Genomic DNA, 72,089 nt, shown 5'->3' on the forward strand with positions numbered 1-72,089 from the left:
TCGTTAATGTCTTTGTCTTGGTAATAGTACACATTACATTATACACAATGCCAGAGGATGGCTACTCAGGAGGACTGGTCTATGCTGCAAATTTACACAATTGATGTGTAAACACAAGTGGTTTATGGAGGGGGGCTTGAACTTAAGTGATGTCAATAAGTACATTGGAGATATTGTATTGTGAGAAGGATATTTGATGAAAGCAGCTTGGCTCCTTCAACATTGCATTTCACAGTTGAACAGATCATGCTTATTATAGAACAGTAGAAAATTATCAACATTATGGAATGTTGCAGTCCAGGCGGCTGTACCTCATGTCATGAAATAAATTAATAAATAACAAACACACATACCTGCTTCCTCCCCAGCCGGTTTGTATTGACGCCAGAGTGCCGCTTTTGTCAGATTGCTTGGAAGTAACTTGGCAGTGTAGTCTCTGTGGCCAGGATGTCTACCAGGCAAGACAATAGAATGGACCTCTGCATAATTGGTGAGAAAATCCACAACACGTTGACAGTCGTCTTTACAGAGAAACTTTTTGTGAGTTCTCGGTTGTTTTTTCCTATCACGTGGGGTCATTCCATTTGTCTTGTAGTGCTTGATAATAGCTTTGAGAAGTCCACAGCTTATCCTAAACAAAAAAAAATGTGAAATCATTATTATACACACATACACAGTCCCTGCTAGCTAGAGCCAATGATAATGTCTTCAATACAGTCACGTGCTTTGCACTATATAGAATATTATTGTATAGTACTGTAGTTCTCTATAGTTCTCAAAGAACACCTACGGGAGACTGCAATTCAAAACTGGCCCCTACAAATGTCAGTATTCCAATGTACAGCCCCACCCAACCCACCTACCCAACCTCCTCCAATGTACAGTTTCTATGTCAAATGTATGTGAGTATTCCAATGTACAGTGCCCCCCCCCTACCCAACCCCCCCCCCCACCTCCAATGTACAGCCCCACCCCACCTACCCAACCTCCCCAATGCACATGTTTCTATGTCAAATGTATATTTTTTAGTATCACAAACAGTACTGTATTTGAAAATCTTGTATGTCATAAATGTATAGATGTAGCAGTACTGTCTATCTGTATGTCATGTGTGTCATATGATGAATTGAAAATGGGGGACCCTGATGGAAACAAGACAAAAGTCTTTCTCAGGTCTGCATCCTCTTAACAATTGTATGTATTGAGCTGTACTGTACTGTACCCATTCTGCAATCTGTTAATAAACTTAATCAATCAAGGGTCTGCTATGACATCACTACTATGACAACACAATTCAGAATGTTCCAGAATGTATACTAGCCTGTACTAACCGGTCATAGTTACACATGCACACAGAATAATAATGGCACACTTACCCATGAAGAAAGCAGAATGTTGCCCGGCAGACCACGACGTTATGGAATCTGTACACTGTCCGTGAAGCTTTGCGAATGGTGTTTACTCTCTTCGTGCTCTGTGTGACTTCAGAATCATTGATGCCTGTTTGTATAGCCGAGAGCAGACACATGTCCCTCTCTTTCGGCGTCAATGAGGCCATGTCCAGTCTGCTATTGTATATCAATTCTTCCGACAGTTTTGTTGTACACGACAACGCCTGCCGTTCGGAATTCTCTTTCCGCTCTTTATAGCATTTGCAATCAAACGTTCTTATTTTTTTCAATTCTTCTTTGGTGTCACTGTCTACGGTTACAACAGACACCATATCTGCGACATGTCTCATCGTTAATTCCGTTGAATAGCCCGGTGTGACGGTCCCGCTGTGAATAGAATCATCCTCTAAATCTGATTGATCCGCGCGCTCATCTTCCTCTTCAAAATCATCAGCGCGCTGCGGTATCGGATCGATATCAGGCACTACTTCGTTTTCCGAATCTTCTTCTTCATCTGAAGAGTCCGGTTTGGGCGGTGGTTCGGGGACACCTGGGTGAAAATAGTCCGTTAAGTACCCACTCATTAAATGCGATCCATCGATGGCTCTCCCCGCAGCAGATATCTTGTTGAGTTCAGCAGCGATCGTCTTCGCATCCATCTCTCAATCTCAACGCAAGACACATTAAAAGTGTCACCAGATGCCAACAGGTGTATGTATAGGTATTGTGGGGGCGTTGCGCTCCGGGCTGGCTACCCCCCCAAGGTTTAGATTCGATTCAAATGCAAATTGTTATTACGCCTCCCGTTCCACTGAAATCATGTCGTGAACAGCCTACTTTTAAACAAAGGTTGTTACTATTTTTAAATATTCTAACTGTTCGTTTTTATAGTATATATGTGCTTATACATTCAATTTATAATAATATATAAAAAAAAAAAACGTTTTCACGTGTAGACGAAAAAGGGGCGGGCCGAGTTGTGGTCGCAAGCGCTGCCAAGTGACACATTTTCAGATGACTCAGTTCAGTGAGGCTGAATATTGTGAGAGGAGAATTGGAAGAATTCGCCAATATGAGAATTAGAGACATATATCCTATTAATATAAGTCCACATAGCTAAGAAACAATGGTAAACACTGAAAAAGGCCATTTATAAGATAGTTCCCCTTTAAGCACATGTATAGTCAATTGGTCCTGTTGTTCAGCCTCACAATGCTATTTGATAGTAAATGTGTTTATATGTCCCACCCTCTGGCCTCTGAAGTTGCTAATTTCTTTTTAATTTGGGCCTCACAGGGTTAACCTCTTAAGCCCGAGATATACAGTAAAAGTGTATATTTTCAGCATTATGTTTGTTTACCAATTATTTTAACTGTTATTAGTGAAATATAAGATTATAGAAATCTCAGGGCATTGAGTCGGAAACCGGCGCATATTGACAGGAGGAAGTGACACAGCCAAAAGTGAGTGTAGTCTTTTGAAGGAAGAGACTCAGGGCTTTCAAATTTCGAAAAACTACCCTACCCAGCTCACACCAGACCCTGTCAATCATCTGACTTCTGGATTTACTTTTTAATTTCTCTTATTTTTTGGGATTATCTCCCACAAACCTGAACGTTATTGCCATAAAACAGAACGCAGTTAGTTTCTCTACCTTTCTGTGAACGTCTTGCAAAAAACGGTGTTGCAATATGATGAAAAATGGTGGAGAAATTTACATTATAAAAAAGATGGCAGAATTCAGTACTGTATCTACAAAACCTTCTGTTTAATCATCTTCCCTTTATTCATTTGCTTAGATTTTTCAGGTCTGGTCAATTTTAGCATGGTGTTATTTACAGTCAAAGATAATTTTTTTTTTAAATAGAATTGATATTCTCCTTTGGTTCATTACAATTTACTCAAGCCTAGTAACAGACACACTATTTCTGACACTGATCCATATATGTCCCTAGATTCAGATACCAAGAACATGCAAATGGACCATTTAAAAAAAAAATTTAAATGTTTATTTTACGTCCTTATGGAATGAGTGACATAAAAAAAAAAAAAAAAAAAAAAAAAAAAAAATGGTATTTTTTTTATTTTTTTTTATTTTTTTTTATGGATGGAAGAGCCGCACATTGACGGGCAAAGAGCCGCATGCGGCTCGCGAGCCGCGGGTTGGCCACCCCTGCTCTAGTGGAACGCCATGAGCCTTCAGAGCTGCTCTCATTTGTAAATAAAAGAAAAAGGAGGTTCCGGGGAGATCATATCCGTTGGATATATCCTGGAAAGATCGGAGACCAGAGTTATCAAAGATATCCCCCAATGTATGGATGCCTTTCTTTTCCCATCTAGGGCAGGGCTGTACGTTAACTTTTTTTGCACATAGCACTGGTGCTACAGAGGTTGATAGTTTTGTAGCACTGGCCAAAATCTTGTAGCACAAGTATAAAACGTGTTATATTTGTAACAGTCACAAATGTGCCTATTGTATTTGTGTTATTTAGTTGCAGTCAGGGAACAAACTTAACTTTTTGACTTACCAGCCATTTGGCTGGTAGATTTAAAAAAGGCAGATTTTTTACCAGCCAAAAATTATAAATTGCTTTTTAGTATATCGCCATGTGTTATTATTACTATAATACTCTCATATGCTATTTTCAATTAATATCATAAACAACATAAGGAATATTAGCATAATTTTGAGTGGACTGAAGGAATGAGTCAGCGTTAATAGTTTTAAATGCAAATAATTTATTGAAACATAGAAGTGGGGTCGGTTGGGAGGGATCATCCCTATGTTCCCCGGGTCCTATGTTCCCTGGGTTCTATGTTCCCCGCTTTGATTGATTAATAGATTGAACATTTTATAAATTTTTATTATTTTATTAATGATTAATGTCCGCCTTGTTTCAAAAAGTTAAGCTTAGGCCCTCGTTCGAACTGGTTAAGGTTAGAGTTTGGAATCAGGGCTGGTGGTCTAAAATTTTCAATCTATCAATCAATCAAAGCGGGGAACATAGAACCCGGGGAACATAGAACCCGGGGAACATAGGACCCGGGGAACATAGACATGCTCCCGGTTGGGACACACACACACACACACACACACACACACAATGGGGGACCCTGATGTAAACAAGACGAAAGTCTTTCTCTGGTCTGCATCCCCTTAACAATTGTGTGTATTGAGCCGTACTGTATTGTACCCATTCTGCAATCTGTTAAATAAAGTTTTCATTCATTCACACTGTTTCAACTCACCACCCCCGCATCATATTGTAGTCTAGTCTGTCTTCAAACTTCCACTCCTCTCGACACACACACACACACACACACACACACACACACACACACACCCTTTCCCCAGTCCACACTGTCTCTAATTCTCTATGGCTCTGCCTCTGATCAGGATTAGCTTGTTAGCTTATGCTAATGTAATGTTAATTTCGGGCGATGTGGGGATAAAGGAATGGCGACGATGCAAAGCGTGTTAGATGCATTTAACCCGTTGTGAGAAAAAAAAACACCACAGACTTATTTCGGATCGCAAAATAGCCGCAGTCTGCTGTGCAGCTCCGCTCCGCTCGGCTGAGAGCAGAAGGCAGAAGCACGGTCTGGGGCGGATATGACATCACGGAGTTGCTATGGGTTTTTTCAAAATAAGAGTATCATATGAACCTGACTGTTGCTAGCTGCCGGAGCCCAGATATATCATGACTGGAACTGCGCTTAGGTGGAAATGAGACCTGTGACAGGATTTTCAAAATAAGAGTATCAATATGAACCGAATGCCTATCGCACCAGTGCTACTGAAGTAAATCCATTCATCGCACAGACCGCTGTTGCTGTAGCACGTGCGATATATATGTCGCACTGTACAGCCCTGATCTAGGGTACCTAATGGGGTATGCGTGTGCCATTTATGCCATTAAATCTGGATCACATGTGTGATAAGAGGGCCAAATCGTAATTTACATTGTTTAATTGAAATGTTGGTATACACAATATCCTTAAGTCTATAAGCAGGGCCGCCTCAGGGGGTGTGCGAGCAGTGCGGTCGCACAGGGCCTCGAAGTGGGGCCTCGCAATTTTTTTTTTTTTTTTTTTTTTTTTTTTACTTTTCTTTTGCGAGGCCCCCTTCCCGCAAGGCCCTTTTTCATCACAGATCTAAAATCTAGTTTTGCTTACATGCTTATATATTTAGACATGTTTGTAGAATAGTGTTCCGGACTCTTTGTGCAAAGCATCGTTGGAGGACTAACACTAGGGGGAGCCGAGCTGGTTGGCGTTGGTCTGGTAGAGAGATGTGAAGAAGACCGGATCCACGAGGAGGGGGTACAGCCAGGTAGAGGGTCTATTCAGCGCTATCCACAGGAGCGAGTCGATGTATTTTGAAAAGCAGCATGGAGCAGAAGAAATAACACCGTGTGCCATAAGCTTGTTATCAATACCAAGTATGATGGTTATGCCAACTTTGCCAAGACGAAGAGGATGTTCGGCAGATGGACTGAAGATGAAAGTTGTTGCATGTTAGAACCTTCAGTCAGGCTATAGCTATGTCGGCTAGTAGCAATTAGCTAAAGGCAGGGACAGGTAACTACTACGCTAGCTAGCATTAGCTAACGCTAGTTACCTGTCCCTGCCTTTAGCTAATTGCTAAGTTATCGAGTGCTAACGTGTGGCAGATAAACTAGGACTCCCAAGGGACTGGTACTTTTCATCTCCACGGAAAATGCGTCGACGTCGTCTCCTTCCAACTTTGCCATTGATTCTGCGTTAGGGTGAGTTTTTCATGCAACCTATTCTGTTCCCGCCGTTGAGATCTCTCTCTCTCTCTCTCTCTCTCTCTCTCTCTCTCTCTCTCTCTCTCTCTCTCTCTCTCTCTAAAATACAGTGCTTCCCAATCCTCTCCTCGAAGCACCCCAGCCGTTCCATGTATTTGTTAAATTCCACCACCAGCACACCTGATTCAACTTAACGAGCCCTTTATTAGTTGAATCAGGTGTGCTGGTGGTGGAATTTAACAAATACATGGAACGGCTGGGGTGTCTCGAGGAGAGGTTTGGGAACCACTGCTCTAACACACACACACATACATGCTCTTTCTCTAACACACACAGACACACACATAGACATGCTCTCTCTCTCTCTAACACACAAACACACATGCTCTCTCTCTCTCTCTCTCTCTCTCTCTCTCTCTCTCTCTCTCTCTCTCTCTCTCTCTCTCTCTTTCTCTTTCTAACACACACAGACATGCTCTATATCTCTCTCTAACACAAAATGACATGCTCTCTCTCTCTATCTTTCTCTTTCTTTCTAACACACACACATATACATGCTCTCTCTCTAACACACACAAACAGACATGCTCTCTCTATCTCTCTCTTTCTAACACACACAGACATGTTCTATCTATCTCTCTCTCTTCAATTCAAATGGGCTTTATTTCACATTCTTGTATTTCTCCCAGTAGGTATGAGAGTTTTGAGTTATTGTCCATGTTTTCAAAGTCTCTTTGGGTGTTTGCAATTTGTGGGAAGTATATGTCTTGGTATAGTGGGCAGGTTGTTCAGAAGTGGAGCTCGGTTTTCCACCTCATCTTGTGTGCAGTGGGTGCATAGTCTGTCTTTGCTTGGGAGCCAGGGCCCTCATTCATCAACGTGGCGTAGAATATGTTCTATTTCCACACGTAAGCACAGAATTTAGAATCAGTGCACGCACAAGAAAAACGGGATTCATCACACGTGCGTACACAGGTTCTACGCACACCTGTCTTGATAAATATGACTTTGATCCTACGTTTGAGCTTGTGCACTGTTTTAAGTATTTGCATACCAGAACCGCCCCGATTAACCATATACGGTAATGGAATACCCCCATGAAACGTGGAAAAATGGACTAAGCCGAGGGAAGCGTGTTATGAGAACGGTGATGTCGGATATGATATCTATTAACCATTGCTGCCTGGGCAGCGCAAACACTAATAAAGACCGTGCTGGAATATGACTGCCTTTTCCCGTGTTGTTTGATTAATACCCAGGGATTAAAGTTCTCCTCAATTTTATTCCAAATCGCGATGGATTCTCCGTCAATTTTCTACCTGCTGCATATGATTTCTAGAGGCATACTACAATCTATTTTGATGTCAGTATTGGGTAGCCTATATAAACAATAATACGAGCGCATATACAAGAACAATGAATCTCACTGCATGTATGATGTAGCCTGCCTTTCAATACATGAACTTGAATTCCATCATGTTTGTGTGCGGGACTCACAAGGCTGTTGTCACAATGGGTGGTACCGGTACAGTAATAACAGTCTACACAATATCACGATGGACCATGCCATAGCCTATGTTCTATTGTGACATGATCTGTGACGACAAATGTTCTAGAATGTTTGATTAAGATATCATACTCTGACAGCATGCCTATGATCAACAAAAACGCGAACTTGAATACCATCATATACATAGTCTGTCCACTATCTGGTGTCATTGCAATGTGTTTTTTATTCTTTCTTATACAGTAAAAAGGGGGAAGAACACTATATCGTGGGTGTTCATATGACTTGTATTCTGCTTACAGCTTCGAAATTCCACTTGTTTCGTTTAACGTAAAGCCTTTTAAATATAATCAAAACTTTCCCGTGTTTCTGCGGTCTGTGCGCAAAATAATAACGAGTTGAGCTACGCGGAGCGCAGTCAGTCAGTACACCCCGTATATTCCGATAACGCTATATAAACCATGCTGCATTCATTCTGAGAGAAAGATCTATTATTCCAAATGCTATTTATAGGGTTTTGACCATAATTACACTACTGTTGCTATTTTACAATGAACTATAATGAATTACGGTTCATACAGAACATGCCAGTGTTGAAACTAATGCACAGAAGCTCATTTCCTTGTTGTAATAATATATTCTACCACTGGGCGTCAGCTAAGTGTGCTCCGAGCTGTGCGTACACATAAGCACAAAGTCAAGTTCAAGTTGAAATTGATGAATCCCACTCTTTGCTTAGGAATGGTCGTACGCACAGGTTAAGCACATATCTGTGCGTAAGACACGTTGATGAATGAGGGCCCAGGTCTGCCTATGGCGGCCTTTCTCGATGGCTAGGCTGTGCTCGCTGAGTCTGTACCTAGTCAAGGATCTTCTTAGTATTGGGTCAGTCACAGTGCTCAGGTATTCTGCCACTGTGTACTCTCTGTTTAGGGCCAGATAGCATTTCAATTTGCTCCGGTTTTGGGTTGTTTCTTTCCAATGTCTCTCTCTCTCTCTCTCTCTCTCTCTCTCTCTCTCTCTCTCTCTCTCTCTCTCTCTCTCTCTCTCTCTCTCTCTCTCTCTCTCTCTCTCTCTCTCTTTTCTCTCTCTCTCTCTCTCTTTCTCTCTGGCCTTGCTCTGGTGGAGGGTCAGGGGCATTGCCGGGTCTGTGCAGTGATAACACTGTATATTGACTGTAGAACGGGAGCTCTCTCTCGCCCTCTCTCTTGCTATATGTTGACTGTATCATGCCCAGCCTCGGGCAGCGCTATTATTTAAGAATATGTTGATTGTAAAAAAAAATATATATATATGCATTTTTTTTTTTTTACCTTTTAGGGGGGGGGGGGGGGGGGGGGGGGGGCTCACGTTTAATTTTCGCACAGGGCCTCCCATTTCTCCCAGGCGGCCCTGTCTATAAGGGGTTACTATCTTCTCCTCCAATGGTCGCCAGGACACAGCTGCTTGAGCGTCAAACCAAGTGATGAGAGGTGTCAAAGAGTAAGCTTGAAAATAATATTTGAAGCCTGGAAATGCTAAACCCCCGTCGAGTTTACTCCTCTGTGCAGTGGAGCTCTTTAAGCGTGGGCGTTTGTTGTTCCAGATGAATTTATATGCAGCAGAGTGCAGTTTTTGCCAGTAACCAACAGGAGGAGATAACGGTAGCATGGAGCTGATAAAGTTAATTCTGGGTAAAACATTCATCTTAATTATTGAGGCACGGGCCTGTAATGAGTTTTTTTATTTGGACCACCTGTTGAAATCATTCGTAATCCTGTCACCCAAGCTGGAGTAGTTATACTTTACTGTCTGGCTAATAGTGGGGAATATTTCAATCCCAAGACACTTAAAGTGCTCTACCATGAGTATGTTTGCTGGGAGGATGGTTGCCTTCGCAGTCTCATTGAGTGGAAGGAAGGCTGATTTTGGCCAGTTGATCTTAAATCTAGATAGACTGCCAAAATCATCTATTACTTGGAGAAGATGAGGTAGAGAGACGGCGGGGGAGTACATCATCTGCGTATAAGCTGATATGGTGATGTGTGCCCTTAATTGACACAGGGGATATAATCTGGAATTGTCTTATGTACTGAGCTAGAGGTTCGAGTGATAAAGCAAAGAGTCTGGGACTAAGAGGACAACCCTGTCTAGAAGAGCGTGATACCGAGAAGAGTGGCGAGCAGAGTTTCCCTGTAAAGAACATGGCCGAAGGCCCTGTGTAGAGAACTTTGATCATGTGAATGAACCCCTCACCTAACCCCATCCTTCTAAGGACTGCCCACAAATAAGACCACTCCAATCTGTCAAAGGCCTTCATCGCGTCTAAGGACATGACAGCCATAGGGGTTTCAACATCCTTGCTGGCATCAATCACGTGCAGTAACTGTCTGATATTATCCGTGACCAGTCGGCCTCTTATAAAGCCAGTCTGATCAGGGTTAACCAGAGATGTCATATGCTTTTGAAGTCGGATGGCTAGCACCTTAGCATATAGCTTGAGATCGGCTCCGAGGAGACTTAAGGGTCTATAGCTGCCACATTCGGTGGGATCCTTATCTTTCTTAAGTAGGACAGATATAAGTGCCATATTGACATCCCTGGAAAAATTGCCCTCTTTGACTGAGTGTAAAATCATTGAAAGTAATAAGGGACAGAGTACATCCCAGAACGCAATATAGAGTTCCGGTGGAATGCCGTCCCAACCAGGAGCCTTGCCCCGCTGCATGTCAGCAATCGCCTCCCTAAGCTCATCTAGTGTGATAGGTGCAGCTAACCATTTAGCGTCATCCTCTGAGATTTGTGGTAAGTTAATTTGACTAAGATAGTCCTCCAGCTTGGTATGATCAAAGACCACTTCTGACTTGTACAGGTTGGAATCAAACGAGCAAAATGTATGGTTGATTTTGTTGGGATTGGTGGTTATCTCCCCCTGTTGGTTCTTAATGGCAGGGATATCCACAAATTGTTCACTGGCCCGTATCTGCATAGCTAGTAGGTGACTAGGTCTAGAGCCATGAAAGTAGTAGTGTTGTCTTGTTCTGTGCATTTGAAATTCAGACTGTTGTCTTAAAATGGAGTTAATCTCCTTTTTCACCACCTTAATTTGGAGCTCCAGTCGGCTAGATTAGTTGTGCTGCATAGAAGACATCATTGTTTTATGAAGCTCTTCCAATTCTACCAACTTGGAGAGACGTCCCTTGCGGAGATTTGAAGCAAATAGAGTGGTGTTACTTCTAATAAACCCCTTAATTGAATTCCATAAAATTCTGGGATCCTGTACCGATCCAGAATTAAACTGCAGGAATTCAATGAGCTTCTCCTTAAATTGCAGGTTTAATTCCTCGTTCTTCAGCAGCGTCGAGTTAAAGCGCCGTCTAGGGGCACGGGACATTATTTTACTGAGTGAACCCTTAAGGAGGATGTATTTGTGGTCTGACAGTGCAATGGGCCTCAAGTCAACGTCAAAGCTATCGAATAGCCTAGACCAGTGGTTCTCAAACTTTTTACACCAAGTACCACCTGAGAACGTAGCTGGCTCTCCAAGTACCACCATATGACCGGCGTCTATTCAGCTATGCACAGTTCACGCAGGAGGCAAATGTATTCCTAATACCATTATTTATTGTTAACTTTTGTCAGACACAGCCACAATGTACAAAGGGATAGCACTAGAACTAGCAAACGCTTCCACACAACTCATACAATGCAAGGGGCATTGAGAACATAATAACTAACATTCTCACATAGCAAGTGAGAAAATTAAGAACAACTGTATTTCAGAAAATGTACTTAATTCTCTCTCTATCTCTCTCTCTCTCTCTCTCACACCGCAAGCAATTGTCCGTCATTCTCTCTCTCTCTCTCACACTCACACACACACACACACACACACACACACACACACACACACACACACACACACACACACACACACACACACACACACACACACACGCACACAATTATTTTGTTACAAAAACTTAATTTCCTGCATTCTGGTGCAGGAATTTTTGAATTTTTACCCTTTAAATGCCAGTGTTTGTGATGGGCATCACAAATTATTGTAAAAAAGAAAAGAAAACACATATTCAATACATTTTTGAATGTTTACCCTTTAAATGCCAGTTTGTGTGATGGCATCACAAATTATTGTTAAAAAAAACACACAAAAAGTAAAATATTTTCAATATATCAAATGCAAAGTAAATTCTTCTGGGGGGGATTATTACAGGCTAGGCATGTGTCAATGATTAGCAGCAACACATATTTTGATGGATTTTTTGTAATGTCAGATTTAACACCAACAAGTGGAAGTATTTCATTTTTTATCTGACATTACAAGAAATCTAAAAATAAATGGTTATGATCAGGGCTGAAGTTGAATTAAAGATTTATGACTGTTTAGACTGCATTACTCTCTGTCACAGTGATCTCCTGGTTGTTCCCCACTTAGATTATCTAACTATCGCGCCGCCGCAACCAGAAACACTGGCCTGGCCTGCTTCTAAGTTCAGTGGCCTGACTGAAAAAAAAGAAAAAAACTAAGTTGACTTCACCTCGACATTTATCAGCTCCTTTTATTTTGTAAGCAGATTCTTTCAAAATGATCGAATCGTCCTTGAACAAACACATGTCCACGCGTGCACAAACAAAGTTCACAATGGAGAACGCTGACCTAGCGGCGCTCATGAGAACAATTGTACGAGAAGAACTTGCTACAGGACTCGAAGCCAATCTAAAGCCGATCAAGGATCATCAAGACAAAATTCAGCTAAAGGTAACATCCAATGTTCCCTCAAATTTGTTTTCGGTCTGAGCAAACACTCAAACCTCCTGAGCAGACATCAGCAACTACTGAGTAACATACATCACCTGCCGATTAACCGGTTAGTTGATAAGCGGTGGTTTGGAAAAAATCTGAGAATTTTTATTTCCCTCAATATCTAACATAAAAATCTATAAATTTGTCTGATACACAGAGAAATAATACAAAAAGGCATATTATATTCCTTAATCAAATATTTATTTGACCATTGATTGACGATACAGAGCAAAGTCCTTACTTTGGCGGCGGCGGTGTGAGTCGTGTCACTAACTTTTGTCTTTTTAGGAGGCTGACTCGTCATTATTTTATTAAGTGAATTATAATGCGACTTCAAGGGTGACCATATTGTGATTTCTTTTAAAAGAGGACACTGCCTTCAGCCTCAAGATACTTAATGATACTCAAAGTTTACTCAAAGATGCCTTATCAATCATTATAATATATTTAAAGTATGCCTCCTCTGTATGGATATAAAATTATTGTTTATATTTTATATAATAAAATAATATCTCTCTATAACCAAAGTTACTCAACATGCTGTATTATGCCTAAAGTAATCTATCTGACAAATCTCAAGAAAATAACTAAATCAACCTACAGATACAGCTGGGAAAAGTCCAGGAACAGCTGTTTGCCTGCTGTTATGACGTCGCTTGGCATGGTTAATGTTAACAATGACCAGCGGGGGCGCTCTCATACAGCTGGTGACAACTGCCCGACGCGCCGGCTTTTTGTTCATTCATTGGAGGAGCTCCGCGCTGGACTAAGCTCGAGTTCCATTCAATTCCATTACAGCTGGTGACTTCATTCATAGGATGCTACAACGTCCTACAGTATGTCTACAGACTGCATGAATGAATGTTGCTGAATTAAAGAATGAATAAGTTAAACGTGTCAATTCAGCAGTCAAAGTGTATATATTAAAACGTGTCAAATCTAACTTCATTAGATGGCCGACGTACGGCTCTCTTGTCCATTCATTTCATCAAAAGAAAGCGTTAGTGTAATGCTTCTTGGTAACAATAAGTTTGTGTACACAATGTTGCTGAATAAAATAATTAAACCGTTAAGACCTGTCGAATTAGCAGTCAATGTGTATATTTTGTGTAGTGCCAGGTGGGCTCTCTTTATAATGGGTATATTTTGTCTAGTACCGTGGTCTAGTGGTTTAAGGTTATTCCTTTCAACCTGACGCCCGGGGTTCGTGTCCCAGCGGGATAATATATATATATTTTTTTTATTATTTATAAAATGAAATTGCCCGCAACGATGTGCATAATACAATAGTAATAATATATAATAAGAATCCAACCAATAGAGCGACATTGTGCAATAAACAAAGTAGGGCATATTTTACAGTAGGGCACTTTGAAACAACCAATCACGTTGCGCGATAGCACGAGCAATGCACAGTCAGGAAGTAATGTTACAGCTGAGTTCACTGATTCCGAACGGCGAAATGTAAAATGCTACCCAAGATTGTTGCGTTTAGTTATAAAAACTATGCGGTGATAAACAAAAAACGAATCGCAGTATGCAAAACGTGCGGTTCGAGGATCACAGATGGAGATGCAATCATGCAACGTCCATCTTCGTTCGACACTTGAACTAAGAAGGTGCACAAAGATCGGTAAGTGAATGAACGAATGAATGAAAACTTTATTTAACAGATTGCAGAATGGGTACAATACAGTACAGCTCAATATACACAATTGTTAAGGGGATGCAGACCAGAGAAAGACTTTCGTCTTGTTTACATCAGGGTCCCCCATAGTAACTTGGCTTGCTACTGTACAGTAGCTACAGTTAAATCAATGAGCCATCGACAGTGTGCTAACGTTATCATATACTCTCTTTTTTAGACTCTTTTTGTATCACAAACAGTACTGTATTTGTAAATCTGGTATGTCATAAATGTATAGATGTAGCAGTACTGTATCTGTATGTCATGTATGTCATGTTATGATGAATTGAAAATGGGGGACCCTGATGTAAACAAGACGAAAGTCTTTCTCTGGTCTGCATCCCTTTAACAATTGTGTTTATTGAGCTGTACTGTATTGTACCCATTCTGCAATCTGTTAATTTTCTTTCAATCAATCAATCAATCAATCAATCATTACATCCAAGATACACCAGGTATTGTATCATGCCTCGTCTAGCCTTAACATGGTGAAAACACGTCTTTAAGCTATTGTATTGTACCCATTCTGCAATCTGTTAATAAAGTTTTCAATCGATCAATCATATCATATTGCATATCGTATATGTCACAAATGTAACAGTACTATATACCTGTATGTCATGTATGTCCCTACGTCATAAATGTCATGTATGTTGTGTGTGTCATAAATGTCACTATGAATTGAAAATAGGGGACCCTGATGTAAACAAGACAAACATCTTTCTCAGGTCTGCATCCCCTTAACAATTGTGTGTATTGAGCCGTACCGTAGTAAATCTTCCATGTTCTGTGTGTATTCTGTCCCACTTCAGGAGCAAGTCCTTCATGTTCTGCGGCCTGTATGCCGCCATCATATTCGGCGGGCAGTACTTCATGAGGGAGAGGCCCAAGCTGAACCTGCAGAGGCCGATGGTGCTGTGAGCCACACGCCGGGACCGAACAAGATTTAAATTGTAGCTATTCCCCTAATCTGTTAGCAATTTTAGTATATAAACCAAACTTAGGTGTGAGGTTAAAATCTTTCTCCGTTTAAACAAACAGGACTCACAACAGAGCAGAAAACTGTCTTGAGTCTGATCTCTATTGTTAAACCTACATGTATGGGATCCAAGCCTGCTTGATTAATAACAAACACATCTTTCTATAATGTTGTGATAGAGCCTGCACAAGTATTATCTGTTCCAAGGTGATGGAGCCTACGGTAGTAAAGATGTAAAGAGTCTGCGGACAGTGTCTGGTTTTAATGTACTAATGGACTGATGGTCATTGTGTTTATGTTTGTGTACTTGTGCATGTGATTGTGTGTGTGTGTGTGTACTTATGTGCTCCAGCTCCTATCATATGTATTGTACTAATAATAGTGTTTACGTTCCATGTGTCCATATCTGGCTGCCAAGAGGTGCGAGGAGCTGAAGGAGAAGGAGAACACAGAGCTGCTGCGGGACCTGGAGCAGAAGAACGCCATGATCTCGGTCCTGGGCCCTCATGCATCAACGTGTTCTACGCACAGATCTGTGCTTACCCTGTGCGTACGATCATTTCTAAGCAAAGAGTGGGATTCATCAATTTGAACTTGAACTTGACTTCGTGCTTACATCTACGCACAGTTCAGACCTGGCGTACCTAGCGCCCAGTGGTAGAATATATTATTACAACAAGGAAATGAGCTTCTGTGCATAATAACACTGGCACGTTCTGTACGAACCGTAGTTCATTATAGTTCATTGTAAAATAGCAACAGTAGTGTAATTATGGTCAAAACCCTATAAATAGCATTTGGAATAATAGATCTTTCTCTCAGAATGAATGCAGCATGGTTTATATAGCGTTATCGGAATATACGGGGTGTAGGCTACTGACTGACTGCGCTCCGCGTAGCTTGATTGATTGATTGATTGAAAAGTTTATTAACAGATTGCAGAATGGGTAGTTGGGTACAGTACAGTACAGCTCAGTACATACAATTGTTGATTGGGGATGCAGACCAACTTTCGTCTTGTTTACATCAGGGTCCCCCATTTTCAATTCATCATAAATCATAAAGCTCAACTCGTTATTATTCTGCGCAGACCGCAGAAACACGGGAACGTTTTGATTATATTTAAAAGGCTTTACGTTAAACGAAACAAGTGGAACTTCGAAGCTGTAAGCAGAATACAAGTCATATGAATATAGTGTTCTTCCCCCTTTTTACTGTATAAGAAAGAATAGAAAACGCATTGCAATGACACTATAGTGGACAGACTATGTATATGATGGGATTCAAGTTCGCGTTTTTGTTGCTCATAGGCATGCTGTCAGAGTATGATATCTTAATCAAACATTCTAGAACATTTGTCGTCACAGATCATGTCCTAATAGAACATAGGCTATGGCATGGATCGTGATATTGTGTGGACTGTTATTATTACTGTACACCGGTACCACCCATTGTGACTACAGCCTTGTGAGTCCCGCACACAAACATGATGGAATTCAAGTTCATGTATTGAAAGGCAGGCTATCATACATGCAGTGAGATTCATTGTTCTTGTATATGCTCTCGTATTATATTGTTTATATAGGCTACCCAATACTGACATCAAAATAGATTGTAGTATGCCTCTAGAAATCATATGCAGCAGGTAGAAAATTGACGGGAGATCCATCGCGATTTGGAATAAAATTGAGGAGAACTTTAATCCCTGGGGTATTAATCAAACAACACGGGAAAAGGCAGTCATATTCCAGCGCGGTCTTTATTAGCCGACAACGAAATAGATGCATCTAAAAATCATATAGCCAATCGAACACAACTAATAAAGGCATTCATATTACAGCACGGTTATAATGACACACAACCAACGCCAAACAGTGGTCAACGAACGGTCTTTATTAGTATTTTGAGCTGTCCAGGCAGAATTGCAGCAATGGTCTTAGGGAGCCGTTGATATCTGACATCACCGTTTACAAGTCCGCCTTTTATTATTTATCCCATAATACGCGATAGTGTCTTCTTGGTTCGACAGCAGTGAATTCTCCGTGGAGTTTCTAACGGGTCGGTCCATTATTTCACATCCCATGGGGGGTGTTTCCTCATTTTCATGACCATATATGGATAATCATGCACGAGCATTGACGGTAGAACAAAGTGGTATTCATCATGACAGGTGTGCGTAGAGCCTGCGTACGCAAGTGTGATGAATGCCGACTTCCCTGTGCGTGCGCTAGTTCTACATTCCGTGCTTACGTGTGGAAGTAGGTCAAGTTCTACGTCCACGTTGATGCATGAGGGCCCTGGAGAGCAGCATCAAGTTTCAAGTTTCAAGTTTCTTTAATAGTTGTCATACAGAAGTACAGAATACTTTCATACAAAATGCTTCTTACTGTTACGCTCCAGAGACTGTGCTAGACAAGATAGTATCAAATAACATAGTATAGCTTGTAATTTAGAAGAAGAAAATTAGGTCACAGTGTTCGGTATAGACATATGTACAATGTTCTGAGTTACCATATAATATACAATACTATGCAGTGTACTAATGTACAGTACTATCTAGTGCAAGGACATATAAACTGTACATTGGAAGAGGTCTACAAATATACATCATTGTTGGGGGGGGGGGCTCTCTCGCATATAGTAATAATAGAGTATATACATTTGAGGGGGAATAAACTGTACATATACAGCACTGTTTGTGATACAAAAATAGTAGAGTACATTAACCTGGCACACAACATACTTGTTCACATGTCATTTTTCTTTCACTCTAAAGGAAATATGTCTCACATAGAGTAGACCCCCCAGTAGCCTACTTTGTGGAGACGAAGATGATGAGTACCAGTCTTCTCCTCAGACATATAAACTGTACATTGGAAGAGGTCTACAAATATACAGCACTGTTTGTGATACAAAAATAGTATATAGTAATAATAGAGTATATACATTTGAGGGGGAATAAACTGTACTTTAGAGTGAAAGAAAAATGACATGTGAACAAGTATGTTGTGTGTTGTTATTCAGGATAATCCAGTATGCTGTGGTTAATATTGTGATATATTCATGCTGTGATGTGAATGCCGTCCATGTTAGTTTACCTTCAATGGAGAAGTGCATTAAATAATTTTAATGCAAAAAAAGTGTCCTCTGTTCTTTCATTTCAGCATTGTCTATCGCAGAACACATTCCATTGTGGGCAGAGTGTATGCTTGGTTTCATTCCAGCCTTGCCTAAACACCAGCTGATGATTTCACTAATTGGCTCACCTCTTCAACTAACTCACCTGGTGCAATGTATAGTTAAAATGAAAACTTGGCCCACGATGGATTGAGTTTGAGACCCCTGGTGTATCCCTTTTTTTTTTTTTTTAATGTACTTTTACTTTTTAGTACTTAAGTACATTTAAAAGTAGGACTTTTTGACTTTTACTCAAGTGTGTTTTTAGCCAGATACTTTTGACTTTTACTTGAGTCAGATTTTGAGATGGTACCCATACTTTCACTTAAGTATAATTTCTGGGTACTTTTTACACCCCTGATAAATGTCATGTATGTTGAGTGTCATAAATGTCACTATGAATTGAAAATGGGGGACCCTGATGTAAACAAGACAAACGTCTTTCTCTGGTCTGCATCCCCTTAACAATTGTGTGTATTGAGCCGTACTGTATTGTACCCATTCTGCAATCTGTTAAACAAAGTATTCATTCATTCAACCAAAACCACAAAAACAAAACAACTGGATGGGGAGGAGACTGTACATTAGGAGGGGGGGGGGTTTGGACATTTACGGTGCCCAGTTTCTAATTGCAGCCTCCCGTAGGTGCTCTTTAAGAGCGGTTTTGAATGTGGGCAGGGGTAAAGTGGGTTTTAGGAGTGAGGTTAAGCAGTAGTCTGACCAGTTTGTTTTGTGATGTTTGTAATCTTGTTTTTAGGGCCTTTGAGGTGCTTTGGTACCATGAGGTGCAAGCATAGTCGTAGTACCCTTGAATGAGTGCTCCTGTTAGAGTCTTAAGGGTATTCTTGTTTACCAGAGAGGAGATCCGGCACAAGAATCTTGTTTGTTGGTTGACTTTTTTGATACCCTGGGGAGGGTGGTAATAGTTATGTGTTCTGACAGTGGCTGTTGCACTTGCTGCTTGGCCCCTGGTATATTTTGTATAGATATATTTGCTATTTATGTTTGGTCACCCCTTTGTTGAAATTCATCCAATCCAGTTACTCCTTTAAGTTCAAGATTTTTAAGTTTCCAAGTTATGTTTTAATAAACATCTTTGGACCAATGTGTCCCTAAACTTAAACTAATTGGTGTCGTTGCATGATTTTTGTTATTGTGAAATTGGTATTAAATTTAATTCCGAGTGGCATTAAAAAGTCTTAAAAAGCATTAAATATGACTGGGCTAAACCTGCAGATACCCTGCCACCTCACATTCACTCACAGACGGCAGAGGTGCCAACCTGCTCATCAGGAGCAATTGGGGGTTAAGCGTCTTGCTCAAGGACACTTTGACACGCTGCCGTTGGAATGCGCTGGCTGCAACCCCCACACTGTCACACACCATTGAAATGCTAAATGCATCCTTGTCTTCTGTAAAGAACCCATATAGATTTCACTACCCACACTACAGAAGGTTAATCCTTTCACTACCCACACTACAGAAGGTTAACCTTTCACTACCACACTACAGAAGGTTAACCTTTCACTACCACACTACAGAAGGTTAACCTTTCACTACCACACTACAGAAGGTTAACGTTTCACTACCACACTACAGAAGGTTAACCTTTCACTACCACACTACAGAAGGTTAACGTTTCACTACCACACTACAGAAGGTTAACCCTTTCACTACCACACTACAGAAGGTTAACCCTTTCACTACCACACTACAGAAGGTTAACACTTTCACTACCACACACTACAGAAGGTTAACCTATTATGTCCTTTTGGGGACACAATTTTAAATTCTGAGCAATTCAATCGTTTTTTTATAGAGCTCATCTGTGACGTCGGTACAGTGCGAAATGCAATCTTATAGTAACAAAACAATACACAAATTGAACATAGTTTTGAACGTTTTATTACAATAGTATTTACTGTCATGTTGCAATGTATAATCCAGCTAGCGTTCCAGTCAGATCCATTCTCCGTTCTTGTTGACAATTTTGGGGTCCGTGTCACCTGTACAAGAAAGATGACCCATGCGTTGAACAAATTTGGCAAGATACTGTACTAAAGAGAAAGAAAATTTCCATCTCTGAAGTGCTTTGGGGTGATATTCCAATGTACAGTTTTGCTTGTTCAGTTGTACAGTGTCCCCCACCCACTCTTCCTACCCAACCTCCCCCCCAACATCCTCCAATGTACAGTTTCTATGTCAAATGTATATACTCTCTTTTCTGGACTCTTTTCGTATCACAAACAGTACTGTATTTGCAAATCTGGTATGTCATAGATGTAGCAGTACTGTCTATCTGTATGTCATGTATGTCATATATGTTATGATGAATTGAAAATGGGGGACCCTGATGTAAACAAGACGAAAGTCTTTCTCTGGTCTGCATCGCCTTAACAATTGTATGTATTGAGCTGTACTGTAATGTACCCATTCTGCAATCTGTTAATAAACTTTTCAATCAATCAATCAAGTATTGATTTTTTTTTTTTATATCACGTTAACAATCAAATGGCTAGCAAAATACTTTTGTCTTGTTTACATCAGGGTCCCCCATTTTCAATTCATAATGACATACATGACATACAGGTAGACAGTACTGCTACTGTACATCTATACATTTATGACATATCAGTTTTGCAAATACAGTACTGTTTGTGATACAAAGTAGTACCTGACGCATCGCTACTGTACAGTAACTCCGACATCACAACCATTGAACTATTATAACTCTGTTACACCTATACACGGCTGGCCCATAGTAGGTAGTAATAGATAGTAATATACTGTACTGTAGTCAGAAATAAACGTTACCAAAATAATAACGTTTAGGCAAATCACCGACGCGGATACTACCACGTCTCTCTGTCGTCTTGTTTACATCAGGGTCCCCCATTTTCAATTCATAATGACATACATGACATACAGGTAGACAGTACTGCTACTGTACATCTATACATTTATGACATATCAGTTTTGCAAATACAGTACTGTTTGTGATACAAAGTAGTACCTGACGCATCGCTACTGTACAGTAACTCCGACATCACAACCATTGAACTATTATAACTCTGTTACACCTATACACGGCTGGCCCATAGTAGGTAGTAATAGATAGTAATAATACTGTACTTAACTGTAGTCAGAAATAAACGTTACCAAAGTAATAACGTTCTCTGTCTCGCGCAGTCCCAACGTTGACAGTGGCTCGTGTTATTGAAACAAAGGCAGTGTTGAATGAGGAATCAATAGACCGCCGCCGCGCCGGGCGACTTTGCGCCTCCTGGCGGCATAAAACAGAACAGCAGCCTGGGTCACAATTAATTAAAACGACGTGATATAACCGTGCGCACGTCGCGGCAAAGCGCCCAGGAATACTAAAAGCTTCATCTGTATGACAAAATAATATATATTTTCAAGTCTTACTGGACAAAATAAATAATAATAGTTTAATATTCAACTTTTGCTTTGCTACTATGGCTACTCCACGGGACTTAGTGCTCAAAGAAGAGGAGCTTATGTTATGATAAAAAATGTTTGCAAGTCTTGCACTGTCAGCCATTAAAAGATGCGTTTCACTCAGCAAAGCCACATCCACCTCCTGCCTTTTCAACCATGTTAGCACACTTGTGCGTTTATGTGGAATATTAAGACCCCCTGTATTCCAGATCAAGATGTTTAAATTAGCCATAGTCAAACCAGGTTGCAGTATGACTGAACGTGATTCCTTTGAAGTAGAGCACTATAACATATACACATCCCCACGCTAAGGTCCTGTTGGTCGAGAGCAAACGCATAATAGAGCGAGTCACAAGAAAACAAAAACAAAAATCCCTGTTTCCCCCCCTCCCCTTCCCCCTCCCCCACTTCAAATATCTTGTCCGATGTCGATCAAACATCAGTTGGCACTGTGACCGGGTCACAGCAACCACAACCACATTACGTAACTTAACCATACCAAAAATTGTATATTGTAACGATTTAGAAAAAGGGAACCCCCCTTCGCTCAACAGAGAGAAGAAATCTATATATAGTTCAGTGCATAGAACAGTGTGCAGACGATAAAAGCACTTGAAACACAGTTTGTCCGAGTTGGACTGGTCCATGACTTCCGGTGGCATGGACTGAACACAGCTTGCGTCGTGTCGCAGCAAACCCTCGAATTATCATTATTTTGAACCCATAATGAACAGAAACTAAGTTGACTTCACCTCGACATTTATCAGCTCCTTTTATTTTGTAAGCAGATTCTTTCAAAATGATCTAATCGTCCTTGAACAAACACATGTCCACGCGTGCACAAACAAAGTTCACAATGGAGAACACTGACCTAGCGGCGCTCATGAGAACAATTGTACGAGAAGAACTTGCTACAGGACTCGAAGCCAATCTAAAGCCGATCAAGGATCATCAAGACAAAATTCAGCTAAAGGTAACATCCAATGTTCCCTAAAAAATTTTTTTCGGTCTGAGCAAACACTCAAACCTCCTGAGCAGACATCAGCAACTACTGAGTAACATACATCACCTGCCGATTAACCGGTTAGTTGATAAGCGGTGGTTTGGAAAAAATCTGAGAATTTTTATTTCCCTCAATATCTAACATAAAAATCTATAAATTTGTCTGATACACAGAGAAATAATACAAAAAGGCATATTATATTCCTTAATCAAATATTTATTTGACCATTGATTGATGATACAGAGCAAAGTCCTTACTTTGGTGGCGGCGGTGTGAGTCGTGTCACTAACTTTTGTCTTTTTAGGAGGCTGACTCGTCATTATTTTATTAAGTGAATTATAATGCGACTTCAAGGGTGACCATATTGTGATTTTTTTTTAAAGAGGACACTGCCTTCAGCCTCAAGATACTTAATGATACTCAAAGTTTACTCAAAGATGCCTTATCAATCATTATAATATATTTAAAGTATGCCTCCTCTGTATGGATATAAAATTATTGTTTATATTTTATATAATAAAATAATATCTCTCTATAACCAAAGTTACTCAACATGCTGTATTATGCCTAAAGTAATCTATCTGACAAATCTCAAGAAAATAAATCAACCTATGACAAAATAATATATATTTTCAAGTCTTACTGGACAAAATAAATAAGAAGAAAAATATGAAGTAATGTTCTAAATAATACCTCTTCTGTATTAGAAAATCCAGCTTAAAAAAATATATCTTTGTATCTTTTCAATGTAATGTAAATTATAAAACAGTAACCTCACAAAGATACTAATTTAAAAGTACACTATGCAGTTTCAGATTTGTTGCAATTAGTGTACTAAACAAATGTATTACACACATAATCCTTAGAATGATTGTATCATAAGCATCTTATCAAACCAAAACATCATTTTGAGGCATCAAAATAGTTTTCAATTATTTTCTTTCTCTCTGTATAGCTGTATACTTCAATCAATTCGGTCAACTTTGCCATCAAACTCTCGCCTCGCACTGCTTTGTTTGTAATGTTTTTCTGTGTCCATGTGAGCTTTGATATCGCCACCACCTTTATTAGACACTGAAACATAATGGTCAAGTTTTGCACGCGTTGCACTCCGCTTCCAATTAGTCTCGACCGGGACGATAAATTGGGAATTTTCTCTGCAGTTAATCTGTAATGTACATTTTCGTGTTTGCATTGTGTGGAGCCAGCGATGCTGGTCGGATCTGTGCTTCCTGCTATGTTGTGTGTGTCTGTGTGAGCGCGCAGTAGCGACGCCCACACGGCACTGAAAGCGAGGTTTCTCTTGGTAACGTCACACGCAACAGGTTACCGTAGTATTCGGTGCAACGCGCCAGTCAATTTAACTACATGCATATTTTACACAAACGTTTCTGTGCGCAACAGATTTCAGATGTGCGCGGGAGCGTTTTCGGGAGCACCTTAGGGGGAACATTGGTAACATCATGCCTGGACAAGATTGATTGTCTTGAGACGGCTGCCAATGACACTGATCAAAGGCTGATACAACTGGAAGCGGAGAATAAATCACTATCTGAGGAAGTTAAATCATTAAAACAGAAGACAGAATCGCTTGAGGACCACAGCAGAAGACTCAACGTGAGAATCTTTGGGCTACCAGAAGGAACAGAACAAGGCAACCCGACACTGTTTGTAAACGAAATGCTGAGCGAACTTTTCGGTCAAGATCTAGGTCCACCTCACTTGGTCAATATCGCTCATCGCATCGGAGCAAATAAAGGCAAGACGCGATGCCTAATCGCTAAACTTAACAACTCTGATATAAGACAGAAGGTTGTGCGTCTTGCCGGTGGGAAAGCTAAAGAGCCAGGCGGGCTACAGTACAAAGGACATAAAATCAGCATCTTCCGTGATGCCACAGCAGAACAACGCAAGCAGCAAGCCTCCTTTGATGAGCTCAGATCACTCTTACGCAAAACAAAACTGCGCTACGGGGTGGCTCACCCTGCAAAGCTGCTCATCACCTTCAAGGATAAGACTCACTCCTTCACCGAAGCATCGGAGGCAATGGACTTCTACACAACTGAGATCAAGCCCACGCTAGACGCGGAGGCACACTCATCACCAGCGCCGATCTAGGACGAGACTGTCTACTACTGTACATACACATCATACAGAACACAGGTATGCCTATGGTCGCGCTGTCCACACTGGTCAGCTGAAAGAATTGTGAACATTTCAGTCTAACGTGGCCACATGGACTTGGAGTAATATGAAATCCTCTTCTGTTTGGCACTGTTCATGGGTTTAAAAATAAAAAGAATATATATATATTATCATCTTTCTTTCTAACCATGCTGTGGATGGTACTGTTGTCATCGGGATTGATGGGGACGTTAATATCACCCATGGCATTACTCTCCTTACCCAATATAACTTGGTCTATATATGGTTTATATTATTCATATATTTGTTTGCTATTATTAGTACAATCTATGTTATTAGCAACAGATATAGTGGTGCTGGGTGAATTATTACTGCTGGTATTTTTATTTTATTTTATCTTTATTACCAGTAGTGTTGCTGTGGATGGCGCTGTGGTCACCATGACTGATGGGGACGATAGTATCATCCATAGCATTACTCTCCTTACCCAATATAATTTACCATAAATTAAAGAAAGAAAGAAAAGGAAAAATAATTTATCTCCCTGTTTCCCTTCCAATTTAGTTTTTTGATAATGCATTTGATAGTTAATAACACAGGGAGACCAGTAGAGGGAGCTGTTTGACCAGCTAACATGTCACAACTCTGCAATAGGCAGAAAATGGGAGGTAGGAAGGTGGCTATGTGGAATAAGAATACTATGGTATTCTACCCACGCGACCGTCTTCCGGCGCTTCGACGGGGGAAGTGCTCGGGGGGCGGGAGTTGGGGTTTATTTGTGTTGAATGTTGTCCAGAGCTGCCAGACTCATTGTTTTTGTTTATCGTTCATTTTCATTCTAGTGTGCTTTTCCAGGCTGTTCTCATTATTTCAATTGTATAGCCTAGATGTCAGGATCCACTCGCATAAATCAGACAGATATGAATAACATAACGCTGGTCTTGTGGAATGTACGCGGTCATGGGCAAGCTCTAAAGCAGGGCAAAGTGTTTGCGCATTTAAAGTCTCTTAAAGCTGACATAATGTTTCTACAAGAAACTCACATAAAAGCTACAGAACAGAGGCGACTTAGGGCTTACTGGATATCTCAAGTTTACCACCAGTCACCTTTCACATCCAAAGCTAGAGGTGTCGCTATTCTTTTTCGCAAGAATATCCCATTCCAGCTTTCCTTAATAGTCACAGATCCAAATGGCAGGTATATTATGATTACTGGAAACATACATTCGTTCCCTATCACGTTATTGAACATATATGGCCCAAACACTGATGATCCAAATTTCTTCCGCAAAGTATTTGATTTAATTTAATTGCTACCTTCCTACCGCACCCCAACAGCCATAGCTTCTGTCCTAACATTAAATAATTTAATTAAATCTAGAAACATAGTATATATCTGGAGACTACAACACCCAAAGGTGTTGTTTTTCTCGCATAAGTCATACACGAGAATTGATAATTTTTTAGTGGATGCAAAATTAATAACTAACATAGAATACCAAATATCATAATATAATAATATCGGATCACAGTCCAGTTTCACTAGAAATAAAGCTTGCTTTGCCCAAACAAAGCTACTGTTGGCGTTTTAACCCGTGGCTGCTCACAGACCAAGAGTTTATTAATTGTATGACAGCTCACTTGGAGGAGTTCCTTGAGTTCAATGACACAGGGGAGGTCTCAGACTCCATACTCTGGGAGACTCTTAAAACAGTAATGAGAGGTCATATAATTTCCTTTGAAAGTTCAAAAAAAAGGGAACAGCGCCATCGTCTGGTGGAAATCGAAAACACACTCCCGACCTTTGAACAGACTTACAGTTCAAGTTCTTTAATAGTTGTCATACAGAAGTACAGAATACTTTCATACAAAATGCTTCTTACTGTTACGCTCCAGAGACTGTGCTAGACAAGATAGTATCAAATAACATAATAACATAATATAGCATGAATTTAGAAGAAGAAAATGAGGTCACAGTGTTCGGTATAGACATATGTACAATGTTCTGAGTTACCATATAATATACAATACACAATACTATGCAGTGTACTAATGTACAGTACTATCTAGTGCAAAGCAGAAATGGGATGAGGTACAATTTTAGGTACAATTTACAGTAAGGTGTACGAGTTGTAGTGCAATCCTTCATCCATAAATATAAAGTGTGGGGAGTGGGTGCTACAGTGTGTTTGTTTAAAGTGGGTGTGTGCTATAAGTGTGTGGAGTGGGTGCTACAGTGTGTTTGTTTAAAGTGAGTGTGTGCGTGTGGATGTGTGTGCTATGTGCGTTTGGTGGTTGTTGTTGTGTAGTGTTCATTCATTGTTCGTTTAGCAGCCTGATGGCCTGGGGATAGAAGCTTCTTCTGAGTCTTTCTGTGCTCGCCTTGAGACTCCTGTATCGCTTGCCTGACCGCAGCAGTTCAAAGAGGCAGTTGTTCGGGTGACTGGAGTCTTTAATGATTCTCTTAGCCTTGCCCTTGCAACGCTTGTAGTAAATGTTCTGGAGGGTGGGGAGCCCCCCTCCAATTGTGCGTTCGGCTGAACGTGTCACTCTTTGTAGTCTGCTTTGGTCTTGTGCAGTGCTATTCCCAAACCAGGAGGTGATGTTGCCGGTCAAGATGCTCTCTATTGTACATGAGTAGAAGTTCTTAAGGATCTTCTGGCTGACTTGGAACTTCCTTAGGCGCCTGAGGAAGTAGAGGCGTTGTCGTGCCTTCTTCACAACACTGTTAATGTGTGTGGTCCATGTCAAGTCCTCGGATATGTAGGCTCCGAGGTACTTAAAGCTGTTGACTCTCTCAACCGGTGCCCCGTCGATGCTGAGGGGGCTGTAGTCCTTGACCCCCGACCTCCTGAAGTCCACAATCATCTCCTTTGTTTTGCTGACGTTCAGGGAGAGGCTGTTTTCCTGGCACCATCCCGCCAGGACCTTGACCTCTTCCAGGTAGGCCCTCTCGTCGTTGGCAGAGATCAGGCCCACCACCACTGTGTCGTCAGCAAATTTGACGATTGTATTGCTACTCCGCTGAGCCACACAGTCGTGTGTGTACAGGGAGTAGAGGAGGGGACTCAGAACACAGCCCTGGGGGGCCCCTATGTTGAGGGTGATGGATGAGGAGGTGCAGTTGCCTGCTCTCACCACCTGGGGTCTGCCAGTCAGGAAGTCCAAGACCCACTGGCAGAGGTCATAGCCCAAGCCCAGGTCCCTGAGCTTGGCTATGAGTATGGAGGGGACTATGGTATTGAATGCCGAGCTGTAGTCGATGAATAGCATTCTCACATAGTTCCCCTGCCTCTTGTCCAGGTGTGATGCTGCTGTGTGCAGCACATGGGATATGGCGTCCTCCGTGGACCTGTTGGGGCGGTATGCAAATTGCAGGGGGTCCATGTTGATGGGGAGGGAGGAGCAGATGTAGCCCTTTACTAGCTTCTCGAAGCACTTCATGGCTATGGAGGTGAGAGCTACAGGGCGGTAGTCGTTGAGGCAAGCAGGCTTGGATTTTTTGGGTACAGGGATAATAGTGGACTTCTTCAGGCAGGTGGGGATGACAGCCTGTTCTAAGGACAGGTTAAATATGTCAGTGAATACTGGGGCCAGTTGGTCGGCACAGACTTTTAGGACGCGGCCGGGGATGCCGTCTGGACCTGCTGCCTTCCTGATATTCACTTTTTTAAAGGTCCGCCTCACCTCATGCTCTGTTACCCTGAACACTGCGCCTCCATCAGCAGCCGACCCCCCCCCCCCCCCATTGCCGAGGCTTGTGAGCTGGTGTTGTTATTACCAGCATCAAACCTCGCATAGAAGGTATTGAGGTCATTTGCTAAGGAGATGTCACTGTTCAGTTTGAGGGAGGCGCCTTTGTAGTCTGTCATCGTTTTGAGCCCCTGCCACATAGCTCTAGAGTCAGCTTGTTCAAACTGGAGTTCAATTTTATCCCTGTAGCGTCGTTTGGCCTCTGACACAGTCCTCCTTACGTTGTATCGCGCCACCTTGTGGTCATTCATGTTGCCTGCCTCTAGGCCGTCGTTGTATGCTTTGGTGCGCTCTCTCAGAGCTTCACGGACGGATTTGTCTACCCAGGGTTTTTGATTTGGGTAAACTTTCATTTTGGTAGTGGGGATTGTTTCTTTCACCCTAGTACAAACATAGTCCAGCACTGTCTCTGTGTAGGCATTAATGTTATCTGTGTCGCGGAACACATTCCAGTCTGTGTTGTGAAACACTGACCGGATCGTATCCTCTGACGTCACATCCCATTTCTGCACCTCTCGCGAGACTACGGGAGTACTTTTAATTCTCTGTCTGTACTTTGGTGAAAGAAAAATTGATGCGTGATCTGACTTACCGAAGCCACTATCAGAATGAGCCTTGTAGCCACCTTTAAATTGCGTGTAACAGTGATCTAGGATGTTACCGCCTCTGGTGTTGCAAGTCACATGCTGATAGAAGTCAGGTAATACCTTTCTCAGATTGGCGCTATTGAAATCTCCCAGAACTAAAATGGCGGCGTTAACATTCGCCTCTTGGATTCTATTTACCTCGTCGTGTAGTCTGGAGAGCGCAACCTTGTTGCTGGCTTGCGGTGGAATATACACTCCGACCAGGACGATCGCCGTTAACTCCCTCGGGAGGAAGAAAGGACGACACTTGATGGTTATATATTCCAGTTCTGGGGAGCAGTGGTTGGATAATTCCTTCACGTTAGTTGGGTCACTCCAATTTTTGTTCAACATGAAGGCAATACCTCCTCCACGTTGTTTACCGGATTCTGCTGTTCTATCCTTGCGGTGAATGAAGAAATGATCGGCCGGTTGGATGGCGTGGTCTGGGACTTCTGGCGCCAGCCACGTCTCGATGAAGCAGAGAACGTTACAGTCCCTAACGTCTCTCTGGAATTGAATCCTTGCTCGGATGTCGTCTAGTTTATTGTCTATTGATTGTACATTGGCTAGCAATATACTGGGTAGTGGTGTCCTGTGCCGCCTGGTTCTCAGCCTGTTACGGACTCCAGCTCTCTTTCCTCGCCGTCTGGGTCCTTTGTCCCTGGGGGCGAGATCCGGCCTGATGTCCTCAAGATCTCAACGGGCCATTGTTGCGGTTCAGAGAGCTGATCCAGAGAGTAATCCAGTCGGTAAGTTTCCCGTAATCCAATGTCTATAAGTGACTGACGGTCATACACATTAAATGCACCTACTGTTGGTACAGACAAAACTCTTAAAACTATAAATATTAACAAAAGTATGCACAGTCTCGACGGAGCGCACAGACAGGCAGCCGGTCGTAGCGGCGCCATCTTTTTCTCTCTTTTGCAAGAAGACTATAATAAGATCTTGAATTGAAAGTATGAATATAACCGCATTCTTAGTGGAAACATCGGTAAACTCTTATTGAAGCTCAAACAGAGACACTTTGAACTGAGCGACAAACCAGAGAGGCTGTTGGCCAGACAGTTGAAAGGAGCACAGGCGAGCCGTGCAATCCACAAAATTGTATCTAAAACAGGTGATTTGTTAACTAATCCTAAGGAAATAAACAACCGCTTTAAATAATTTTATTCTATATCCATTAACTTCAATCGGTTCGGATCCTTTGAATGAATGAGAATGTCAACAATCACGACGACACGTTGAAATTACTGGTTGCGCTCAGAGAGGAGTGGTTCAGAGTATATTTGCTTATAAAATGTAATTGTCTAATTCAATTATTTTTTATTTCTCCACGTGGTGAATACACAGGTCACAACATGTTTACATGAACGTTTTGGAGTTGTAATTGGAGTGAATTTCGTGACTGTATACAGTGTAAGGGAACATCAGGCTCCTGATATCCCCCACTTCCAGTGATGAAGCTAAGCTACGCTAACGGAGCGACTGTTCCCAAAGCTAAATGCACGCACAGAGACAAAAAAGGTATGTATCTTCTTGTCTAACTCCAGGGAAGATGTTAAATAAGCTAATTTCCCAAAATGTTGGAGTTTTCCTTTAACTATGCTGACATGGTCACAAAGTTAAAACTCAACATAGAGAAGTGAAGGACCCTGCCTTTATCTATGGTGGGGCATATTAACGCAATCAAGATGGTGTCTCTTCCTAGATTCTTGTATCTATTTCAAAATCTGCCAATCTTCCTCACTGCAGCATTCTTTAAGAAACTAGACTCTATTATTTTCCCATTTGTATGGGGGTATAAAAGCCATCGCATATCAAAAGGGCATCTGCAGAAGCCAACACAGGAGGGAGGCCTAGGCCCTGTATTCAGGAATTATTATTGGGCAACTAATGCTAGAGCCTTGACCTACTGGCAGAGGGGACTCTCGGGTGAGACACCATTTAATAATTCCCCCCTGTGGCCAGTGGCGGCTGGTGAATTCCTCCTTGTGGGGGGCGGAATTAATTAGTATCCCCCTCTATCTCTCCTTCTCTCTCTTTCTCTCTCTCTCTCTCACTCACACAGCGCGACGTGGAATCGATTCGTTACAGTGTAACGGTTACACAATCAGACCTAGTAGTATATGTAGTATATACCTAGAATAACTTCAGTATGAGTACAGGGCTGTACACATATTTTGCATATTGTTAAACGAGCCAAGGCTAGCTATTAAACTATCGATATGAATTGAAAATGGGGGACCCTGATGTAAACAAGACAAACGTCTTTCTCTGGTCTGCATCCCCTTAACAATTGTATTGAGCCGTACTGTATTGTACCCATTCTGCAATCTGTTAAATAAAGTTTTCATTCATTCATTCATTCAAACATAGACTGGGCGAGATATTGAACAAGCCATAATTCACTTCTTTTAAATCCAAAAGAAACTCCACTCTCTCTCTGATTAATCCAATAATGAACACATATGTATATCTTGTCATTTTAAACAAGTTACCATTCATTGTCCGAGTTATTATACCCCACCCGCGGCGAAATTAATTAGTTATAGTGTTGAGAGAGCGAGAGCGAGAGCGAGAGAGCGAGAGAGCGAGAGAGAGAGAGCGAGAGAGAGAGCGAGAGAGCGAGAGAGCGAGAGAGAGAGAGAGCGAGAGAGCGAGAGAGAGAGAGAGAGAGAGAGAGAGAGAGAGAGAGAGAGAGAGAGAGAGAGAGAGACCGCAACTCACTTTGTTTAGTTGAAAAACGCGGTCCAGGAGGGCTTGATAAAGTGTATATCGACTGTCCCAGACTGTTGATGTATATATCCACTGTCCCAGACTGCATCCAGCTAGCCATTATAGCGTGTTGTTGTTTGTTGTCGAACCAGCTAAAACAGAATAGCCTACCCTTCGAGAAGCTTTGTGGTCCAGACTCCAGGCTTGAACTTTCCATAAAAGTGTCCATATAAATCTATTTAGTTAGATCCAACACTGTCTGAATGTACAGTATCTTGTGATTATTATCAATTTCCGACATCTACTATTTCCTAGTAGCCCCTCGAATAGCATAATCTGCAAAGCCCAGAGCCCAACGTCTGGGGACGCGATGTCACGTGCCACTCTCAGCCAATAGTGACTACATCGGGCACTCGAGCGAGCGCCCTCTGGTATCGTATTTGACAGCGCTATGTTGTACGTACGTATTTATTTATACGTATTTGCATTTTGCCCTGTGAGATGCGCAATTACGGCGGAGCAGAAATGAGTGCCCATGAAAACGGAGTGGAGGGGGCTAGGCGCCGGCCCGGCTGGGGGATGAATAGGCTGCTGCCTCCTCGCAAATAATTCTTTCTTCTTCTTGTTTTAACCAGGGAGGGCGGCGCTCTAGCGCCCACTATCGGCCGGCCGCCACTGCCTGTGGCTAAACATTGAAGCCACAGCAGTAAAAGGCTCCTCTCTCTGTACTTTACTTTTTTCTAAAACAGAATCAAAAGCTAATTGGTGACAATCTTATCTTAAGGAACTCACTTAGGATTTTTAATCAGATAAGAGGTGTTCACAAGCCGCCAAATGTCTGTATGTATACTCCTATATGTCATAACCACTCCTTTTTGCCATCTCGGACAGATGGGGCGTTTGCTGTTTGGAGGGACAAGGGACTCACAACCCTTGGAGACTTGTACATAGACAAACAGTTTGCATCATTCGACCAACTGAAAACAAAATTTAACATCCCTAACTCCCACTTTTTTCGATATCTCCAAATCAGACACTATGTCAAAGAAAAAATTCCACATTTTGAAACCATGCCAGAGAATTGCCCATTCTATGATCTCCTGAAGCTTCCTCCAGACTCCAGACACCTGATATCTCGCTTTATGTCCCTGTTTTCCACCTCTGTGTCCACTGACCATCTGAGAGATGCCTGGTCCACTGAGTTGAATCTAGAGGTGTCTGAGAGCATTACATATGGAATGAAGGTTTGACTAGAATCAAAACTTGCTCGATCAATGCTAGGTACAAATTTATTCAATTTAAAGTCATCCATAGACTCCACTATTCAAAGACCAAACTACACAGAATTTATCCATCTCTTTCTCCATTATGTGACAGGTGTAAAGTTGCAGAGGGCTCTTTATCACATCTCTTTTGACTTTGTCCTCATTTACAAAGATTCTGGGGTGAAATATTCCAGTGGTTTTCCAGGGTCTATGGAAAGGACATTCCCCCTGATCCAGAGTTGGCACTCTTTTGGTGTTCAGAGACTGCCTTAAGGTACACGAGGGAGGAAGCAGCGCCTCTACCACCTGAGACAGTTAAGGAAGTTCAGAGTATCTGGGAAGATACTCCAGTCCTTCTACTCCGGAGCTGTAGAGAGCATCTTGACTGGAAACATCACTGCCTGGTATGGAAACAGCACGGCACAGGACAAGAAGGCCCTACAGAGAGTGGTGCGCTCAGCCGAGCGTACCACAGGTATTGCACTACCAACCCTGCAGGTCCTATACAACAAGAGGTGCAAATCCAGAGCCTGCAGGATAATGAAAGACCCTCACCACCCCAACAACAGCCTGTTCATGCTGCTGCGGTAAGGCAAACGCCTGCGAACACTAGTAACTAGGACAGAGAGACTTCGGCTCAGCTTCTTCCCCCAGGCTATCAGAGCCTTGAACACTGAACTCTCCATGCACAAGCACACATGAGCACACACACACACTCATGCTGCACAAGCTCACACTTATGGTCACTTTACAGAAGGAAAGGTCACTTTAAGAATAGTATAGTATAGCTTGAGATTGTAAAATATAGCATTGTATAGCAGTGTACATAAAGACCCAGTGCCTCCTCCATAGCTAACAGTGTATTGCACTACCACAGGACCTAGCATGTCCTACCATGCTCTGTAAATAACTCATGTACAGATACCAGTGTTGTGCTAGTTACTATAAAATAGTAACTCAGTTACTTTACTAGTTACTCATTTCAAAAGTAACTCCGTTACGTTACTAGTTACTTACACCCAAAAGTAATGCGTTACTGTGAAAAGTAACTATTTAGTTACTTGAAGAAGAAAAAAATTGCTCCCATGCAGATACAGATACTCAAAATCGGTTTATCAACTTGACAGTTTCCATTCACATCACTGAACTCTGCTAAGCAATGTGGTCTAGAATAGATACAAACACAAATCTGACACAAACACAAATGTCCCGACGTAATAAGAAATGCACCGTGCCTAATTGCTCAGGGAGGTTGAGCGCAAGCACGTTTAGGTTGCGCGCATGCACGTTTAGGTTGTGCGCATGCACGTTTAGGTTCTAGGTTGAAAATAAGTGCTTGAGGAACAGCCTTGATATCTGTCGCCGGAGCGTTTCATTATAACCGTCTTGCAACGTTGTTTAAGATATCAATCGTGCATTGCAACGTTAGAATAGTTAGGATATCAATTGTGCATGAAAGGACTATATTTATATTGTTTGATTAGTATTGATGAGATTCCCTGGCAGATTTGTAGTCAAAATGCGTTGATCAACTTGAGTTTCCATTCATTTACATTCACATCACTGCACTCACCAGTGTCGAGATGTAATGTTAGTCCAGCAGCCCCTTAAACATTTTCTTTATCTCATTTCCATGTTGTACTGTATATTCTCTCTCCAAGTAGTTTGAAAAAGTTTTCCGTCCCATTTGCTGTGTGTCGCCTGGTATCATTCTACGCGGGTGGCGAGTGGATTTGGATGAGTCCTGGTAGTTAACGTTAGACTCCAGTATCTTTGAGCCAAAACACAAATTACATAACTAAAACGTTATTTTCTTTTCGCTCGACAAAAGAGAAATACGCGAGTAGGCGCTGGCCGCTGCCATTATCAGTCAGGATCAGGAATAGTAAACAAAACACGCCGCCAGCATAGCGTTTCCCCGCAGCCAGACAGGATATGAGGATAATAATAATAATAATAATAATAATAATAATAATAATAATAATAATAATAATAATAATAATAATAATAATAATAATAATAATAATAATAATAATAATAATAATAATAATAATAATAATCACTACCGCTCGCTATCAATCTACACCGTATATAACGCAAATAACGCAGTGACGAACCATTCAGTAACGTAAGTAGCGTTACTGAATTTCAAAAGTACAGTTACAGCATTGCAAATTGAGGTCCCTCCTACCGCCGTTTCAACGCCCTCTGCCGCCCGTTAACGGCTCTCGTCAAATGGTTTTATTAGGGTGGGTGCGGTTTCTGTTTTGTGCCGCCAGGAGGCGCAAAGTCAAGTTGGAATTATATCCATCCAGCGCCCGCCCCTACTCTGCCTCATGTTTACAAAATCAGCTGTTTAGCCATTAGTCATTAGCTATTAAACTAGCGTTAGAGTTGAGGAAAAGCAATTGATGCTTTGGATCTAATGAACGAGGGCATATTGGACTTTGTTACAGCTGTACTCAAATGTAACTGGCCCGTCGATTATTGTGACCAGGCTGTCCTGTGGATTTCAGCTGTCGCTGTACTGAATTTACTGGTAAGCTAACTTCGGTTTAACGTTAGTTTGTTTACTACAGTTATGTAGTCAACTAAGGTAACGTTACAGTAGCAACTGCTCAAATAAAGCTGTATCCACATTGCTGTCAAGTTAACGTTATGGTCTCTCGAAAATTGAATGCGACCTCAAGGCTTTTCAACACTGGCCGCGTAATATTAGTTAACGTTCATTTAGCAGGATGTAATGTGTAACGTTTAATCAACGTGAAATGGCCCTGAATACATCATATAATGTGTTTCCCAGCTGCTTATATTGTAACGTGTATGCCCAAAAATATATATCACTGAATTGAAAATGGGGGACCCTGATGTAAACAAGACTAAAGTCTTTCTCTGGTCTGTGCAATGTGCATCCCCTTAACAATTGTGTGTATTGAGCTGTACTGTATTGTACTCATTCTGCAATCTGTTAATGACATTTACATATCTGTAGATACTATATCTATATCTGTACATCCCTTACCTACTCTTACTAGTTACGCTGCTGGCCAGTATGACTTACTACCATATAGTGTCTTTATACCTGTATCACTGTACATATTAATACTATCTATATCTGTACATATCTCTTACCTACTCTTACTAGTTACGCTGCTGGCCAGTATGACTTACTACCATAGTGTCTTCTTTATATCTATATCATTTTCCATACCCAGTTCTCTTCTCTAATGGCTATTTTTTTTTTATGTTGCAGATACCTGTCAAACTGGAGACTATTTCCACTCCATCGCCATCAGCTACAGAGTGGGGTTTTGAGCTACTACTTAAAGGCACTGGGTCCTATGTACAATATATAGTTTTACTGCTATGCCCCTATGCTATAATTGCTATTACTAACTATATTATGCATTAATCACAACAAGTTATTTTCTTAAAGTGTCCTTTGTGTTTAAAGTGACCTATGGTGTGAGCGAGTGCACTGTGTGTTCATGTGTTTTTAAGTTACTGTAGACCCACATTAAAGTCAAGAGAACTACTATTTGGATGGTATCTGTGTCAATGATTCCATTCAACCAAAGTGAGTATCACTGTATTATACTACAACTCTATACATACATCTGAGTAGTGATTAGCACTATTACTCAGTAGTACTAATTTATATATTTTACACAGTTTAATCACCTGTTCATTGTATATCACTATTGCACTTTACTGTTACATTTGCACTCTCAAAATTAGATTAGATTCAAATGTACAGCACACCATATACTGCTATAGTGGAATATACTATTCATAAATCATATACCATTGTATACCATCTTGTTGCGCGCTCCTGGCCACCGCAGTGTCATGATTAATTGAAAATGGGGGACCCTGATGTAAACAAGACGAAAGTCTTTCTCTGGTCTGCATCCCCTTAACAATTGTGTGTATTGAGCTGTACTGTATTGTACCCACTGTATTGAAACACAACATAGCAAGACGTAGCAGACTTTTTTTTATTACATTGGATCTCACAGCTAGGCTACAGATGTAAACTCCTAGTTTTTATCTTTGGCAGCCTAGGGCATGTGCACAAGTTGGTTGTGAGGGGCCTTCAATAATTTTACTATATTTCCAGACAGTGGGACCCTGATGTAAACAAGAACAAGTTACAGGTTGAAAAAGCCCTCAGCTCGGAACGCCCTACCTAAAGCTGTGAAGGAATGTGAATCGCTACCCACTTTCAAAAACACTCTCAAAAAACACCTACGTGAGACTGCAATTCGAAACTGGCCCCTACAAATGTCCTAACCTAGTTGTACAGTAAATTACCAAGTAAGGCTTTGTCAATATTCCAATGCACAGTGTAAAATGTGTGTGTGTCCCCTACCCAACCCCCCCCCCCCCCACCTCCAATGTACAGCCCTCACCCAACCCACCCAACCCCACCCCACCCAACCAACCTCCAATGTACAGTTTCTACGCCAAATGTATATACACTCCTTTTCTGGACACTTTTGTATCACAAACAGTACTGTATTTGCAAATCTGATATGTCATAAATGTATAGATGTAGCAGTACTGTCTATTTGATTTGATTTGATATCTTTATTTCGAACATGCAATGAATACAAACAAACAATAACAAAAGCAAAACACAACTCAATCTACATGTTCGAAAAGGAGTAGGAAGAAGTGGCCAGTATGACTTACTACCATAGTGTCTTTATACCTGTATCACTGTACATATTAATACTATATCTATATCTGTACATATCTCTTACTAGTTACACTGCTGGCCAGTATGGCCACTACCATAGTGTCTTTATACCTGTATCACTGTACATATTAATACTATAACTATATCTGTACATATCTCTTACCTACTCTTACTAGTTTGCATCCCCTTAACAAGTGTGTATTGAGCCGTAGCCTACTGTATTGTACCCATTCTGCAATCTGTTAATAAAATTGTCATTCATTCATTCATTCATCACTATTTTATTTCACTGTAAAAAAATAAGTTTTATCTATTCTATTCTACTATTTTATTGCACTGCACTATTTTACTCTGTCTATTTTATCTTACTATTTTTATTATTGTCTATATCAGACTTTTTAAAACTAATTCCACTATCCATGTTTGATGATCCAGTTAATTATATTGACTTGTTATATTGTTGGGAAGTGAGTCAAGTCTGCCATGAGTCAAGCCTGCCTGAACCATTGTTTCTCAAAGGCAAAACTACAGTAGTTTTGCCTTTGAGAAACAATGGTTCAGGCAGGCTTGACTCACTTCCCAACCCCCAAAATATAACACCTCCGTGTATACAGTGGGGGGTTGGCTTTGTGTGGAGAGATCAGTGACACAGAGTCATCAGACACCATCCAATCTGGAGAGCCACGAGCAGGCCGCTAATAGAATAGAATAGAATAGAATAGAATAGAATAGATCTTTATTGTCATTGTTACAGTTGTTACAACGAAATTTAAAATGCAGCCCTAGGTGCTAGTAAAAATATAAAAACACAGTCCTAAACACAGTATTAAATATAAAAACAGGAGTAAGGCATAAATAACAAACAGGGGGGTATAAAAGATAATTGCACTATCCCTTAATGTTGTGTGTGCGTGGGGGGGGGGGGGGGGGTGCAAGGGAGACAATTTTATTAACAGATTGCAGAATGGGTACAATACAGTAGGCTACGGCTCAATACACACAAGTGTTGATTGATTGATTGAAAAGTTTATTAACAGATTGCAGAATGGGTACAGTACAGTACAGCTCAATACATACAATTGTTAAGGGGATGCAGACCAGAGAAAGACTTTCGTCTTGTTTACATCAGGGTCCCCCATTTTCAATTCATCATAACATATATGACATACATGACATACAGATAGACAGTACTGCTACATCTATACATTTATGACATATCAGATTTGCAAATACAGTACTGTTTGTGATACAAAAGTGTCCAGAAAAGGAGTGTATATACATTTGGCGTAGAAACTGTACAAAGTCAAATACTTTGAAGTTAAATGATCTTGTGGAATTTAAAACGGCACAATTAATGTATAAAGCAAAAAGTCATGCACTTCCAAGAAACATTCAAGAATTGTTCTTTGATAGGGAGGCGGGTTATAATCTGAGGGGAGAACACAATTTAAAAGTGCTAAATGTACGCACTACCATGAGAAGACACTGCATCTCGATATGTGGAGTGAAACTGTGGAACAGTCTAAATGTGGTGCTAAAGAAATGTCCAAACATGAGACAATTCAAACTGATGTATAAGGAAATGATGTTCACAAGGTACAGGGATGAGGAAGGGACTTGATATTCACGGGTGTTTACATTTGTATTTTATTTCTTTCATGTTTTACATATATAGTTTTTGTTTTTTTGTTTTGCATATATATATATATTTTTTTTTTTTATGTTTTAAAATAGTACTCATTTGAGTAGTGGAAAAGGGGTAGGATTAAATAAGTGTATACTTCTTCCTACTCCTTTTCGAACATGTAGATTGAGTTGTGTTTTGCTTTTGTTATTGTTTGTTTGTATTCATTGCATGTTCGAAATAAAGATATCAAATCAAATCAAATAGACAGTACTGCTACATCTATACATTTATGACATATCAGATTTGCAAATACAGTACTGTTTGTGATACAAAAGTGTCCAGAAAAGGAGTGTATATACATTTGGCGTAGAAACTGTACATTGGAGGTTGGTTGGGTGGGGTGGGGTTGGGTGGGTTGGGTGAGGGCTGTACATTGGAGGTGGGGGGGGGGGGGGTTGGGTAGGGGACACACACACATTTTACACTGTGCATTGGAATATTGACAAAGCCTTACTTGGTCATTTACTGTACAACTAGGTTAGGACATTTGTAGGGGCCAGTTTCGAATTGCAGTCTCACGTAGGTGTTTTTTGAGAGTGTTTTTGAAAGTGGGTAGCGATTCACATTCCTTTACAGCTTTAGGTAGGGCGTTCCACATTGATGTGGCATAATTGCGAACGTGTTTAGTCCCTTGTTTGAGCCGAATCTGGGTTTTACATGATTTGTGGAGCTCCCTCTGGTGTTGTGATCGTGGTATTCACTGACCTTTGGGAAGTATTTTGACATGTACATGGGTACCTTGGTCGCGTAGTGTATCTTGTAGACCAGGCCCATTGCAAGTTGCTGTACTCTGTCGTCTACTCTAAGCCATCCTAGGTTGTCAAAGTGGGCAGGGGTGAGGTGGGTTCTAATAGTAGTTATCTTGACTTTAATGTGGGTCTACAGTAACTTAAAAACACATGAACACACAGTGCACTCGCTCACACCATAGGTCACTTTAAACACAAAGGACACTTTAAGAAAATAACTTGTTGTGATTAATGCATAATATAGTTAGTAATAGCAATTATAGCATAGGGGCATAGCAGTAAAACTATATATTGTACATAGGACCCAGTGCCTTTAAGTAGTAGCTCAAAACCCCACTCTGTAGCTGATGGCGATGGAGTGGAAATAGTCTCCAGTTTGACAGGTATCTGCAACATAAAAAGAAAATAGCCATTAGAGAAGAGAACTGGGTATGGAAAATGATATAGATATAAAGAAGACACTATGGTAGTAAGTCATACTGGCCAGCAGCGTAACTAGTAAGAGTAGGTAAGAGATATGTACAGATATAGATAGTATTAATATGTACAGTGATACAGGTATAAAGACACTATATGGTAGTAAGTCATACTGGCCAGCAGCGTAACTAGTAAGAGTAGGTAAGGGATGTACAGATATAGATATAGTATCTACAGATATGTAAATGTCATTAACAGATTGCAGAATGAGTACAATACAGTACAGCTCAATACACACAATTGTTAAGGGGATGCACATTGCACAGACCAGAGAAAGACTTTAGTCTTGTTTACATCAGGGTCCCCCATTTTCAATTCTTGGATTTTTGGATACAGCTTTATTTGAGCAGTTGCTACTGTAACGTTACCTTAGTTGACTACATAACTGTAGTAAACAAACTAACGTTAAACCGAAGTTAGCTTACCAGTAAATTCAGTACAGCGACAGCTGAAATCCACAGGACAGCCTGGTCACAATAATCGACGGGCCAGTTACATTTCCCCCAACCAGAGCCTAACTAGAGCCACATTCTGCGAATCAGAGGCAGAGTAGGGCGGGTCTTCGGTGCCAGCACGTATAGGTTGTCTCGTAAAGAATAATACTGCACTGTATCTGAGTATCTAGATGATTATCCATAAAAAACGCACGTTAATCGAAAATACCACACCATTACTGTACCAATGACAGTCAAATAATCTACAGAAAAGCATTACATTGCAAAATAATATGTCCAAGACTAGTGTCGCATGCACACACACACACACACAGATTGTAGAATAGCTCCCACTCTCCACCGTGTAACTCGACTCCCCCTACTGGTTGAACCAGGCAGAGCAGCTTAAAAAGACGTCATCTAGCGTCATCTAGCTTGCTACCGGCGGTAGACGCCTCGTTTTCCAGTCCCACATGTAATGCGTTAGAGTACTAGTTATCGCCAAAAGTAACTTCGTTACTGTAACGCGTTACTTTGTAACGCGTTAGTCCCAACACTGACAGATACCGATATGCCCTACTTTGTTACTTGTTATTGCACAATGTCGTTCTATTGGATTCTTATTATTTATTACTATATTATACTACTATTACTGTAATTATGCACATTGTTGCGGGCAAGACCCCCCGCATTTCATTGTATACTTGTACGCCGTGACAAATAAAACTCTTGTATCTTGTATCTTGTTGTATCTCCTAAAGTCCACAATCATCTCCTTTGTTTTGCTGACGTTCAGGGAGAGGCTGTTCTCTTGACACCATCCCGCTAGAACCTTGACCTCCTCCAGGTAGGCCCTCTCGTCGTTTGCAGAGATCAGGCCCACCACTACTGTGTCGTCAGAAAATTTGATGATTGTGTTGTTGTTCCGCTGTGCCACACAGTCATGTGTGTACAGGGAGTAGAGGAGGGGACTAAAAACACATCCCTGGGCGGCCCCTATGTTGAAAGTGATGGATGAGGTGGTGCAGTTTCCTGCTCTCACCACCTTGGGTCTGCCCGTCAGGAAGTCCAAGACCCACTGGCAGAGGTCATAGTTCAAGGCGGCACGGTGGTGTAGTGGTTAACACTGTCGCCTCACAGCAAGAAGGTCCAGGGTTCGATTCCCGCTTGGGGACCAGGTTTCCATGATGCCAGGTACCCAGGTGGGGTATCTCCCAGGCCTTTCTGTGTGGAGTTTGCATGTTCTCCCGGTGCTCGCAAGGGTTTCCCCCCCGATAAGATAAACCCAATGGAAAAACATGCACAACAACAGATCGCTAACGCTGTGGCGTCCTTGACGAAGACGGACAGGAGCACATGGATTGGTCCCCTGGCGCTGCTCACATTGACGCCTGTCTGCTCCCGGCTGCCCTTGGGGGGGAAGGACGATGGGATGGGTTAATCGCAGAGACGAATCGCATCGGCGATTCTAAAGAGACAATGCATGCGTGTGTGTTCCGGTGTGTGTGCTAAAAACTAACCGCTGTGTGTACCGCTAAAACATTGAGTGTTGTTGCATGCCGAATAAAGACCTCTGCAACAGGTCCTGCATTATTAAGCCCAGGTCCCTGAGCTTGGCTATGAGTTTGGAGGGGACTATGGTATTGAATGCTGAGCTGTAGTCGATGAACAGCATTCTCACATAGTTCCCAAGTTTCTCAAGTTTCTTTAATAGTTGTCATACAGAAGTACAGAATACTTTCATACAAAATGCTTCTTACTGTTACGCTCCAGAGACTGTGCTAGACAAGATAGTATCAAATAACATAGTATAGCATGTAATTTAGAAGAAGAAAATGAGGTCACAGTGTTCGGTATAGACATATGTACAATGTTCTGAGTTACCATATAATATACAATACTATGCAGTGTACTAATGTACAGTACTATATAGTGCAAAGCAGAAATGGGATGAGGTACAATTTAGGTACAATTTACAGTAAGGTGTACGAGTTGTAGTGCAATCCTTCATCAATAAATATAAAGTGTGGGGAGTGGGTGCTACAGTGTGTTTGTTTAAAGTGGGTGTGTGCTATAAAGTGTGTGGAGTGGGTGCTACAGTGTGTTTGTTTAAAGTGAGTGTGTGCGTGTGGATGTGTGTGCTATGTGCGTTTGGTGGTTGTTGTTGTGTAGTGTTCATTGTTCGTTTAGCAGCCTGATGGCCTGGGGATAGAAGCTTCTTCTGAGTCTTTCTGTGCTCGCCTTGATACTCCGGTATCGCTTGCCTGACCGCAGCAGTTCAAAGAGGCAGTTGTTCGGGTGACTAGAGTCTTTAATGATTCTCTTAGCCTTGCCCTTGCAACGCTTGTTGTAAATGTTCTGGAGGGTGGGGAGCCCCCCTCCAATTGTGCGTTCGGCTGAACGTGTCACTCTTTGTAGTCTGCTTCGGTCTTGTGCAGTGCTATTCCCAAACCAGGAGGTGATGTTGCCAGTCAAGATGCTCTCTATTGTACATGAGTAGAAGTTCTTAAGGATCTTCTGACTGACTTGGAACTTCCTTAGGCGCCTGAGGAAGTAGAGGCGTTGTCGTGCCTTCTTCACAACACTGTCAATGTGTGTGGTCCATGTCAAGTCCTCGGATATGTAGGCTCCGAGGTACTTAAAGCTGTTGACTCTCTCAACCGGTGCCCCGTCGATGCTGAGGGGGCTGTAGTCCTTGACCCCCGACCTCCTGAAGTCCACAATCATCTCCTTTGTTTTGCTGACGTTCAGGGAGAGGCTGTTTTCCTGGCACCATCCCGCCAGGACCTTGACCTCTTCCAGGTAGGCCCTCTCGTCGTTGGCAGAGATCAGGCCCACCACCACTGTGTCGTCAGCAAATTTGATGATTGTATTGCTACTCCGCTGAGCCACACAGTCGTGTGTGTACAGGGAGTAGAGGAGGGGACTCAGAACACAGCCCTGGGGGGCCCCTATGTTGAGGGTGATGGATGAGGAGGTGCAGTTGCCTGCTCTCACCACCTGGGGTCTGCCAGTCAGGAAGTCCAAGACCCACTGGCAGAGGTCATAGTTCAAGCCCAGGTCCCTGAGCTTGGCTATGAGTATGGAGGGGACTATGGTATTGAATGCCGAGCTGTAGTCGATGAATAGCATTCTCACATAGTTCCCCTGCCTCTTGTCCAGGTGTGATGCTGCTGTGTGCAGCACATGGGCTATGGCGTCCTCCGTGGACCTGTTGGGGCGGTATGCAAATTGCAGGGGGTCCATGTTGATGGGGAGGGAGGAGCAGATGTAGCCCTTTACTAGCTTCTCAAAGCACTTCATGGCTATGGAGGTGAGAGCTACAGGGCGGTAGTCGTTGAGGCAAGCAGGCTTGGCTTTCTTGGGTACAGGGATAATAGTGGACTTCTTCAGGCAGGTGGTGATGACAGCCTGTTCTAAGGACAGGTTAAATATGTCAGTGAATACTGGGGCCAGTTGGTCGGCACAGACTTTTAGGACGCGGCCGGGGATGCCGTCCGGACCTGCTGCCTTCCTGATATTCACTTTTTTAAAGGTCCGCCTCACCTCATGCTCTGTTACCCTGAACACTGCGCCTCCATCAGCAGCCGACCCCCCCCCCCCCATTGCCGTGGCTTGTGAGCTGGTGTTGTTATTACCAGCATCAAACCTTGCATAGAAGGTATTGAGGTCATTTGCTAAGGAGATGTCACTGTTCAGTTTGAGGGAGGCGCCTTTGTAGTCTGTCATCGTTTTGAGCACCTGCCACATAGCTCTAGAGTCAGCTTGTTCAAACTGGAGTTCAATTTTATCTCTGTAGCGCCGTTTGGCCTCTGACACTGTCCTCCTTACGTTGTATCGCGCCACCTTGTGGTCATTCATGTTGCCTGCCACTAGGCCGTCGTTGTATGCTTTGGTGCGCTCTCTCAGAGCTTCACGGACGGATTTGTCTACCCAGGGTTTTTGATTTGGGTAAACTCTCATTTTGGTAGTGGGGATTGTTTCTTCCACCATAGTACAAACATAGTCCACCACTGTCTCCGTGTAGACATTAATGTTATCTGTGTCGCGGAACACATTCCAGTCTGTGCAGTCAAACGCAGACCGGAGCGTCTCCTCTGACGTCAAATCCCATTTCTGCACCTCTCGCGAGACTAAAGGAGTACTTTTGATTCTCTGTTTGTACATTGGTGAAAGAAAGATTGACGCGTGATCTGATTTACCAAAGCCACTATCAGAATGAGCCTTGTAGCCACCTTTAAATTGCGTGTAACAGTGATCTAGGATGTTACCGCCTCTGGTGTTGCAAGTCACATGCTGATAGAAGTCAGGTAATACCTTTCTCAGATTGGCGCTATTGAAATCACCCAGCACCAAAATGGCGGCGTTAACGTTCGCCACTTGTATTCTATTTACCTCGTCGTGGAGTCTGGAGAGCGCAACGTTGTTACTGGCTTGCGGTGGAATATACACTACGATCAGGACGATCGCCGTTAACTCCCTCGGGAGGAAGAAAGGATGACACTTGATGGTTATATATTCCAGTTCTGGGGAGCAGTGGTTGGATAATTCCTTCACGTTAGTTGGATCGCTCCAATTTTTGTTAAACATGAAGGCAATACCTCCTCCACGTTGTTTACCGGACTCTGCTGTCCGATCCTTGCGATGGATAAAGAAGTGATCGGCTGGTTGGATTGCGTGGTCTGGAACCTCCGGTGTGAGCCACGTTTCGGTGAAGCAGAGAACGTTGCAGTCCCTAACGTCTCTTTGGTATTGAATCCTTGCTCGGATGTCATCCAGTTTATTGTCAATTGATTGTACATTGGCTAGCAATATACTGGGCAATGGTGTTCGGTGGCGTCTGGATCTCAGCCTGTTACGGATCCCAGCTCTCTTCCCTCGCCGTCTGATTCCTTTGTCTCTGGGGGCGAGATCCGGTCCTGATGTCCTCAAGATCTCAACAGGCCATTGTTTTGGTTCAGAGAGCTGATCCAGAGAGTAATCCAGTCGGTAAGTTTCCCGTAATCCAATGTCTATAAGTGACTGACGGTCATACACATTAAATGCACCTACTGTTGGTACAGACAAAACTCTTAAAACTATAAATATTAACAAAAGTAAGCACAGTCTCGACGGAGCGCACAGACAGGCAGCCGGTCGTAGCGGCGCCATCTTCATCTTCATTTCAACCTGAACACTGAGTCTCCATCAGCAGTGTCCCCCCCTCCATTGCAGTGGATTGTAGGCTGGTGCTGTTATTCCCAGCCTCAAACCTCGCATAGAAGGTATTGACATAATTTGCTAGGGAGATGTCACTAAATAATACTACGGTGGTAATAAACCTTGAGCATTACCGTGCTGCCATCGTTGATGTAATGCAGCATCGGTGACCATGTGCACTGCCGCACTGCTGTGACAAGAAAGAAAGTTAAAAACATGTAGTATCAGCAGTGTTAGCTAGGAGAGTCTTTACCTGCTATGCACAGATAGTTCGCCCCCCTTGGTTGAACGGTTCATAAGCACATACAGTCTGTTTGAGTGAAACTTGTGATATTCATTTCGCCCGGGCAGAGCTGGACAAAGATAATATACTTAACAATCTATGCGCAGTTCAATGCATAGTTCGAGTGGCAGACGATAAAATTAAAAAAAGAAACCGATACTCTAAGAATAAAGGTTGTCTGAATCACATTTCAAATAGTCAATATTCATGCCCGTAACTGGGAAAATACCGTATAGAGAAATCGAATGTTACTGAAGGACTGAAAAAACTGCAGCCGGTAGTGTTTATAACAGTGCTAGCTTGGATAGCTAGCTGGTATGCTAGCAGCCCTCGTGCTCCAGAGCCGCCATCCTGGTTAGCTGGTATGCTAGCAGCACACGTGTGAAACCCGCTCCACTCTTCATGGCCGCTAGCTTGGATAGCTAGCATGTTAGAAGGCCTCGTGTGAAGCCAGCCTCAAGTATCTGCTCCGGCCTCTCACTCTCCGTCGCTCGAGGTCTGCTCCACCGGGGCCGGTCTGTTCCTCTCAGCTGGGATGTTTGTATTGCTTTTCCGAATGAAGTCCTCTGCCTCGGATGGTGACTTGAATAGACGGTTGCACGACACAGCTCCTCGTCCCGTTTTTACCTTCAGCGTTGCCGGGAACAATAGGTATACCTCCACCGCCCTTTCACTTGCTAGATCCATGGCTCTGGAGAAAGCTCTGCGTCGCCTCGCTGTGTAGTCACTAAAATCTGCGGCGAATCTCAGAGTATGGCCATTCACCACCGGAGGATTCAACCTGGCCTCTTTTAGTATATCTTGTCTTGTCTGGAACCTCAGGCAGCAGAAGATGAACGTGCGTGGGTCTGTACGCTCGCTTTTCATCGGGGTAGCGGCTCTGAAGATCCTGTGCGCTCTTTCTATCTCAGGGCAGGCTAGCTTCGGGAACCACTGTGGTATAATTTTCTCGAGGAACTTAATCGGCGCATCCTCCTCAACTTCATTGGGCAACCCGTATATTCTAACATTACATCTCCTGCCACGGTCCTCCAGATCTGCCATCTTCATCTCACAAGCCTGCAGCTTGTCCTCCAAGGACAATATCTCCGTGGAGTTGGTATCAGCCACCTCCACGACTGCGGTTAGGCTCTCCTCCACCACGGCTAACCGTGCATCAACGCTTGCCACAGTTTCCTGTAGTTCATCCAGTGGCGTTGTTTCAGTAAAAGCCAAGGTATGGCAATTAGGGAGGGTGGGGGTCGAAGGGGTGAGTTTTTTGTCAAATCAGTTTTGCAATAGTCACTTTTGGTGAGTTGTTTCTATACAATTAACTTATATGACATTTAGGTATGACACAGGACTACAAAAGCATTTAGTATATGAATGTGTCAACAGACTAAAGCAGCGAACCACAATATTTTGCATACAAATTATGCTGAGTGAATGAATGAATGAATGAATGAACGAATGAATGAATGAATGCATGAATGAATGAATAAATGAATGAATGAATGAATGGATGAATGAATGAATGAATGAATGAATGAATGAATGAATGAATGAATGAATGAATGAATGAATGAATGAATGAATGAATGAATATCAGGGTCACCCATGATCAGAATGTAATATCATAACTGTCTATTATTTTTCTTGCAATTGAGCCAATTTTCCTTAGGTATGGTTTTGAGGTGTGTGTTCAACATAATGTAGTATCAAAAATACGTTCACAAAAAGTATGGGTTACTGAATGCTGAACTGCACTGTAATAATCACTAAGCCAGGGGTTCTCAAACTTTTTTATACCACGACCCCATTTGATTTAGGATTTCTTTTTTGGCGCCCCCACACTTAATGTATGGCGTAATTTCAACGTGGAAATAAGGAATATCAAAATAAAAGCACACGATAAGCTCGTCACACGAAAGACGAATTACCCCAAAATCTCCGCTGATTAACCTGGAGTGTCGCTAACGGAGTTTTGTAATCCAGCTCATTATCAGCATATTTCTCTGCCAATGGGTTGTTTTTGTCTGCAAGGAAAATCTGCGCTTCTTCTCAGAGTTAAAAAAGGCGATTTAATACTCTGCATCGAGATAGCCACCGGCACCGCTTCTGACAACAAACATATCCATTGCGAGTCCAGGGAGTAGGATAAATCTGCAGTGGTGCAGTCATAATATCAGAACTGCCTGTACGCTTTTTAAATGACGCCACGTGCGTCTATGCACGCGCGCGCATGCGCATACATGTTCCCCCGCATGCGTACAGAACAGATGATTATTATGCATAAATAGTAGGAAACATGTTTGTATAGGAAATTACTAGTTTTAGTTTAGTTTTTGTAAATATTGCCTTGAAATAGAGAAGCTGAAAAAGGTAGCAGGATGTAGTCTTCAATATATAAAGAAATTATATTGTCAACAGATATGGTTGAAAAACAAACAATGTTTTAAATGTAATTGTTGATACAATATTGTAGTTAGAATTTATTTAATTGAATTAACTTAAACTAGAAAAGTAAATAAAAACTCAATTAACAATGTATAGTTTACAGAAGGACAGTTTCCTTCTGAAGCACAACTTAATGCCTCATCCTTCCAGTCGGGACCATTTGTCACATAGTGAGAGCTCCACAGATCAAGAAAACCCCCACAGGGCTTGTATTTTGGTTTTGCACTTCTCGTTATTTGATATGTGATTGGTATCCTATTATTATGCAAAGTCTAGGTGATAGATAAATGCCGGTACTTGGCGCACGGCACGACGAGTCAAGTGAAAGTTGTGAACGCATTTTTGTGTGCGCGCAGGTGCACATCTGTGTGCATACTTCTGCTCAGAAAACTGCTGGGACGGCTTGGTTCCGCGTGGGACCACCACTGCACCACTGGCCGCAGCCCCATACTGGCAGGAGCCTGTACTGTGCGTTGGGGGCCTGTACTGTGCACTACTGCACATGGGGATGAGGGGGACGACGACTATCTCTCTCTCTCTCTCTCTCTCTCTCTCTCTCTCTCTCTCTCTCTCTCTCTCTCTCTCTCTCTCTCTCTCTCTCTCTCTCTCTCTCTCTCTCTCTCTCTCTCTCTCTCTCTCTCTCTCTCTCTCTCTCTCTCTCTCGTGCGCGCTACGTGTTACTGAGACATTAGCGGAGACACGTGTTACTTTCAATTCATAATGACATTTATGACATACACAACATACGGATATAAAGATATAAGAATCTAACATACAGATATACAGTACTGTTACATTTGTGATTGATTGATTGATTGATTGAAAATTTTATTAACAGATGGCAGAATGGGTACAATACAGTACAGCTCAATACACACAATTGTTAACCCTTTCACTGCCACACTACCAAACGGTTAACCCTTTCACTGCGACAATACACATACGGTTAACCCTTTCACTGCCACACGACAGCAGGTTAACCCTTTCACTGCCACACTACAGAAGGTGAACCCTTTACTATCACACTACCGACGGTTAGTGATAGTAAAGGGTTAACCCCCTGCCTGTATGGGGCTGCGGCACTGCAGATTTATCCTATTGGAGTCCAGGTCCAGGTTACACACAAAAGACCACACCCCCGGCCCCCTCCCGCGATTATACATGCGCAGGATGTAGTGAGATGTGTATTGGAATACTGTGTGTCGGCCTGCGTTGATGAAGGTGCGAGACATGGCAAATACACACATCCTGCGCATGTATAACCGCAAATATACATACATTTTTATTTGCCAAGTGAAGGATTTGGGGTGCTTTTTCAATGTATGTGATGTATAGATTGGGGGGAGATGATCACAGCTAAAACGGTGAGATCGAAATGTGCTTAGAAGAGGGTGATAGAAGGAGCGGTTCAGAGGCAGTAGCCAGCAGAATGTTTAGCACACTGCCAGCGAGAGAATGTTTTGGAATTCCTTCGAAGACAAAACAAAGATAAAGGGGGCCACAGAGGCAGAGCGCGATGGAGGTTTTGACAGAGAGAAACGTTTAATGGTGTGAAAGGTTATTAACGCAGTTGTCATGACAATGCGGCACATGACAACCAGAAAGGGGTGGGCCGTCGTTGTGACGATGAAGATCTATAAGTCGAACGGTGTTTCCGGGTGTAAGGCAGACTAGAATCTGACCAAGAGCGAGTAGGACTGAGATCACACAGAAGACACTCTCTCCTCTCATTGAGAGGGGGGGGGGGGGGGGGGGGAAGAATGCCACATCATCATTAGCTTCGGCTAACGCGAGGAGGGTTAGGCTAAAGACCAGGCCTGAACACTATTGGACTGAATAACAAAAGGACGATAGACGAACACACCAAAAGTTCATTAGAATAGACTCTTCAAGGACGATACAATTTGATAACATCTGATAACGTCTGATTATGAGGTTCTGTTTATAGCAATAAAACAACGTTTTTCCTCATAAGGTATTTCACGGTGTCGAAGTGTCGAATTCTTACGGAGGTGGAGAATTATTATGGTTTATGGATTGCACTAACGGGAGAGATAGGATCTTATCAGCCAGTGTCGTAGACGTCAGGACCATTAAAAGTACACAACGCAGAGGAATTGGATGGAGGGCCAAACAGACGAAGACGTGATACTGGCCAGTTTGATCAGGATCTAACACAAGGTATGGCGAGTGTCATGCCTTGCCATACCAAAACGACGCCCCTGAGTTTATCCACCCTCCCGGTTAGCTTAGCCACAATAGCCTCTATTTCCTCACAGAATATAGACCTAATGAAGTCCTTATCAACGGCGTTCAGTGTTCCCATCATGGTCTTTGTCTGTTTAGACATGTTTCTAACGTAAAATAAAAGCAGATGGTATAAAAATAAAAACGTAATCAGTCTTAATGTGGCGTGGTTGCTGAGCTCCCCAAAGTCAACCAGCCATGCGCTTGCTGATAGAAACCGGACTCCAGCAATACATTTATTTACCAATAGTTTAAAGTGTTATTAGTGAAATATGAGTTATAGAAATCTAGTCGAAAAAATGTATGCGAGGAAATTACGCCGCCATTTAGTTTGTAGTCCTATGAGGAGAGGAGACCCAATACTTTCGATGGGCTTTCGAATAAATAAAAGAAAAACTACACTTCCTAGCTCATGCCAGCCCCTGTCAATCATCTGACTCCTACATTTACTTTTTTATTTCTCTTATTTTTCGGGATCATCTAACCTGAACGTTATTGCCATAAAATAGAATGCAGTTAGTTTCTCTACCTCTCTGTGAACATCTAGCAAAAAATGGTGTTGCAATCTGATGAAAAATGGCGGAGAGATTTACATTATAAAAAAGTAACTGTACTTAGTAGTTACAGTAGATTTCATTAATATGTGAATCACGCCTGGTGATACTAAATCCAGATTGAACTCTGGAAAGGGGAGATTTGGCCAGATCAATAGATGTGCGACATGGCCATAATAAGGTCATTTATAGGCCTGATATTCTATATTCTATAATCATACTTCAAATTGCATGTGTCTGGATGGCAGAATTCAGTACTGTCTCTGAAAAATCTCATGTTTAATCATCTTGTATGTATGTATTTTTAGGTGGATTTTCAGAAAATAGGGCTCCGGGCTTAAGAGGTTAAGAGGTTAAGAGGTTAACCTCCTTTAACCCCCTCAAGGACCCCTGGGTACCCATATCCCACATGGAGAACCACTGCTCTAGTTGATCAACCAAATTACAGAATGGCACATTTCATTTAAAAAAGCTTACAGACTGAACTTTAGATAAAACCAAAGTTGTATGCACACACTGCAGTGCCGTCTTCAGACAAAGCACACTCAGCTAGCACTGAGACAGGACCAAGCCAATGATTCTCCAGCGGAATCGTATAGACCCTCTTTGACACGCCATGTTCGCCAAACTACACTGGCAGAGTGCAGCCAGGGCAAATCTGTCAACAAGAGAGACAACAGCTAAGCCAACCAATGCAATCGTTAAGTGGATCGCCATGGACTGCAGGCTCATCAACAAGGGGCTTCGAGGCATAATCCAGATCGCCTCAGGAGACACATCACGCAAGCCACCTTCGAGAGCAACGATTGTCACAAGAGTTCATTAATTGTATGGCAGTGAAAAGGCAACGAAAGCAGAGCAGTTGGCATAAGCTACATTTATTACACTGACTGGAGACCACAGGACATAAGCAACCATAACTACCTCAGCACATCTAATCCATCCATCGATGACAAATGGCAACTGCACTTGTTTGCTTTAGGTGTGGTGAAAACAGAGGAAAGGCATTCTGCTGAAGTTCCAAAGGAATGGGAAAATCCGGACGATGTCGGAATCAGAATCATAATCAGAAAGGTCTTTATGTCATAATCACAGCACGGGCATACTTCACTCCCCCTCCTTTTCCCCTCATGTTCTCCACACGCTCCTCTTCATCCCCCTCTCCACCTACTACACACTCCTCCTCATCCTCTCCTTCTCCATCCACCCCTCCCTTTACCCTCATACGCCCAGCTGCACTCCATCCCCCTAATTCACACGCGGTCAGGCACCTCACTCTTCACAGCTGCACTCAATCCTCCCCTGATGGAATGCCTACTTCTACTCCTCGACGCTGACCAGAAGCTGTCGTGGTATTAATTACCACTACCCAGGTACGACGTCTCTGCCTAAAGCTCTGCTGGATTCCATCCTTGTATTGCCTACTCTAACCTGTTCTCTCCTGTGCCCCAAAGGACCGCCGTCCCTGCCTGGACGTCTCCTGTCCCCGAAGAGGAACACTTGCTTACCCGCTGCAGCCCAGCAGCTCCCAAGACAAGCACAAGGACCACTTGCTCGCTCGCTGCCGCCACGGCAGCCACAAGACAGAACATAACCCCGTTCTATTCCCCCCAATTCCTGTGTTGCTCATTTCATTAAACACCCTTGAAACCGCTACTATCTCCTCTCCTGTGTATTCAGCAATTGGGCTGTGCTCCAGACCACAGTCTCACACTTTATTGCCAAGGAGTTTTCACATACAAGGAATTTGCTTTGGTCGTTTTCGGTGCGACATTAGCGGACAGACATTAACAGACAGATAATACAATAAAGAGGTGGAGTAAGGTACAAATTAAATATGAACTTAAGTTAAGCACAGTAGAATAGAATATAATTATGAAAAAAAATAAAATATAGGCCAGGGCTGTACAACTGTAAATAAAGAGGTTGAATATTATTAAATGGGATATAAACAAAATTAAATATAGCACAATAGAATATAGTACAATACAAATTTAATAAAATAGGAATAGACCAGGGCTGTACAATTGGGCAGTTATGTGGAAATAGTATGACAGCTCAAACCCACTGAATACGGGACGCGGGCGTGAGGCGGGCGGGCGATCAGCGCTTCACTTTCGCTCCCATGTTAACGACTCGCAGGCGGGAAGCGAATTTAATCGTTTTGGTTGGATTCAGAGGCGTGCACATTTTCACAGAAATACACTCAATATCTGCATTATTACCACACATATAGATGTTGTTCAACCAGCTAATGTGTCTGTATCTTTCCCAATACAAATAAACCATACTATACTTTTTCAGGAGTACAGTCACACTGATTTCATCATTCTAAAATTAATTCTAACATTAATTAGAACACTAATTAATTATATAATAACTGGTTATACATGCAAAATGGACAATATAACACTGGAACTGGAAATCTTTAAAAAAAATCTTGGCCATGCGCACTGTTCTCGCATGAAACCTGGTGGGTTTTGTGCGTGAGTCAGTGAAGTATGAACAGGTATGTTTGGTTGTTTATGCAAGTATTTGTTTACGTCAAGAGATCAGAGACACACAGGACACTGAAGCACCAGGAGGAGCAGCCAGCGTCCTTGCAGCGTCCATGTTACCAATCGGACCATTCCGCCACCCCGGGGAGCTCCACAGCCACCTCGCCATCTTCAGCTAACGTTTATTCGTCTGGTCTATTTTCTCTGTGAGCCGCGAGCGCCTCTTGCATGTGCTTAGAGCAGAAGAGCAGAATATCTTGTTGACCGGCGCGGGGGAACAGCCAGGCTCCTGCTCGCTCCAGAATTGATGGAGCTTCGCAACGCTTCTGCATCCTGTCCGTCCCCAGCCCCCCGTAGCTGACCTCTGCCCTTGAGGAAGATGCATCTGATCAAGAGAGCGGCTCTGGCGACGAGAGCTCGTCATCTTCTGACAGTGACACAGCAGGCCTGAGTGCTGGGTGGCGGGGGGGGGGGGGGCTCCATGGATCCCAGACTGGATGACCCGCCAGCCTCCGGTGCTTCCTGCTCCATCCTTCACCCCCCCCCCCCAGCACTCAGTCCTGCTGTGTCACTGTCAGAGGATGACGAGCTCTCGTCGCCAGAGCCGCTCTCTTGATCAGATGCATCTTCCTCAAGGGCAGAGGTCAGCTACGGGGGGCTGGGGACGGACAGGACGCAGAAGCGTTGCGAAGCAGGAGCCTGGCTGTTCCCCCACTCCAGCCTTTCAACAATGGGAAGCCTCAACTCCTGTTCTCTCTAGCATGAAGGTCTCCCGTGTCGAAGGCTTCAGGGACCAGGGGCATCAAGGACTTCTCCGGCTAGAAGAAGAGCGGGTCCCGGCTGTATATGTAACGCTATGCTACACTAGCTACATATCACAGCTGCGCATGTAACACTATATGCTAGGCCATCAGGATGCTCAATGACAATGACACTACTGTATGTAACAACCCATCATCTACACTCACTGCACACACATCCAACAGTGCACACTCACTTTGAACAAACACTCACCTTACCACTCACTTTACTAACTTTAGACACTTTGACACACTTTATATTTACCTATTATTAAAGAGATTTGCACTACATTCCTACCTCATTTGCACCCTCCCCTATGTTTTGTACCTCATCTCATTTCTGCATTGTACCTCACTGTTACTCATTTTACTCTGTATTGTATATTGTATAAATATGTATATTGACTGAACATTCCTTTACTTACTTTTTACTTACTTCTTACAACTTTTTATTTTTTACTTACTTTTTTTTACTGTATGTAGCACACTCTCAGGGGCTCATACAGAAACAAGCATTTCATCATAAAGTATTCTGTATTCTATTATGACAAATAATAAACTAACTTGAACTATACTAGCTACATATCACAGCTGTATATGTAACGCTATGCTACACTAGCTACATATCACAGCTGTATATGTAACACTACGCTACACTAGCTACATATCACAGCTGTATATGTAACACTATGCTACACTAGCTACATATCACAGCTGAATATGTAACGCTACGCTACACTAGCTACATATCACAGCTGTATATGTAACACTACGCTACACTAGCTACATATCACAGCTGTATATGTAACACTATGCTACACTAGCTACATATCACAGCTGTATGTAACACTATGCTACACTAGCTACATATCACAGCTGAATATGTAACACTACGCTACACTAACTACATATCACAGCTGAATATGTAACACTATGCTACACTAACTACATATCACAGCTGAATATGTAACACTACGCTACACTAACTACATATCACAGCTGAATATGTAACACTATGCTACACTAACTACATATCACAGCTGAATATGTAACACTATGCTACACTAACTACATATCACAGCTGAATATGTAACACTATGCTACACTAGCTACATATCACAGCTGAATATGTAACACTATGCTACACTAACTACATATCACAGCTGAATATGTAACACTATGCTACACTACGCTACACTAGCTACATATGACAGCTGTATATGTAACACTATGCTACACTACGCTACACTAGCTAGCTACATGTCACAGCTGAATATGTAACACTATGCTACACTACGCTACACTAGCTACATATGACAGCTGTATATGTAACACTATGCTACACAATGCTACACTAGCTAGCTACATATTACAGCTGAATATGTAACACTATGCTACACTACGCTAGACTACGCTACACTACGCTACACTAGCTAGCTACATATCACAGCTGAATATGTAACACTATGCTACACTACGCTATACTAGCTACATATCACAGCTGAATATGTAACACTATGCTACACTATGCTACACTAGCTACATATCACAGCTGTATATGTAATGATATGCTACACTACGCTACACTAGCTATATATCAAAGCTGTATATGTAACGCTATGCTACACTACGCTATACTACGCTACATATCACAGCAAAAAATGTAACACTATGCTACACTAGCTACATATCACAGCTGTATATGTAACGCTATGTAACACTACGCTACACTAGCTACATATCACAGCTGTATATGTAATGCTATGCTACACTATGCTATACTAGCTACATATCACAGCTGTATATGTAACGCTATGCTACACTACGCTATACTAGCTACATATCACAGCTGAATATGTAACACTACGCTACACTAGCTACATATCACAGCTGAATATGTAACACTATGCTACACTAGCTACATATCACAGCTGTATATGTAACGCTATGCTACACTACGCTATACTAGCTACATATCACAGCTGTATATGTAACGCTATGCTACACTACGCTATACTAGCTACATATCACAGCTGTATATGTAACGCTATGCTACACTACGCTATACTACGCTACATATCACAGCTGAATATGTAACACTACGCTACACTAGCTACATATCACAGCTGTATATGTAACACTACGCTACACTAGCTACATATCACAGCTGAATATGTAACGCTACGCTACACTAGCTACATATCACAGCTGTATATGTAACACTATGCTACACTAGCTACATATCACAGCTGTATATGTAACACTATGCTACACTAGCTACATATCACAGCTGTATGTAACACTATGCTACACTAGCTACATATCACAGCTGAATATGTAACACTACGCTACACTAACTACATATCACAGCTGAATATGTAACACTATGCTACACTAACTACATATCACAGCTGAATATGTAACACTACGCTACACTAACTACATATCACAGCTGAATATGTAACACTACGCTACACTAACTACATATCACAGCTGAATATGTAACACTATGCTACACTAACTACATATCACAGCTGAATATGTAACACTATGCTACACTACGCTACACTAGCTACATATGACAGCTGTATATGTAACACTATGCTACACTACGCTACACTAGCTAGCTACATATCACAGCTGAATATGTAACACTATGCTACACTACGCTACACTAGCTACATATGACAGCTGTAAATGTAACACTATGCTACACAATGCTACACTAGCTAGCTACATATCACAGCTGAATATGTAACACTATGCTACACTACGCTAGACTACGCTACACTAGCTAGCTACATATCACAGCTGAATATGTAACACTATGCTACACTACGCTATACTAGCTACATATCACAGCTGAATATGTAACACTATGCTACACTATGCTACACTAGCTACATATCACAGCTTTATATGTAATGCTATGCTACACTACGCTACACTAGCTACATATCAAAGCTGTATATGTAACGCTATGCTACACTACGCTATACTACGCTACATATCACAGCTAAATATTTAACACTATGCTACACTAGCTACATATCACAGCTGTATATGTAACGCTATATAACACTACGCTACACTAGCTACATAGCACAGCTGTATATGTAACGCTATGCTACACTACGCTATACTAGCTACATATCATAGCTGTATATGTAACGCTATGCTACACTACGCTATACTAGCTACATATCACAGCTGAATATGTAACACTACGCTACACTAGCTACATATCACAGCTGAATATGTAACACTATGCTACACTAGCTACATATCACAGCTGTATATGTAACACTATGCTACACTACGCTATACTAGCTACATATCACAGCTGTATATGTAACGCTATGCTACACTACGCTATACTAGCTACATATCACAGCTGTATATGTAACGCTATGCTACACTACGCTATACTAGCTACATATCACAGCTGTATATGTAACGCTATGCTACACTACGCTATACTACGCTACATATCACAGCTGAATATGTAACACTACGCTACACTAGCTACATATCACAGCTGTAAATGTAACGCTATGCTACACTATGCTACACTAGCTACATATCACAGCTGTATATGTCACACTATGCTACACTAGCTACATATCACAGCTGTATATGCTACACTACGCTAGGGTGACCAAACGTCCTCTTTTGCCCGGACATGTCCTCTTTTCACGCCCTGTCCGGGGCGTCCGGGGGGGGGTTTATTAATTCATCGAAATGTCCAGGGTTTCATTGTTTTTCAGTTTCACTTTCAGTTTCACGGCCCTTTGCGAGCATCTGAAGGCTCTGGGCTGCATTTTTCTGTACACTAGCTACATATCACAGCTGTATATGTAACACTATGCTACACTAGCTACATATCACAGCTGTATATGTAAAACTACGCTACACTAGCTACATAGCACAGCTGTATAATTATGTAACACTATGCTACACTTGCTACATATCACAACTGTATATGCTACGCTACACTAGCTACATATCACAGCTGTATATGTAACACTATGCTACACTAGCTACATATCACAGCCATAGACGCCTACATAATGGAGCAGTCGAAGCAGGTGCCCCACCAGTATTGAGCTTGGGGGGGCAAACATCTGATTTTGCACCACCACTTTTTGATCATATGAAAAATATGATATACCCCCCCCCCAATATATAAATCTAACCATAACTACGTAATTTCAATCAAATTAATAATACGCAATGACACTTAATAACAAGTTTTTAAGTTTCCAAAGATTGCGAACCCCCCCCCCCCCCCCCCCCCCCTGCCCCATTATGGTTTGATCCAGTGCCTCCCATCTCCAGCGCTTAGACCTTGGCGCACAGCGCTGCAGTCTGCAGGTAGGCTGAGTGTAAATGTCAAAGCCCACAGAGTGTGTCATAATATTGGTGGCAGGCAGGCAGGCTTTTCCAGTAAGTGGTTCAAATAAAAGGATTATGTTAGACATGTCTTTACTATTGAGTGGTAGAACTTCTACGGTTCTACCACGCAATACAATAAAAGTGTTTCACGGTCCCGAAATGCGATCTGGTCATACGGTTTCCTCTAATAAATAATAATAACGTTTCCCTCTCTGGTTGGCGTTAGCTTTAGTGCTAGCCGCTAGCTAACGTTATCTAGATATGTGGTGTGAGCTGGATAACGTTGACTTCATTTGCAAACGTTAACGCTATCTATATGGCAGACGAGCAGGGCCGGATTAACGACGGCCGCGGGCCATGGGCCTTTAGTGACGAGGGGCCTCCATTTTTTTTCTCTTACTTTTTTTTTTTTTTTTTTTAGATCGATGTGGACTGCAGACTCAGGGAGGAGGCAGAGAAGGAGAGAAAGAGACACAAGAGTTACAGGTAATGGAAATATATCTTTTTTCTCTTTCTTATTAAAAACTTGGCCTATTTGAAAGGAGATTGATTTAATAAAAATAAATGAGCGAAAAATCTATATACAGTGTATATACAGTATATATATATATATATTAATATATTATTATTATAGTAATTGGCTATCATACTGCAATATAAACTGAGTTTTATAGTGAAAAGAGCAGCGTTATTGGTCAAGATTGAAGGCTCTATATTGCAGGAAATTGCACGTACAGGTTCATTAAATTAAAAAAAAAAACTCCATCTGCCTGTCAAAAAAGAAAAAAAATATTAAAAAAAGAAAAAGAAAATATAAAAAAATATCTTGCACCCCCACTTTCAACTATAACTAGGCGGCCATGATCACAGCTGTATATGTAACACTATGCTACACTAGCTACTACACACGGCAAATTAACATAGAGTGAGATTAACCTAACCCCTTAAACCAGAGCGGTCAGACCGGTACGATATTGATATCACGCCATAAATAGATGAATACAGAACGTATTAATTAATGTTGCAGTTTTTTTCCTCAAATGTAGCCAAGAGTAAAGACCCTAACCCTGTCAAAACAGCAGTCAAAGTGTATATTTTCAGAACTAAAACACTGTTATTAGCGGAATTATGAGTTGATAAATATCTCAGTGCATCCTGGCGGAAACCTGATGAATTAGATGGAAATAGAGGAAGCTGGCATACGTGTCTGTAGTCTTTTGAAAGAAGAGACCCAGGGCTTTCGATGGGTTTTTGAATTTCATAAAACTACACTTCCCAGCTCACATCAGCCCCTGTCAATCATCTGACTTCCAGCGTGAAGTAATTTTTTTAAAGTTATTTTTGGCATGATATCTCATGGGTCGAACAAACCTGAACATTATTGCCATAAAATTGAACAGAGTTAATTTCTTTACCTTTCTGTGAACGTCTAGTAAAAAAACGTGTTGCAATCTGATGAAAAATGGCGTCGCTATTTACATTATAAAAAAATAACTGTACTTACAGTCGATTTCATTCATGGTTTTTGCTACCTTGTGGTAGTAAATCCAGAGACTATGCCATTGAAAAGGGGAGATTTGGCCTGATCCATAGATGTGTGACTTGACCATAATAAGGTAATTTATAGGCCTGCTATTCTTTTTTTATATTTTATTTTTTTATTATTTTTTAAACAGACATATAAACAAACATGACAACACACGATAAGATATACAAGCATTCATTCACAGTGCATATCCAATGAATTACCATTTAGTCAAATGTCTTATACAGGATATACCCCTAATACCTGTTATCTAAAAACCTACATACATATGCTCCCCCCCTCCCGGACCCCCCATTGGATAATCCAACCATTATAACTTGTTCCTAACCAGACACTACCATTATATGCTAGCTTTTATTCTCTCCACCACTTCTAACCACAATGTCATTTTGGATTCATTGAGACCCAAAATTCTTGCTGTAGATATTTCTTGATAAGATATGTAAGAGTCCAGACCTTCCGGCACATTTTTTCCGGTTGAAACCATCGTGATGCTATCAGCTTTTTAGCCACTGTGATACCGGATAAAACCAATCTCTTTAGCTGTGGACGTACTGCATGCTCAAAGACATCATTCAGCAGTAATACAGAGGGGTGTACAGGTATATCCAGAGTTAAGAGATTTGCTAATTGCTGGGTCACTTCTTTCCAAAATATCTTAACTGGTGGGCAGTCCCAGTACATGTGCATAAATGTCCCTTCGTCCCCATTTGTACATAGGGAGCATTTGGAGTCTTGTTTAAGACCAATTTTGTTTAGTCTTATAGGAGTTAACTATGTCCTGTGAATATAGTTAAGATTGATTTGTTGATGGTCCGGGTTCCTTGATGCAAGTCGTACATTTGCCCAGGCCTCTAGCCATTCAAAGTCTGTCTCCAGGTCTGGTATATCCCTCTTCCAGACTGAGTCTAGATGGAGGGTTTCATACGAGGCCGTTAGTAATTGATGATAAAGATCTGATACAAAACCTCTCGATGTCTCTCTTTCATAGAAACATTTGTGGTATCTGTGGTGTACAATTGGTATCTTTAATGGAACACCGTGAGCCTTCAAACATGCCAATAACTGTGCGTAAAAATAATATGTGGACTTGGTGAGATAAAATTGTTTGCGTATTTCATTGAAACTACAAAAACCCTGTTTGTTGAAAACGTCTCCTAATGAGTGTATGCCTTGCTTTTCCCATCTAGGGAATCTTATAGGTTGTTTTCCAATCAAGAGTGCATTGTTATTGAATAAGGGAGTATGATTATGCCATTTACTGTAACACTGTAACACGCAACACTTTGATGAACATTGTTACTCAGCTGATAGAGTTATACCCTTCTTGCTGTCTTGTCGCACAGAACTTGTAAGTCGCTTTGGATAAAAGCGTCAGCTAAATGACTAAATGTAAATGTAAATGTAGAATATTTTTTTTGTGTTTCGCGCCATATCCGGATCGCATGAGTGATTATGGGGCCAAATTTCCGTTCGCATTGCTTAATTGGTAATTTGGTGTATACTATGCCCTTCAGCCTATGTGGAGCTACTATATTTTCTTCTAAATTTCTCCAGGATACTAATGCTTGGGGATCAAACCATGTTGTTAGTGGTCTTAAAGTGTACGCCTTAAAGTAGTGGTAGAAATCTGGAAATGCCATACCTCCGTCTGCTTTGTTTCTCTGTGCGGTGGATCTTTTTATACGTGGTAGTTTGTTATTCCAAATAAATTTGTATGTGGAGGAGTGTAATTCTTTCCAGTAACCCTTTGGATGGGGTAACGGTAGCATTGAGCTGAAGAAGTTGATTCTAGGTAGGACGTCCATCTTAACTATTGATATCCGTGCCTGTACTGAGTTTTTAAGTTTTGACCACCTGACAAGGTCGTATTTGATTTTGTTTTGGATTTTTATGTAATTGTGCTTCACCGTTTGGCTTATGGTAGGGAATATTTCAACTCCCAAACATCTAAAGTGTTTTACCATCTGTATCTCTTTTGGGAGGGTTATATTTCTTTTTGCAGGGGCGTTAAGTGGGAGGAAGGCCGACTTCGGCCAATTTATCCTAAATCCCGATAGATCTCCAAAGTCCTCAATCAGCTTGAGAAGATGAGGCAATGCGGTGTTGGGGTTTTGCATGAACAGTATTACGTCGTCCGCATATAAACTAATTTTGTGTTGTGTGCCCTTGATTATGATTGGTTCTATGGATTGGGATTGTTTTATATATTGTGCTAAAGGCTCTAATGATAGATTGAATAGTCCGGGAATAAGAGGGCAACCCTGTCTGGCTGAGCGTGATACCGGAAAGATTTTGGAGATGATTGTACCTGTTGTAATCATGGCCGATGGGTCTTTGTATAATACTTTAATCATATCAATGAATCCTTTTCCTAACCCCATCCTTTCTAATACTGCCCATAGATACGACCATTCCAACCTGTCAAAAGCTTTCATTGCATCCAGGGACAGTATCGCCTTAGGTGTGTTGTCTTCCTTGTTGGCATCTAGTACGTGTAGTAATCGTCTTATGTTATCAGTGATCAAGCGACCTCTTATGAACCCAGTTTGGTCCGGATGAATTAAAGACGTCATATGCTTTTGTAGTCTGATGGCTAATACCTTAGAGTACAATTTGATATCAGTTCCGAGGAGGCTTAAAGGTCTATAACTACCGCACTCGGTGGGGTCTTTGTCTTTTTTAAGGAGGACTGTTATGAGTGCAATATTGTCATTCTTATGGAAGTTCCCCTCCTTGACTGAGTATGAAATCATATTTAGTAATAAGGGTCCAATTATGTCCCAACAAGAGAGGTACATTTCTGGTGGGATACCGTCTCTTCCAGGAGCCCTACCACTTTGCATTTCAGATATGGCCTCCCTAAGTTCATCTAGTGTGATCGGTGTTTCTAACTGTTTAGCGTCATCCTCTGAAAGTTTAGGGAGGTTAATTTGATTAAGATATGTGTCCATTTTGTTTGGATCGAAGGTTGTATCTGATTTGTATAAGTTGGAGTAGAATTCTTTGAATGTCGTGTTTATTTCTTTGGGTTCTGTAACAAGTCCTTGTTGTGCTCTAATGGTAGTTATATCTGCAAATTTAGCGTTGACTCTTAATCGCATAGCTAATAGGTGACTTGGTTTGGAACCTTGGGAGTACTGCTGTTGTCTTGTGCTGCGTATTTGCATTTCAGATTGTTGTCTATATATGGCGTTAATCTCTTTTTTTAGTATATTGACTTGATTTTCCAGTCGAACCGAGTTGTTGTATTGTAAAGAATTAAATAACATTGAGTAAAGCGTTTCCAGTTCATCCAGTTTTGAGCATCGATTCTTGCGTATTTGGGAGGAAAAGCTATCAGTGAAATCCTTGATCATTCCCTTTGTCGTCATCCATAATATTCTGGGGTCCTGCACCGTATTCGCATTCATCCGAAGGAATACCGTAAGAGCTTCTTTGATTTAACCCGGATCATCAACAAATCAATCTGAACTATATTCACAGGACATACTTGACTCCTATAAGGCTGTGCAAAATGGGGCTTATACAAGACTCCAAATGCTCCCAATGTACAAATGGGGATGAAGGAACATTTATGCACATGTATTGGGACTGCCCACCAGTTAAGGCATTCTGGGAAGATGTGTCCCAACAATTATCAATACTCGTATTTTGGAATATACCTGTACACCCCGCGGTATTGCTATTGAATGATGTTTTTGAGTTTGCAGTGAACCCACAACTAAAAAGATTGGTTTTATCGGGTATCACAGTAGCTAAAAAACTGATTGCATCACGTTGGTTTCAACCGGAAAAAATGTGCCGGAAAGTGTGGTTTCTTACATATCTTGATGTGATATATCAAGAAATATCAACAGCAAGAATTCTAGGGCTCAATGAATCCAAAATGTTAATGTGGTTAGAAGTGGTGGAGAGAATAAAAGCTAGCCTATAATGGTGATGTCTGGTTAGGAGTGAGGGATAATGGAGGTACTATCCAAGAGGGGGTCCGGGAGGGGGGGATTTGAGCTGGAGCATATGTGTGTAGGGTTTTAGAAAATAGGTATTCGGGGTATATTATATACTAACATTTATATAATTGTAACTTCGCTGGATATACACGGTATACGGTTAAAATGTTATTATTGACTATTTTTGTTTTATCCTGTTTCTGTACTTGCATATATTTTAACCACCTTTACTGAAAGTTTCATTATACATTGTGTGTTGAGTACTGACTTTTAATAAGTTTTGTTTTGCAATAATAAAAAAAATTTAAAAAAAAAAAGAGCTTCTTTGATTTGTGTAATGAATTCCTTGTTATTGAGCAGCATCGTGTTAAATCGCCATCTTGGGGCTCGGGTTGATAGTATACCAAATGTTCCTTTTAGGAGTAAATAACAGTGATCTGATAGTGCATTGGGTATCATTTCCACATCGTAGTTATCAAATAGTCTCGGGGATGTAAAAATGTAATCTATTCTGGAAAAAGTGTTATATCTCGCAGATCAACAGGAGTACTTCCGGGTCGTGGGGTTAAGTGATCGCCATAAGTCATTTACGCCTGTAATCTTCGACCAATCCTTTAATGCATTTGATGAATTTTTTTATTTGCTGGAAAAGGAGGGGTTTGATTTGTCCATCCTTGGATTCCAAATGGCATTAAAATCTGCACCAATTATAAATGAGTATTCGGGAAGGTCTAACATTACTCCGGTAAGTGTAGTGAAGAAATTAACTTTGTATACATTTGGGGCGTATACCGCTACCAGCGCTATTTTCCTGTTCTTGTGTAAAATCTTAGCTATAGTTATCCGATCATCTGCATCAGACCATACTCCCTTCAATTCAATGTTCAATTTCCGTCTAACGACTATGGCTACTCCCCGAGTTCTCGTTCCAAAGGAAGAGTGACTAATGCTATGATATGTGTTGTCCGCTAATGAATCTATGTCTTTCTCTAAAATGTGCGTTTCGCTTAGCAGAGCCACGTACACCTGTTCTTTTTTCATCAGTGTGAGCACGCTTTTGCGTTTGTGTTGATTATTTATTCCACCAGTGTTCCAGATCATTATATTCAAACTAGCCATAATCTATACATGTTGTTGTGTAGTTGTTGGTAATGCTTCTGGAGTGCGAAGCTACAATAGATGTACATCCAATTATTGAGGTCCCGTTGAGAGCCGAGCTTAAAACATATATATATACAAATAAAAATCCCCTATTCCCCCCTCCCACCGAGAATCGTACAGGACTGTGTTCCATGAACACAACCTACCCGTAAAACTCCCTCCCTTAAACCACCGGATATCCCAGAATGATCCAATTATCCTTAACATTCCTATGTATACCATAGGATCTAACATTCTAAATTCTACCATAAGTAGAATGTCAACTGTGGCTTGGCCACTTTCCCGTTAAATAAAAATTAAAATAAGATAAAAATAAAAATAAAGACCAAAAATAAGCTTCAATTATCATGCCATAATCACTTACATTTTATAAGAACTTGTGTAATTTATAATAACCCAAGAATAATGTGGAGGTATTGAACTGAAAAGAGAACCTCAATAAATCATAGAAAAGAGAAGAAAAAAGAAATAAAAGAAGAGAACATTAACTTAGATCTTTAAAGAGCTTTGCTATGCTTAAACACCTAGAGTATAAATTGAAGAAGTAGTGGAATATTTCCAATTAATAAAAAGCAGTTTTTAAATACGTATAAGCAGCATTTCCCCTGGCCATGGGTGGGCGATGATCCGTTGTGAAAAATGTTATTCCGATATGGGCCCACCGGTCCTCAGCCGGCCGCTGCTGTGATGGTTCTGTGATTCTGCAGCTAGATGCTGTTGGTTATTCCCCCGAAGGGCTTCTGGCTGTATGTCTGGCCACGTATTGCTGTTATTCCAGAATGTTCCCTATATCAAAGAATGTTTTAGATGTTCTAGATTATTCCAATATGTCGTTTTATTCTATATTCATATTTCAAATTGCATGTGTCCGGATGGCAAAATCCAGTACTGTATCTACAAAAAACCCTGTAAATCATCTGCCCTTTATTCATTTGCTTAATTTGTTGTACACATGATCTCTAGAAGGTGCTGAATGAGCTTAGTGGCAAACATTTTCACGTCTGGCCAATGTTAGCATGGTGTTATTCTCCGTCAAAGATGGAAACACTTTTGTGAATCCAGCAGGGATCTTTTCTTAAGTTTGTTCTTACAAAGTTATTAAGAAGATATTTACGAAGATACTTGTTTGAGAATGAGGTCCATTGTCCATGTTACGTGTGCCTGCTTGTCTCTACTTGGCAGCCTGTAGTCTGCCTGCCGGCCTGATATGAATTGGGTTTTATTTTGCCACCTGCCTCTGCCTGCCTGTATCCTGCATCTGGGTCCCACTACAACAACACACATTACCAAGGCTCCTCGAGTGCCCACTCAAATACAGAGCTGTGCATGGCTGCTCTGTAAAATAACTCCGCATTAGTATTTTCCATGAAAGCCTTTTTGTTTTTTGTTCATATTGATTGTAGCAGCCAAACGGCAGAGTAATCCTCATAATCCTCGGACAACATGATCTAGGTTCATCCACAGGGGAGAGAGTCATGAGAGTTTCATCTAAAGGCAAGTTTTCCTGTTAACAGCTCACTTTTATATATAGATAAGTGATAAACCCAAGTAAGGTTTTCTGTTGTTCTATACAACAGCTGAATACACCTACCTTGTTGATTTTCACAGTTTTATTCACTTCTGCAATGTTTACATTGCATCCATGTTTTGTTTCACTTTCGGTTTTTGGTGACATTGTAATGAGTCTGACCTCCTTTTTTTCTTTTTTTTTCTTTATTTTTCTTTTATTTTTACATTTTTATAGAAATGATGTCCGATATTATCGGCCTACCGATATTATCGGCCGATATCGGCATTAAAATTTGATATCGGTTGATATCGGTATCGGAAATTAAGAGTTGGACAATATCGGTATATCGGTATCGGTAAAAAAGCCAATATCGAGCATCCCTAGTAAAAACCCAATAAAAAATCTACAAAAACATAACTTGTCCGAAGGGACAAGTAACATTTAATGCCATTAAATGTTACTTGTCCCTTCGGACAAGTTATGTTTATGTTCTAAATAAAGTTGACCTTGACCTTGACCATTAATAATGGTCAAGGTCAAGGTCAACTTTATTTATATAGCACATTTAAAATCAACCGAAGTTGTACCAAAGTGCTGTACAATACAAAAACAGAAATACTAAAAGAAATACAAAATATGGTATACACATAAAGTCATATTATAACTACAAAAAAGTTTTTAAAACAATCACGACACGACCAAGGGATGTGTGGCTTACCGAGCCTCAGAACGGCAATAAAAACAGGTGTGTCTTCAGCTGTGTTTTAAAACTCTGTAGGGTCTGGGCAGACCTCATTTGCAGTGGAAGACGTAATTTAGGGGCAGCCACCGCAAAAGCTCGATCGCCTTTAGTCTTTAGCCTAGACCTCGGGACATCTAAGAGTAGTTTATTTTAGGGCTTTTAAATATATATCACTGTGTGAACATAGGGCTGTGGGAACATAGGGCTGTGGGAACATACTGTAGGACTGTGGGAACATAAGGCTGTGGGAACATAGGGCTGTGAGAACATAGGTCTGGGGGAACATACGGCTGGGGAAACATAGGGCTGTGGGAACATAGGGCTGTGGGAACATAGGGCTGTGGGACCATACTGTAGGACTGTGGGAACATAGGGCTGTGGGAACATAGGGCTGTGGGAACATATGGCTGTGGGAACATAGGGCTGTAGGAACATAGGGCTGTGTGAACATAGGGATGTGGGAACATAGGGCTGTGTGAACATTGGGCTGTAAGAACATAGGGCTGTAGGAACATAGGGCTGTGGGAACATAGGGCTGGGGGAACATAGGGATGTGGGAACATAGGGATGTGTGAACATAGGGCTGTGGGAACATAGGGCTGTGGACTGTGGGAACATAGGCCTGTGGGAACATAGGGCTGTGGACTGTGTGAACATAGGGCTGGGGAAACATAGGGCTGTGGGAACATAGGGCTGTGGGAACATAGGGCTGTGGGACCATACTGTAGGACTGTGGGAACATAGGGCTGTGGGAACATAGGGCTGTGGGAACATAGGGCTGTAGGAACATAGGGCTGTGTGAACATAGGGCTGTGGGAACATAGGGCTGTGTGAACATTGGGCTGTAAGAACATAGGGCTGTAGGAACATAGGGCTGTGGGAACATAGGGCTGGGGGAACATAGGGCTGAGGGAACATAGGGCTGAGGGACCATTGGGATGTGGGAACATAGGGATGTGTGAACATAGGGCTGTGGGAACATAGGGCTGTGGACTGTGGGAACATAGGCCTGTGGGAACATAGGGCTGTGTGAACATAGGGCTGTGGGAACATAGGGCTGTGGGAACATAGGGATGTGTGAACATAGGGCTGTGGGAACATAGGGTTGTGGGGACATAGGGGTGTGGGAACATAGGGGTGTGGGAACATAGGGCTGTAGGAACATAGTGCTGTGGGAACATAGGGCTGTGGGAACATAGGGCTGTAGGAACATAGGGATGTGGACTGTGGGAACATAGGGCTGATGGAACATAGGGCTGTGGGAACATAGGGCTGTGGGAACATAGGGCTGTGGAAACATAGGGCTGTGTGAACATAGGCATCGATTCCCAAGTTGAAGGACATGCGCAGGCAGAGGAGCGTCTTGCTCATGTCAGGAAGAACTTGTAGGCTAATATGTTTTGTAGCCTGGACAGCAACACTTGCAATCTTTGGCAGGTGTAGGCAACTCTCTGATTGGCTATGGCGGCTGGCCCAAGCCGGATTCGAACCCGGTGTCTCTTGCGTTGGTGACGAGTGCAATGTCCGCTGCGCCACCCAGCCGCCCTGCATGGTCCCACATTTCTAAGATTCTTCTCAAAATTAGGCCCTATGTTCCCACAGCCCTATGTTCCTGGACGAACTCTCTACTACCAGAGGCCTGTTAGGCAGGCCCCCACTCTGCAGGTGTTCAAATCACGCCTCAAGACACATCTATTTGCTCTGGCTTTCGGTGTTTTAAACCGTTTTCTGAAAGACCTGCCTTTTTATGTGACATATTATACTTGTTTTTATTGTGTGCTTTTATTCAGGGCTGTGGACTGTGGGAACATAGGGCTGTGTGAACATAGGGCTGTGGGAACATAGGGCTGTGGGAACATAGGGCTGTGGGAACATAGGGATGTGTGAACATAGGGCTGTGGGAACATAGGGCTGTGGGAACATAGGGATGTGTGAACATAGGGCTGTGGGAACATAGGGCTGTGGGAACATAGGGCTGTGGGAACATACTGTTGGACTGTGGGAACATAGGGCTGTGGGAACATAGGGCTGTAGGAACATAGGGCTGTGGGAACATAGGGCTGTAGGAACATAGGGCTGTGGGAACATAGGGGTGTGGGAACATAGGGCTGTGGGAACATACTGTTGGACTGTGGGAACATAGGGCTGTGGGAACATAGGGCTGTAGGAACATAGGGCTGTGGGAACATAGGGCTGTAGGAACATAGGGCTGTGGGAACATAGGGGTGTGGGAACATAGGGCTGTGGGAACATAGGGCTGTGGGAACATAGGGCTGTGGGAACATACTGTTGGACTGTGGGAACATAGGGCTGTGGGAACATAGGGCTGTAGGAACATAGGGCTGTGGGAACATAGGGCTGTGGGAACATAGGGCTGTAGGAACATAGGGATGTTGACTGTGGGAACATAGGGCTGAGGGAACATAGGGCTGAGGGAACATAGGGCTGTGGGAACATAGGGCTGTGGGAACATAGGGATGTGGAAACATAGGGCTGTGTGAACATAGGCATGCTCCCGCTGTCAGACATCGATTCCCAAGTTGAAGGAGATGCGCAGGCAGAGGAGCGTCTTGCTCCTGGCAGGAAGGACTTGTAGGCTAATATGTTTTGTAGCCTGGACAGCAACACTTGCAATCTTTGGCAGGTGTAGGCAACTCTCTGATTGGCTAGTTACCTTTATAACTTAGGTTTAGTTTTTATAATCTACATATGAAACATCTCTTTTTGGATTCCAGAGAGGACCAACTAAGGGACAAACAGCACTTACAACAACAACTCAACTCAAACAAGATGTTTATTTCTCGTCTGCCAAACGTGCACGGTACAGGTGTCACATGACACATTATGTCATCACAAAGCGACATTGTGAGCTACACAACAATGACAGCTTGTGGATTATGTTACACAGTCCTGTGTCTACACTAGGGCTGACCCCTATTAGTCGAATAGTCGACTAATCGACCAAAAGGAGCCGTAGTCGACTGCCAACCTCTTAGTCTAATGCATTTTTTATCATTCTTTCCGAAATAAAAGAAGCCTAGAAGCGTGGCTAACGCTAATGGCACGCATACCAGAGGCTAACTGCCTAAGAAAACAGGCACAGAAGCACTGAAAGAGGATTTCACCCATCTAATGAACCCACTACACTAGACAAATATCAAGATGTATCCATCAGTGGACCAATTGCATGCTTTTGCAGAGGACAAGAAGCCTTCCGTTGACTCCTTCAGACATTAAGCAACCCCACAGCCCAAATGGAATGATAAAAAGATATATATATATATATATTATACTTTTTTTCAAAAACAAATTTTCATAGTCGACTAATAGTCGACTATCGGCTAATTTCGGCCAATCAAAATCGACTATCCAAATCCTTAGTCGGGGACAGCCCTAGTCTACAGACACCACTACATACAGTACACCC

The sequence above is a fragment of the Notolepis coatsorum genome, assembly GCF_963971535.1.
Source record: "Notolepis coatsorum genome assembly, chromosome: 4".
NCBI classification, from domain to species: domain Eukaryota; kingdom Metazoa; phylum Chordata; class Actinopteri; order Aulopiformes; family Paralepididae; genus Notolepis; species Notolepis coatsorum.